At 34.8% G+C, this 72,089-nt stretch overlaps 1 protein-coding gene across 2 annotated transcripts; it reads right to left on the minus strand.

Moving 5' to 3' along the window:
- Positions 1 to 14,933: 14,933 nt before the first annotated feature.
- On the minus strand, positions 14,934 to 54,505 carry MANEA (mannosidase endo-alpha). Of its 2 annotated transcripts, none has more exons than XM_073220945.1 (5): positions 54,340 to 54,505; positions 45,407 to 46,015; positions 40,944 to 41,053; positions 19,138 to 19,214; positions 14,934 to 18,344 (listed from the first exon to the last, which is right to left on the minus strand). In XM_073220945.1, exons 2-5 carry the CDS (start codon positions 45,975 to 45,977, stop codon positions 17,687 to 17,689), a joined length of 1,416 nt encoding a protein of 471 aa, XP_073077046.1. In that variant the 5' UTR covers positions 45,978 to 46,015; positions 54,340 to 54,505; the 3' UTR covers positions 14,934 to 17,686. The 2 variants fall into 2 exon arrangements, with proteins under 2 accessions (XP_073077046.1, XP_036856998.2); XM_037001103.2 differs by having other exon boundaries at positions 45,434 to 46,015; positions 54,340 to 54,502.
- Between the last annotated feature and the right edge of the window lie 17,584 nt (positions 54,506 to 72,089).

Consider the following 72,089-nt stretch of genomic DNA (forward strand, 5'->3'; position numbering starts at 1 on the left):
ACTGTTGGTGGTAATGTAAGTTGGTGCAACCACTCTGGAAAATAGTATGGAGGGTCCTCAAGAACTAAAAATAGAAGTACAATACCAATCAGTAATCCCACTTCTGGGTGTTCATCCAAAGAAAATGAAAACATTAACTCAAAAAGATATATGCATCTCTATGTCCAATACAGTTCAAATTACAATAGCCAAGATATAGAAGCAACTCCAGTGTCCATCAGTAGATAAACAGATAAAGAAGATGTGGTACATACGCACAATGGAATATTGTTCAGCCATGAAAAGAAAAGAAGTCCTGTCCTTTGCAACAACATAGATGGACCTAGAGGGTATTGTGCTCAGTGAAATAAGTCAGACAAAGAGAAATACTCTATGACTTCATTTATATGTAGAATCTAAAAAACCAAAACAAATGAACAAACAAAATAAAAACTGACTCGTAGGTATAAGAAACAAACCAGTGGTTGCCAGAGGGGAGGGTGGGTGGGAGTGGAGGGAGCTTTGATGATTGAAATAGGTAACATAGACGAAGGGGATTATGTGGTACACACTTTTAGTTACAAGTCATGGAGATGAAAAGTACAGCACAGGGAATATAGTCAATCATATTGTATAACAATATAGTAACAGATGATGACCATACTTACAGTAACTGTTTTGTAATGTGTATAGATGTTGACTCACTATGTTGAACAACTGAAACTAATATAATATTGCATAAGAACTATTCATCAATTTAAAAAAATGTGTTTGAATCCTGGTCTCCCTTATTTAATTATAGCAGTATGGAATTTTAAGTTTATTCGTGAATACCTATGTAAAATAAGACCATAAAAAAAGAATTTTATTTAATAAACAGGCATGAAAATATCTGCACTATTAATGACACTATGGTGTGATTTTATATAATTATCAGTGCTTTAGTTAACGTGAAATATGTCTGTATGAATCTTTGGCAGCAGGCATTGAGAAAAAAGATAAAATAAATACTGGGTTCTCAATGACTAGTCATTCCTGCATAAATGCAATATTTTATTTTTAAAATTTCCTCAAGTTTAAAAAGTTATGGAATGGAGCTTTTTTAGAACAGCTGGTTTATGTGGACTTTAATAATAATCAAAATAATTCACAGAAATTTAAACCAAAGATCTGTGTGTATGGTTTTATTTTTCAGTCGTCTCTACTGTCAAATCTATTCAATGTGGATCAATAATGCCCCCTTTAAAAGTATTCGGTCATAGCAGTAGATGCAGCATATTAAGAAAGAATGTGCCCTTATTATAAGCCAAAAAGGGCATGCTTACTGCGGTAACAAAATCAACATATTTAATTAAAATGCTTTTTTTCTTTTATGTGAAAAATATACTATGGTCATATAAATATAGCATGTATAATTTATCTATTAAACTTTAAAAATGAGTGGTTTATTTTATAAGAGGAATAGTAGGAAAAGTTTCAGAATCTGCAGCATATAGAAAAAATCTGCGTCAGTCAGTGTTAGAAGTTACTAGATTTTGTGAGCAAGTAAAAGAAATCTGAAATTCTCTCAAAACTCAACTCTTATGGGACTATTCATGCAGCCTCAAAAATATTTGCTACTTTTTCTCTTGGAAACTGACATACAAGTTTGTAAAAAAAATATCCTGCTACTATTCAGAAATAAGCCATTTGAAAAGCATTACACTAAAATTTGTTTGCTTTGCTTAACTAAGTTGCAAACATGGAGAACCCTCACTGACCCACAGAGCTATTTCAGCCACACTAGGGAAATACTTGATTCCATAAGAAATTGTTCATAATTATATGTGTTCAGCAATAACTGCTCTGCTCAAGGGTTAGCAGCCCACAAATAGTAAACCACTAGTCAGTAAATAAACAAAATAAAGTTAACCCTTGTTAATTGTTCTTCTTAAGCCACATTTCTACTTTATCCATTGTTTTTTGGTATAATATTCACTTTAATTAAACCAGAGTGAGATGGTTTCAGGCCTAAAATTTATACCCCTTTATAGACAATCCAATCCACGATGAAGTTCTTGAGTATTAATTTAATGAGTTCTCAGAACACCTGCCAAACATTTCAAAAATTATGTATCATGAAACCTATTTTCCTAATAAGAGCATTACTGTGGGATTTTTTAATTAAAGCATTGCTAATACAATCGTATGTTGATTTCAAATATATAACACAGTGGTTCTAATATTTCATAGTGTTCTCTAATAATTTGTATTTCTGTGGGGTCTGTTGTGAATATTGTTTCTTCATTTATGATTTTGTTTATGTGTGTACATTCTCCTTTTTGCTTTATAAGTCTGATTACAGGTTTATCTATTTTGTTTATTTTCTCAAAAAACCAGCTCCTGGTTTCAAATTTAATGATATCTTCAAATATAAATGATATCTGCTGGTAGGATTTTTGGTTGGACGTCCTTCTGTTTCAGTATATTAAATATATCATTGATTTTTTTTCTATTTTTTTATTCTTCTCAATTTTATTTATTTCTGCTCTCTTATTCATTATATTACTCCTTCTAACTTTGGGCCTCATCTGTTCTTCTTTTTTCTAGCTTCTTTAATTGTGAGTTTAGACTGTTTATTTGGGATTATTCTTGTTTTTTGAGGTAAGCCTGTGTTGCTATGTACTTTCCTCTTAGAACTGCCTTCACTGTATCCCATAGGTTTTGGGCTGTTGAGTTTAGTTTTCTTTTGTCTCCATGTATTGCTTGATTTCTATTTTAATTTGGTCATTGATCCACTGATTATTTAGAAGCATGTTGTTTAGCCTCCGTGTGTTTGTAGGTGTGGGTAAAATTGTAACATTTCCAGAATATCTTGTCTGGCTTTAGTACATCTGCATATCAATAGGCACTCACGGGTGGAGAGAAGTATGGATTTAGTGCATTTGCATCAGTTCTCAGGGGTGGAGAGAGGCATCTCCATATCAATGGGTAACTGGGCAATGGAGGGCTTATCTGTACCTGAGAGGTGAGGGGGAGGGCCGGTTTTGCTGTTGGAGCAGGAAAGAGAGAAGAGCCCAGACTGAAGTTTGTAAACAATAAATGAATTTTAAACTTTATTTCTCCCTTTGACTAATTTCAGTTTTTAGAAGTATTTTGCCCCAGGATTTCCTCTCCCCAGACAGTTTGCTTTTTTTTTCTTTGTCTAATTTATTCCTGGTTTCATACCATTGTGGTCTGATAGAATTTCAATCTTTTTGAATTTATTAAGGTTGTTTTTGTGTCTTAGTGTGTGATCTATTCAGGAAATACATTTCATGTACACTTGAGAAAAATAAATATCCTGCTGCTCGGGTGCAATGTTCTGTAGATATCTGTTAAGTCCTTCTGATCTAATGCACCTGTTTCCTTACTTATTTCCTGTCTGGTTGATCTGTCAATTGATGTTAGTGGTGCGTTAAAGTCTCCTAAAATTAATGTGTTGCAGTCTATTTCCCTCTTTAATTTTGTTAATATTTGTTTCTCACATTTAGGTGCTCCTCTATTGGGTGCATAGATATTTATAATGGTTATATCCTCTCGTTGGCCTGATCCCTTTATCATTATGTAGTGTCCTCTGTCTCCTGTTACTTTCTTTGTTTTTGAAATCTATTTTGTCTGATATAAGTACCTCTACTCCTGTTATTTTTTCCCCTATTATTTGCATGAAATATCTCTTTCCATCCCTTCACTTTTAGTCTGTGTATGTCTTTGGGTCTGAAATGAGTCTCTTGTAGGCAGCACATAGATGGGTCTTATTTTTTTACCCATTCTGCTACTCTGTGTTTTGATTGGTGTATTCAATCCATTTATATTTAAAGTAATTATTGATAGATATGTATTTATTGTCATTTTATTAATTGTTTTCTGGTTGTTTTAATTGCTTCTCTCTGTTCCTTTTTTTCCTCTCTTATACTTCTCCCTTGTTATATGAAGGATTTCTTTAGCGTTGTGATTGGATTTTTCTTTCTTTTTTGTGTATCTCTTGTAGGCTTTAGTTTTGTGGTTACCAAAGGTTCAAGGATAGCTTCCTTACTATATAACATTCTATCTTAAATTGCTGATTGCTCTATTTCAAAAACAATCTAAAGGTTTTTTTTTCTCCTTCATCCTCCACACTTTATGTGTTAGATATCATAATCTGCACTTTTTGTGTATCCCTTGAGTGATTTTGTGAGTACTTGATTTTACTTCTTTTGTTTTGGTTTTGTACATGCTTGGTAAATAATTGGTCTACTGCTTTTACTGTAGGTTTGTTTTCACTGGTCAAAGGTATTTAACCTTAGGAACTGTTTCATCTACAGCAGTACCTTTAACATATCTTGTTGGGCTGGCTTAGTTGTGGGGAATTCCTGTAACTTTAGTTTATCTGAAACTTGTTTAATCCTTGCTTCAAATTTAAATGATATCTGCCAGATAGAGGATTTTTGGTTGGAGATCCTTCTGTTTCAGTATATTAAATATATCATGCCACTCCCTTCTGGCCTGTAGTTTCTTCTGAGAAGCCCACTGACAACCTGATGGGATCTCATTTATCAGTTACCTTTTTTCTCTCTCACTTGCAACACTCTCTCATTATCCTTGATCTTTTCCATTTTAATTATAACATATCTTGTTGTCTTCCTGGGGTTCCGTTTGTCTTCCTGCCCTTTTGTTCAGGGCTCTCTGTGTTTTGATGACCTGAGTCTCTATTTCCTTCCTCAGATTAAAGAAGTTTTCAACAATTATTTCCTCAAAGAGACTTTCTATCCCTTTGTCTCCCTCTTTCCGTTTGGTACCCCTATTATGCAAATATTATTCTGTTTGAATTAGTCATCCAGCTCTCTTTTATTCTTTCATTTCTAGAGTTCCTTTTATCTCTGTTTATCAGCTTCATTGTTTTCATGTTCCCTAATTTCCATTTCATTTACAGCCTCTTCTACCTGTAATAATCTACTCTTAAATCCCTCCATTGTATGTTCCATTTCAGATACTGTATCCTTCAGCTCTGAATTGCTCTTTTTCAGGTCTTCTATCTTTTTGTTGATGTCCTCCCTGACACTGGGGATATTTTCCTTGAGCATGTTTATGACTTTTACTTTGAAATGTTTATCCAGAAGATTTGTGATTTCTGTTTCATTTAGCTGTCTTTATGGTGTCTTTTCTTGTAGTTTTGTTTGGAATGTATTCCTCTACCTCCTCATTTTGTCAGGATTTCTGTGTTTCTTCCTTTGCGTTAGATGGCTCTGCCGACTCCTGATCTGTGGACTAATAGCTTTATGAAGGAGGTGACTTGCAGCACCCAGAAGCTCAGGACTCTTTACTTTCCAGTGTGGGAGCCCCCGCTGTTGGTGTGCAGTGGGTAGGGCCATCTTTCTGTTTGGCTTGTAGTTGTCTGATTGCAGGTGAGCAGTTTGGTCCAGACAACCTTTGTGATCAGTGCAGAAGTCTCTTTTGGAGTTTCTGTGGATGCGGCCACCCCCTGCCTGGCCTTCAGCAATGACGGGACTGCAGGGTTAATGGGGTGGGTGGGCTGATGTGCAGCTCTGCCCAGGCCAGATGGGCAGCACCTGGCTTGGACACCCAAGGGGAGCAAGAAGCTCTTGAAGCTGGCTCCTGCAGGTACCTCCTCGATTGGACTAAAATGGAGCCAAGAAAGCTGGGAGGGTCTCCCTCTCTACCAGGCAGTTAAGTCTGACACTACTGTTGGGCCAAGTGGGTTATCTGCTGGCCATGTGCTCAGAGAAGAGCCTTGGGGCTATGTTGCCAGTGAGGGGAATGGAGTGTCTGGGGCTCCCAAGAGTTCCTGACCTGTTGGGCAAAGGGCAGGATGGGGAGGTATCTTCCACCTGCCCTTTCTCCTGAGAAGAGAGCTCTGTCCCACACTTGCCCCTCTGGCACCCCTCCTGCTGCTGGGAAGCCCTTCAAACTGCCTGCTTTGCTTTTATCTAAACAGGGCCAGTGGAGAATGCCTGTTTTCCACAAGCAGCTGGGATCTTAGCCTCCTTGTGTGTTCCACCTGTCTTTTTTGTCCAACCCTGCTAATCACCAGAACACCATGTAATGTGGGCTCATGCTCTCAGAGCAGATCTCCAGATCCAGGTGTTCAGTGATCCTTGGCTCTTACCCATACCCACTCCCTGCTCCATTTATCTTTCTCCTGCCTGTGGGCTGGGGTAGGGGAAGGGCTTGGGTCCATTGGTATCTTGGCTTTGCCACTTTACCCTTTTCTGTGAGGTCTTCTCTTCCTCCCCAAATGTAGGTAGTCTGTTCTGCATCATTCAGGTCATTTTTAGGTTTAATTGTATTTGCTATATTTTTGTGTTTTGGGGATGAGGTTTCACCTTGCCTTCCTACTCCACCATCTTTCTCTCCTCCCTTCCTTTGCTGTGGAATTTTGCTGATGAAGATTCAATCATCAGATGTTAACTTGGGCAACTTATTAATTGCCTTCTCCCTCAACTAGAAAACTGATGACAGTAATAGAATCTTTTTTATAATGCATGTAATGTACTTCAGACAGTTTTTGGCATATAGTAAGAACTCCAAGATTCAATAACGTATGTCCCTTATTTGCTCAGATATTGGTTTCTTGGGCTTTAAAACTTCAGAGCAACTCCTCTGTAAATGTTTCCTTGGCCCTTCAAAGAGTCAGACTTCTCCATATTTACCTCTATTTTGAGATTTGTAACACTGTACACCATTGTATTAATGAGGATTCTTTCAATTCCATGATATGAATCTAATGAAAATTAGCTTAATCAAAAATAAAGTTTTACTGGCTCATGGAATGGAGCCAAAAGTTAGATGTGGTTCAGGGTTGAATGTGAGTGTTCAAGTGTCATCATGGCTGTTTTCTCCTTTTGCTTGTTTCTCATACAGAAGCTTTCCATGTGGGACATGATCTATCTATGGAGGGCTCCAAAACTATATCATCAGGGCTCTGATAAGCCGCTTTCATATGCCTAAACCTGGGCATTCACTGTAGCCAAGGGTGTAGGTCCATTTGTCTATCAAGTGTCCAACAGAAAGGTCCAGGGATTAATAATCCCACCAGAACCACACAGAGTAGAGAGGAATGGTTCCTCAAATATCAATGACAGACTTTATCAGAAAGATTTGAGATGCACTGGGCAAGCACAAATTATAGAAAGATTGTGAAGAAATGTTTCTTTTGCTGCCAAACTGAAATGTTTGGGGATAGAGATAGTACATTGATTTTACTTCCTTATCACCTAAAAGTAAGCACACTATATATAATCATTAAATGTAACCTAAAATAAAATAGTGGTCAAAGAAGGCCTCACTGGAAAGATTATATCTGAGCAAAGACCTGAAGAAGATGAGGGACCACCATGGTATATTTGTCAAAACAAATAAATGTTGATTACTTAAGACTTTATTCAGATTTCAGTTGTTCCCCTCACGTCTTTTTGCTGTGCTGGGGATCCATTCCCAGATGCTATTTGCATTTAGTTGCCACGTCTCTTTATTCCCCTCTGGTCTAGGAGAGTTTCTCAGTCCTTCATTGTTTCATGACATTGACAGTTTTGTGCAGTACTGGTTAGGTATTTTGCAGAATGTGCTTCAATTTAGGTGTGTATGATGTTTTTTCTCGTGACTAGGCTGAGGTTATTGATTTTTGCAAAGAATACCTCAGAGGGAGCATGCTGTTTGAGGTAAGAAGAAAACAGATCCTGTTTGCTGATGGGAATTATTCATTAGAAAAAGAGAAATTAGATGAACTGGGAGGTGACCATCGTTAGAATAATGCCTTGGAGCAGACTGGAGGAAATAGGATTCTGAACCCAGAGGGAGAGATTGTCCTTAGATGACAGTAAGGACAGTTTCCTCATAGTTAAAAGAAGAACTGACAGTCTATGTGCACAGATAATGCATACAAAATTGAGAGTGGTGGTGGGAGCTTATGTACAGTTTTTTTTCATTGTGTATTAGTTTTCTATTGCTACGTAACAAATTTTCACAAATTTACCAGCTCAAAACAACATACATTTTATTATCTCACAGTTTCCAGAGTCAGATACCTGGCCTGGCTTTACTGGATCTCGGCTCAGGGGGTCACAGGCTTCTGATTCAGGGGTGCTGAGGACACATGTATAAGTAAGAGTCCTCTTCTTTGTTGTTGGTTGTTGAGGAAATCATTTCCTTGAAGCTGTAGACTCATGGCGGTTTGCTTCTCCAGGCCAGCCAGAGAGCATCTCTAATGTCTTCTCACTTCTGGACGTCTTTTAAAGGGCTCACCGGATTAGGTCAGCCCAGCGAGGATTATCTCCCTTTTGGTTAACGTAAAGTCAACTGATCAGGGAATCTCAATAGGGTGCGGCTCCTTAGGCATCACCTTCCATTGCTTCCACTTTCCTGGTGAAGTGAATGATATGAATCTAATGAAAATTAGCTTAATCAAAAATAAAGTTTCACTGGCTCATGGAACGGAGCCAAAGGATAGATTTGGTTCTATCTTTTGTTTTTTCTCGGGAGCAAGATCAGGAACTGTTTGGACAGAGAAGGTTTTAGAGGTTTGCAAGAATGGGAAAAGGCTGAAATATGAAGAATGTGTACCTTTTGACTCTAAACAATCTGTTCAAGACTTGTGTGGCTTCTCCAGCATGTGGCTGTCTAGGATAAGTGCTTATCTGACCCAGTCCTCCTACATTAGTCAATTACTAAGTATCCCAAATGGCATTTGTGGGACTTTGTTATAAATAAATAGTAAGCAAGAATTGATTGTAATGTCCCTAAGATGTACTGATTCATGAGAAATTGAGATAAATGGAGAAATAAGGTTAATATTCAACACATGGTTTTCTAAATCTTAATATTGAAGGAAAAACATGTCAATATTTACTTTTCAAAAATTTCTGGTGCATGTTGTGTTTTAATAGCTGTGTTAAATTTAGCAAAACATTTAGTGGAAAGAGCACAGAGATTATGCAAATAGCTCAGAAGCTATGACTAGCTCAAACATTATACTGTTAGACTATCTCAAACATTACTGACTGCTTTAAAATCTAATTGAAAAAAAGTTTGAAAAAAGTCTAATTGGGGCACTTCTAGAAGTTCTGCCAGTAATATGTTAAAGCAACACAATAGCCCTACTTTTAAGTAAGCAATGAAGCATTTTTTATTGTTTTGTTTTTTGTTACAGAAATTTCGTAAAACGGACCGTTAAAAATGTTCATTAAAAAAATACTATGAAATAGAACCTTATTTTTACTGTTCTGGTTAATAAAGATAAAAGGAAATCATATGCCAATACTACAGCCATCAAATTATGGAATGAACCTACAATCTTCCTGCAAGTAGCCCAAGAGGAACAAAGTAACAATTAGAAATGTTCATTCATAAATAGAAACCTCTGGGTAGCACATTGTTTTGTATATGCAAAGCTTTATATGAATCTTTCTTCTTCAGTTCAACAAGCACTTAATTCACACCTGCTGTGTGCCAGGCACTGAAAACATAATGGTGGAAAAATTTACTAATTAGGGCCAGGCTTTAAAGCTACAGGGAATGCTACAAGTCATTAAATCTGCTGTTAGGTCTGTGACTGTTCTGTTAAAAATTTTCTTATCTATTATTTTCTCTTTTCTACATACAATTTATATTCTAAAAAAAAGTGAAACCAATGGTAGTCCGTACCCTCAAGGTGCTCATAGAAGAGACATACACATGAAACTTATCTCAGAACAAAGTAGTAAGTGCTAGAATAGAAGCGTACTGAGGGCCGAACTTAGCTGAGTGTAAGGAAAGGTTTGGATGTAGGGAAATACTTGTAGATATTTTGACCCGTTAGTGGAATGACAGTTTGTTCAGATCCCTCTCTACGTAGCTGTGGGGCATTGGCAACTTCCATATGTCTCGTTTCCTTAACTACAGAACAAATAAAAGCTACCTCAGCATATTGCTTGAACATCGTTTGAAATAACAAGTACAACACAGCACAGTGTTTGATGCACAACAGTTACATGTTAGAAATGCTTATATCCTTTTCTATCCTACTCTCATCTTTTCAGGAGTAAATTAAATGGAAAAGACATCACCAAAAAAAAAAATCTTCAGGTGGTTATGAAATAACAAGTTATGTTCGACGATCCTTCCGAAGTCAACTATTATTGTAGCAGACTTTCTAAGAGGAAAGAACCAGAAGGTAAGACTGTCACTGCGGGACCAGGAGAGTGAGGGACGTCCTGCATCCTTTGTGAATTTAGAAGTTTGTGCTTTATTCTGGAGGCAAGTGGGACTCACTTTGAAAGGGTTTGAAGGAAGAGAATGACCTAGACTCTTGAGTCCAGAGATTGATTTGAATTAGCTAATGCTGTAGGCATATAAACTAGTTGAGAAGATATAAGCCAAGTGAAAATGATGCTCTCCTGGAGATGGTCAGACATAGTACAGATGGAGAATAGCATAAATATTTAGAAAGTCTCTAGGAAAAACAAAGCAGTACTGAATGTTCAATGGGATTCAGGGCGTTGAGAAAGTGTGATAAGGCAAAGAAAGACCCCAGGTTTCTTGGTTGTGGCATGAATGATAACATCATGAATTGAGATAGGGAAGAGAGAATAAGGGAAAATGAGGCATTCTACGACACTGAGGGAACTGGTGGTGACAGGTAAGGATAGGCTTAACTATATTTGAAATTGCCAAATTTGAAAGTAGGTAAAATATTTTATACTACCATCAGTAAAGTATGAGAGCTTTCGCAGTCAGTCTTTTTAATTTTAGTCATGTATATAAGTGTGTAGTAATACTACTTAGATTTTTTAAAATATCAATATGAAGAAATTGTTTTTTGTATATTGTTTTGGGTGTACTTGTACAGCTCTGTGAATTTTGGCAAATGTATAGTCAGATAGTCAGATATTCACGACCTCAATAAGGATACGAAATAGTTCCCTCACCCCAAGCAGCTGTCTTGTGATGCTCCTTTGTAATCGACCTCGTCACTTACACCATTGACACAAAAATAATTTTAGGACCAAATAGCAATCTGAACCATCATCCAGCCCAACCCCTTCATTTTCAAGAAATAGAAACTGGGAATATCAGTTATTAGTAAACATTTTGGTTTCTTTTGTTTTGTTAATGAATGGTGAGCTATAGTTAATATACTACCAATTCAGCAAATGTCAATCCTTTCTATGTAAAATTCTGATCTATATAGCTAATTTCACTTTCCTTTCTGGAACTAATGATATATTTTATTGATTCAGTCGCCTTTTATTTTGATTAATTCTTTATAAGAAAGGCCCTGTCATGGATATAGCTGATGAGACATAAGGAATAAAAAAATGTAAACTCCATCACCCAGAAACTAATACTTTATCAGTTAAAACTGTGTCTTGAAAGCAAGAAGCTAGTTTCACTCATGTGTATATACTCTTTACTGCTATACTCTATAGTGGAAATTAAATTAAATATTTAGTTAATTAATACTCAACATAAAATGGAAGAATTGCTTAAAGGCTACATGGGCCATCCACTGTTTGGGATGGACGGATAGATGGGTGGATAGATAAGAGGAGAAAGATACAGAGATATATAATGACTTTTAATAATTGTGCTTGGGCTTGACACTATAATCATATACTATAAAGACATTTATAAGAAAGAGGCTTATGAAATCTGGCATTGTCCTATTACAGGGAAGGTGCAAATACAGATATTGATCATTATAGTATCCTGCTTATGAGAACCCTCAGAAGAAATTCCTCCCTTAGTACTAAGGCAGCTATACTTGAGAATACATTTCCCAAATACTATGGATTTTGCACAATGTGTAGATGATTAAATGTCCTTTTTCATATTGCCTACTCAAAATCTTAGTTAACTTTGTGAGCACCAGCGTGGCAGTGCATTTACCATAATACTGTTTTCATTTAATGCTAGGTTCAGTGTAAGCGTATCTCTATTCTTGCTGTACTTTCAACTGAGACTGTGTTGGCTCATGTATTCTGCAGTCACTGTCCATCAGCGTAGTAAGATGCCACAGTCACTACTTGTCTTCTCTGTCGCTACACTGTCTTCCCCATGATCCCCACCACCACCATGTGCACCGATCATAATACCCGTCAATCCCCTTCTTCCTTCCTCCCAACCCACCCTCCCTCACCCATCCCCTTGGTAACTACTAGTCCCTTGGAGTCTGTGAGTCTGCTGCTGTTTTGTTCCTTCAGTTATACTTCGTTGTTTTACTCCACAAATGAGGGAAATCATTGGGTACTTGTCATTCTCTGCTTGGCTTATTTCACTGAGTATAATACCTCTAACTCACTTTTTTGGGGTGCTTTAATTTCTGACCTTGCATCAGATAAGACTAAGGAAAGCTATCACAGAATAGGAGCCCTCATGGATTCACTTTCACTGACTTGTCTATTATTGTTACATACTTGGAATTTACCCAGTAGCCATCACAGTAACTAGTCGCATGAATTCCCCTTGAGTGTTACAAAATGTTGAGGACATTTTTTATAATCCAGTTTTTACACATTCTTTATATCAAAGGTCATAAATTAGTGACCCATGAACTGGATCCAAGCAGCAAATATTTAAAAAAATTTTTTGCAATATTTGCCAACATGTTATTGGAAAAATTTATACACACACACATCAGGCATTCATCCTCACTGCTGCAACCTTTTCGCTCTTGCTGTAAAGGGTAACACCGATGGAGCTGATTAGCAACTATTCCTTTTAGGGGAGTGTTGTCCACATTCCCTCGAACTCTTACCTGACAGGTGTCTGTATGTTTTAACAGTTTTGACACTAGGTATAATGCTTATTTGATAAATTTATTTAAAACATATCAACAAAGTAAAGTTTATTTATCATAGGAAAGAAGGTACTTTTTTTTGGCAATAAAAGCCATATATAGCATCTTGTATTATTCAACTATTCAAAAGCTCAAATGTGTAGTCAGTCATGCTGGACTGTTTTGTGTACATTGTTTTGTTCAAAATCCATCATTATTTATATAGTGACTTTGTAATTACTTTGGCAGAAATATTTCAAATCCTTTTTGCAAAGAGTCATGAGTACACATAGTCTAATAAGAGGAAATATCTAAACTAAGAATGACTCAAGTAAAAAATGAAATAAAATAATGTGCATTAACAGAATGTTTTCTTTGGGGATTAAGTCTTTAGCTATAAATACATCATACTCATGAGGAAAAATAAAAAGAATTGGAGCTCAACTATTGCTCATTATTGTCACTGAATATATTTCTTAGATGATAACTAAAAAGTGAAGAGCATAATTTCTAAGAATGTACTTTAATATAACAACACAGCAAACTTTCAAGTAGGAATTTAGCAGTTTTGCAGTTGACTGTACATGAAGGAAGAAGTTAGACTGCTCCATTTTAATATTAATGGTTTACTAGTCTGCCACATGGCTAATATAAATTCAGATGGTTAAAAAACATATAGAATGGCAGTATTTAATAAATATAAATTTCGTATGTACAAACAGAAGTTATGGCATGCTACTCCTAGATGACTGTGTTCAAACATACATTTCTAAAATTTATTGTATTTATTGCAATAAAATTACTTCTAAAATGTTTGTTTTGCATTTGATTTTGCACTATCAGGGCACAGATCACATTACATTAGACACTATTATCAAATTAATGTTGTGGTATAGTGTTTTGATAATGGCATTTGTAAAATTGACTCAAAAATACTTTTATGTGTGGTTGTAATTTAAGGTATTTATTTTAAATATGATTGAGTAGCTAAAGATTGCTACTTTATTTTATGCTGTTTATAATGATCTTTGTTCAGATTTTTGACCTGCTTTTTTTCAACAAGTCAAAAACACAAAAGTATGATAAAACCACATACCATAAGTTGAATTGTATGTCGAATTATCTTACCATGGCACATTATTTTGTGTCATAAAACATTTATTTCAGTGAGGTAGCTTCTAAAAGACTTTTGAATTTTATGGTTAATTTTTATCAATTGAGAAACTTGAAATCAACATATGTTTTTAAATGAAGTTTAGGACATCCAATATAAAAAGTGCCACTATGTTTTGACTTTAGTAAATTTTAGATCTATGAGTATTTGCTTATTAGGTCTTAAATTATATTGCCTTTTGATATTATAAATTAAGAAGTAATTATCTAACAACAACAAAAGATAATCACATTGAAAAATTTTCCTCTCTTCATTCATAGTTGGAAGCATTACTGCTAAGTCCTTTGATTTGACTAAGGATGGATGAGTCTCTGTAAAGTAATTACACTGAATTGTCAAAGATAATGATCTAACATTAAGCATAAAATAACATTTAGACTGTATATTTGGCTATATAACAAAGTATAAAATTTACTTTGGAGTACATTTTTATAAAAAGGAATATCTGAGCCAAGGAACTCTTCTGCTTGTGGCTAAGCCAATTTTTCATTTTGATTGTAAATGTTTATAGAAAAACTGAAATTTTGTTGGTCATAAATGAAGTACTGCTTCTATTCTATGGGATGTGAGAGTATTCAACCTGAATTCAAAACTTAGATGGACTTTTAATGACTGTTTCTATAGGTACTATGGAGTTTAGAAGCAGTCGTCATACTTAAATAACCAATCAATTTGAAAAAGTTTATGGTTATGAACTTAGTAGGTTCTGTGATGGCTTGTTACTTTTGCTGTTTTAGGGGAAGATTTATTTCTTAAAGGTTGTCAGAGTTACTATATGAGTAGGGCCAAAGAATAAAAAAATAAGAAAACATCTCTTAAATTAACTTAAAAAAAACTTCATGTGGTTTGTGTATGACACAAATTCACAGCTTTAAAAATTATGTATAAGGATATCTACCTGTAAAGTGCTACGTATCTCAAATAGAGAAAATATAAGAGTGCCAACTGAATATTAGTTTTCATCTGTTAACCAGAAATTTAAAAACATTTTCATAAATAGAAAGGAATAGATTTTTGTAAGATACATTTCACATATGCTTTTAATAGAGGAAAGTTAATTACCCCATATAACAAAATAGTCATCTTTTAATTACAAACTTTTAAACAAACAAAAGTTAATATACAACTGAGATAAACATTAATAACAGCAGTTTTTGACATCAGTCCTTAAGGGAAATCATAAAAGATTTGGTTTCTATACAGTAAAAGCAATTAGGCTGATTAAATCATTAAAGAATTCATTATGATTCATGCATTGCATATATTACACTGCTTTTTAAGTTATTTCAGTTTATTGAATAGTTTTTAAAATTAAGAAATCAATTCTTTGCTCTTATGATCTAAATTGTTACAAGTCAGATGGTGAAGCAGCTATAATGAGTACCTGAGGAAGATTTTCAAAGTATTCCTCCCTAGGAGTAATAAAATCATTAGAGAGAATTCCTCCTAATGACTGTATTTTTTAAACAGAAGAAATATGATATTCATATAGTTATAAATTAGTAAACCATTATGAGATCAGATTCCAAACATTCTTACTTTGGCCAAAATAAGAATTAAATTTCTATCAAAGCAGGATTTCAATTTCAGGCAGAAATTCAGCATTTATGCCACAGGGAATGTTATTTGCTCAACTTTTCTCTCAGATACTTTCTCAGTGCAGCATTATGAAGGGTGGCAATGATATTACCACCCTAAGAAAAAATACAAATTCCTTTCATTAAAGACAGTAGTAACATTGCACACTGATTTGGACAGTTTTCTTTCCATAATTCAAAAAGCATTTACTGAAACTGGTTGAGTTCTATAATTACTAAGCTCTAATCAATGCATTAAGAAACAAAATTAAGAAACAGGCAACTGGTGATCTAATGCATAAGTTGCTCTTTCTGCAATGAAGACAGAATCTGTTTTTTATTTTACTTTGAAATTTGACTGACGACTGTTACTGGCTGAATGGGGTTGAGGATTCGCTGACCTTGTTTTTATACACTCTCCCTTAATCTCAGAACTAGTTCATAGTGTTTTTTTGTCATGTTGAGTTCAAACATATAAGCATGACAAAAATGGTACGTTATGAACAACTATTTAAGTATGACATATTTAACGTTTATCCCTAAGATAACAACACACAGTGGCTAAGTGGATATTAGAAAAAAACTCCACAGGATTTTTTCTGTGTGAGCATCCCTATGCATATGCTTGGTTATATCACAATAGTATTTTTTTCTTGTAATTTTCTCTAGAAAATAGGTTGTTACTATCATACTAATTTCCCATGGCCTAGTCATTCTCTAGAAATGGTGAATTCTTAAGTTATACTTAAGTTTAATATTAATGGTGCCTTCTTAAAAAAATTTGATATTTCACTTTAAAACCATTGCTTTAAAATAAATTTTATCATCTAATGGGATATTTTATGATAAATTCCACTGCTACTCTTGATGTATATTATTGTTACTATCTTATTGCTTCTCTTTAATAAATTAAATATCTAAGAAATACATGTGTAATATCATATATATTAAATTCTTTTACTATAGTTCTAGCTAGAAATATTAAATATAATAATAGAGTGCATTTTATTCTCTAGTTTTTAATGTAAAGAGATTTTTTTAGCATACAGGTGATTAATTTGTCACAGTATGAAAACATCACAAGTATTGAACCTGATAGTTACCATAAAATTATAATGATCGTAAATGGGGATATTATTATCTACAAAAACTTAAAAGTATTGTCTTTTAAGTGGAATATTATTTCCAGCATCAAGTGTTAATTTAATCAAAAGTCAAACTTCAGGAACAAATATAAGCTATAAAGGAATTTTCATTTCCATGTCCCTAAAATGCTAATTTATTAAAATTGCTGAAAATATTAAGACAATCCAATGACAGTACAAACTTTTAAAATATCTAACAGCTAGATTTAACACTAAATTTAAAAAACATGAACAAAAGAATGACAACTTAAAGATTGACAAATTATGCCAAAAATGACTATATTTTGGGCATTCTATCTTCACAATAGTTGTAAGACAACTATGTCTTGTGAAATTGAGAAGCAATAACTAACGTCTATTTAAGAACTTCAATAGTTTCAACATTGTAAAGCAAAAACATCAGACATGTAAAAACACCTATCATGCTATGGCAACCAAAAATTTGCAAGTGATGATACATAACACATTGTGCTACAGAAAACAGGCCTTCCTAACAATATGGTTTGCAGTAAGGCTTAAGCTATATGATTTTATTTTTCTGAAGAATTACTGTTGGAGAGTTTTCCAGAGTCTGAAAGGTAATACAATAAAGTTGATTAAATCGCTGAAAAAGGAATGAAACATGTACACTATCTTTTAGGTTTTTTACCTTCCACAGACATACCAAACAGGCACACAATCTTACTTCTATGAGCTCAGAAAATAAGTAGGACTTAACTGTGTGCTATTTATGTAGCACAAGCACTTACCTATTGTGAAATAAGAATTAAATTTCTATCAAAGCAGGATTTCAATTTCAGGCAGAAATTCAACATTTATGCCACAGGGAATGTTATTTGCTCAACTTTTCTCTCAGATACTTTCTCAGTGCAGCATTATGAAGGGTGGCAATGATATTACCACCTTAAGAAAAAGTACAAATTATTTTCATTAAAGACAGTAGGAACATTGCATACTGATTTGGACAGTTTTCTTTCCATAACTCAAAATGCATTTACTGAAACTGGCTGAATGCTATAATTATTAAACTCTAATTAATGCATTAAGAAACAGGCAACTGGTGATCTAATGCATAAGTTATTCTTTCCTTATTGTATTTTTCAGACCACTTGCGAGTTAGCTCTAGGTAAAGACTTGGTTTATGAGGCCGGTAGTCCAGGTACACTGTATTACTGGTTCTTTTGGGAACAGCTTTTTCAATCTGAGTTCCTTCATGCCACTCATTGAAAGAGGTGATAGAAATGACACTGGGGCGGGTTTGGAGGGCAGCGCTCAGCGCAGTTTCATAGTACTTCCCGTTGACGCGGTTCCGAGTGTTCTGGGCATTCCACGGACGGATGCTGGTATCTATGTATCCGGGGCCCACGCTTGGGATAAACATTAGGTTGAACTGATCACAGAAGAATTTGAGTGTAGCCCAATTCTCATATGATGAGCCGTAAGTAAAGCCATTTGTGGCAAAGTATGTGTAAATTCCATCAAAACCTCCTTGAAGGATATCATATCTGTGTTTGCTTTCTACTAGAAGAGCAATGAACAATCCATCGTAAGGAGAATTGCGAATGCTGTGAGACCCTGAGGTGGTTAACAGATTGGCCCATTTTTCAGGCTTTGTAATGTAGGAGTCATAGACATAAAACATAGGAAGAGCCCTGCCGTTCTTAGTCTTGTACCTGTAAAAGGCCGGATGATTTCCGTATCTGGAATACAAACATACGTAAAAGTGAAACGAATATTCACAACTCATTTGCTACAGACAATAATTGTTTCTGTATTGAAAATGAAGGTAATCTGTGCAGTTTAAGCACACTGTTCATCTTCTTTGGGCAATCAGTTATATAATTATTAAAAATGCAGCTTTCATTTTACACACTGAGAAATGAGATACTAGATACATTAAGACATTACCAAACAAGAATTTAATTATCTTATATTGAGGTTTACAAATGATGACTAATACCACAAAAAGCTCATTTCCTACATGAATATATAAATGTCCCACTGTTGCTGACATATTTCTTTGTAGAGTATGGTATCTGTCACAGACTCTTACCAGTAAAATCCTTGAACAAAATGAAACTGTATTAATAAATTCTCTCCTTGTAATCAGACTACATCTAAATGAAAACATTATTAGATGTGGGTCCACTGCTATCCAAGCAGTTCACATTTTATTATCTGAACTTTCTTTTAAGAAGACAAAGTTTTATATTCATAAGATTGCAGAATATCTATTTAAAATGTCAGTATGACACAAATCATAGCCTAATAAACATGTAAACCAGTAGAGTGAGTAATCTTTGTACAGAAAGTGAATTGCAAGGAACTTCAGCAGTATTCCTCAAAGTGACTGTAATGTTCTTTACAAAATTAGTTTAAATTAATTTTTTCAGGCCACAAGTCATTCAAGTTTTTCAAATATAATTAAAATGTACATATAACAGTAACTATCACTGGATCATAAAACAGTAATTATAAACAGAAGAAACTCACCTGTCTATAATATATTTGACATTTTTGTACATGTTTTGGTCATCTCGATTGCTATATGGTTCAATGTGAAAAGCAACCTAAAAAAAAAAAATTTGGTAACAGAAAAATTATCTATGATGTAAAAATAAAGTATATTCCACATTTTTAGTGTAGTGACCGATTCAATAACCTTAAGCTGGGTACTTATTAAACACAGAAATTACCAGAGAGTTTTAACAGTAACAGCATTTTCTAAGAGCTTTCTCTGTTGAATAATATGCTGGACATTTTATATTTTTCACCTTAATTAATTCTCATGATTTTATAAGGTAGTTATTACTATCTTCTAAATGAGGTAATCCAAGTTAAGATACCACTAATTTGTCTACCAGCCAAACACAGGCAACATGGGCTATCTGAATTTAGAGGTCAAATGTTTGACTACTGAGCAATACTTATTCCTATATGTTTATTCCATATAAAGAATGAATAGGGATATGTTCAGTTATTCTTTATTTAAAAAAAAGGCAAAATTTAGATTCTTTTTTCAGGTGTGATCATTAAGCTTACATTAAAATTTGAATGAAGTCAACAGCTTATGTCTTCAAATGACAAAGTATATTATTAAAATAGCATTTTACAAAATAGTATGTTTAATTTATACTATTATTCTAACTTAGAAGGAAATTACTGAAAAAAATAGTATCCACTGGTACTATAATGGACAATTATTTTTTAAATGCTTACTGATAATGGTTTATATATCTCTACCATAATAGTAGAAAGCAGTAATTAAAAAATATTTTTTTTAATACTGTGCACAGGAAATTCAGTTTAATTTTTTTTAAGCTAAGAAGGGTTAGTTACGTATAAGTTAAGGAAAAATATTATGGCTTATAAAACCATTCTGTATGTCACTTCTAACCAGTCCTGTAGATTGTCACTTAGGGGAAGTATCATCTGTACTATTTAAGATCTATAAAACAAATTATATGAGAATTTTCACTTTCCTTACTAATTTTACTGAGTTACCAGTAGCCATTAAAAATCTTTACAGCAATCTAATAAACTTACTGATACTATTTTATTTCAGGGTTTGGTCTCTGTGAAGCATGAATAGAATTAAGTGACTTCTATGCTACTGCAATACAAGCTGTTTTTGTTTTCAATTACTCAATTAAAGTGAAGTATATTTTACATTAATCAGTGCTACTAGTTTTCACAGAATTAATTTTAAGGTCAGCATTAAGTGAAAATATCATTTCTTACTCTTTGAAATGAGATTTCAGTAATTTTATACAAAGTTTTATCAGTAACAAAGTAAGATGAAATTCATTTCTGCAGTATATTGTTAGCGTTTCTAGGGCAGCTGGATTTTCCAGTAGCTGGTGTTTGCTCTTTAACTTCAAATGAAAGAAGACGGGCAAATGTAGACGTATTTGACAGACCCTTATATAATGTTACCTTGGGTGACTTTTCCTTTAGCTGCAACATTGTATTTTCTAAGTACGTTTTCTTTTTATGTATAAAGGACATCATATTTAAGCAATATTCTGTCAAAATGAATTTGCTTTTAATGCTGCAAACTATAAATAGCATCACACTTTGTAAAATGTCGATCACTATACTTACAGTAATTCAAAAGCCATTATTGGCAAATAACCAATATTTTAAATTTTCTCTCATGTTTCCAACTTCTTAATTGTAATAAAATTGCTTTGTATGTTTAAGTGGAAAAACCTATTAGACCAATACTAAATGACCTTTAAAAATGATAGAACATTATATATAAAATCAAATGTTTCCATTATTTTTATATTTAGGGAATGAGTCATATAAATGTTGCCTCATTTCATGCTTTCAGTATTGACCTTGCCAGTTTCTTCTCTATCCTGCAGCCAAAATGAACTAAAGTGAAAATCTGATGATCTAGAGAGTGATATTGGCAATCAATGGATTTGACATTCATACAAGAACAAAAGTACCTTTGTGGGTGTTTTGGAATCTATCACCTCACTCCAAGGAACCTGTGAGGGGTCTCAACAGTGCGGCCAGTAAGCAACAGACAAACCTCCTGGGGAACGAGAGAAGCCGGCCAAACTGCCTAGACCCCTCTTGCTACTACGGGACAAAAAGCATGTAAGGACAGACCTGGACATGCGCTCATGCATTTAGGAGAGAAGCTGCAGAAATCTACCATTCCCAAACAGATACTCCAGGCACACCATTGGAAAAATACAATAAAAATAAAAATATGAGTTTGATCACAGTGGAAGGCAGTTTAAGAGAAACTTTCCAGATACTACCACTCTGCCCAAGGAATGAGGGAGGCTGAGTTATCGGGTGGAGGTGACCTCTTTGGCAAGGAGAAGGAAAGCAGCGAGTGAGTGCTTAGCTATCTTGGCTAGACAGGACATGGCTAGAGAAATTCATTCTCTCCCCAGCCCATTGGAGTACTAAGGCTGGAGCTCCACAACTGGGTTGGGCATTGGGGAAAGTAATTGAGAAAGAGGTAAATTAGAATTTCAAACAGTATTAAAGGGATTGTACTCAGCAGGAAATCCATTCAGGAGCCACTGGAAATACTATATCTGGGATTACCCTACTGGGTCTGTGAGTACCCCCAAAGCTCCCAGTGCTGAACCCACACCTCCCCCTATTCTATGTCAGCATTTTGTGCAGGGTCCCAAGTACCACTGCCAGAGCAAACTTAGTCTGAGCCCAAGCTCAAAACCACAAACTTGAGCTATAGCACCACCTTCTGGAAAGCAAAAGAGTTCCAAGCCTGGTGCATTGTGAAAATAAACAAAATAGATAAACCCCTAGCCAGACTTATCAAGAAAAAAGAATGTACACACATAAACAGACTTAGAAATGAGAAAGGGAAAATCACTATGGACACCATGAAAATAAAAAAGGATTTATTAGAGAAAACTGTGAACAATTATATGCTAACAAGTTGGATAGCCTAGAAGAAATGGACAACTTTCTAGAAAAATACAACTTTCCCAGACTGACCCAGGAAGAAACAGAAAATCAGAACAGGCCAATCACTAGCAATTAAATTAAATTGGTGATAAAAAATTACCTAAGAACAAAACACCTGGACCAGATAGCTTCACTGCTGAATTTTATCAAATATTTAGAGAAGACCTAATACCCATCCTCCTTAAAGTTTTCCAAAAAGTAAGAAGAGAAAGGAATACTTCCAAGCTCATTCTATGAGGTCAGCATCACTCTAATATCAAAACCACATAAGAACACCACAAAATTACAGACCGATATCCCTGATGAACATAGATGCAAAAATACTCAACAAAATATTAGTGAACCAAATTCAAAAATATCATCCATCATGATCAAGTGGGACTTATTCCAGGGAGGAAAGGATGGTACAACACTTGAAAATCCATCAATATCATCTACCACATCAACAAAAAGAGGACAAATATCACATGAGCATCTCAATAGATGCTAAAAAAGCATTTGAAAAAATTCAATATCCATTCATGATAAAAACTCTCAACAAAATGGGTACAGATGGTAAGTATCCCAACATATTAAAGGCCATATATGACAAACCCACAGCCAACATTATACTTAACAGCAAAAAGTTGAAAGATTTTCCTCTAAGAGTGGGAGCAAGACAAGGATGCCCACTCTCCCCACTTTTATTCAACATAGTACTGGAGGTCCTGGCCATGGCAATGAGACAACACAAAGAAATAAAAGGCATCCAGATTGGTAAGGAAGAAGTTAAACTGTCACTCTTTGCAGATGACATGATTCTGTACATAAAAAACCCTAAAGAATCCACCAAAACCTACTAGAACTAATAACTGAATTCATAAAAGTTGCAGGATACAAAATTAATACACAGAACTTTGTTGCATTCCTGTATAGTAATAATAAATTAGCAGAAAGAGAAATCAGGAAAACAACTCCATTTAAAATTGCATCAAAAATGAGAGGATTAAAGATGGCATGTGAGAGGTGAGACAGAGGCTTTCTCCTAAAACTGCATATAATACAAAAATATAATTAATACAACTAATCCTCAGAGAGCAACAGGAAAGAGGACTGCACCAGACTGCATATACCTGGAGAAAACAGCAGACCTCAAAGAACAGGGTAACGTACCAAAGCTGTGGCCTGGTGGGACCCAAGCCCTTCCCCCACTCCATCTCACCGGTGGAAGAGAAATGGAGCCGGGAGGGAGTGGAGGCCTGGGACTGCTGAATACCCAACTCTGGAGCTCTGCTCTGGGAGCACAAACCTGCATTTCATGGTGCTTTCATGATACTTGTGTGATTACAGGGTTGGAAAGCTAATACAGGCAGAATTCCTGGAGATTCTAAGATTCTAGTTGCTTGTGGAAAGCAGGGATCCATATGCGGCTGCTCTGGGACCAAAGCTTATACCTCTGTGCTTGGCCCACTGGTTCAGGCAGTGGAGACAGGCATAGCAGCCGGAAAGCAGGAAACAGCTCTTTCCTCCCACCAGGAACCAACACCACTCCCCTGTGACCCCTGACACTGCTTCAGGGGCTGAGCAGCTCCAGAGAGTAGAGCTTCTGGACACTTGATGGTGCCATACACAAATTTTAAATGCCAAAGGAACCTGGTACAGAATAAAATTAATATAACCCCTGAGAAAGACGACATGGACCTCATGACTCTTCCTGAAAGGGAGTTCAAAATAAAAATCATCAACATGCTAATGGAGGTACAGAAAGATATTCAAGAACTCAAGAATGAATTGCGGTCAGAAATCCAATCATTGAAGAGCACAATGGAGGGTATTAAAAGCAGACTAGATATGGTGGAGGAGATGATAAATGAAATAAAAACTACAGAAGAGGAATACAAAGAAGCTGAGGCACAGAGAGAAAAAAGGATCTCTAAGAATTAAAGAATATTGAGAGAACTGTGTGACCAACCCAAATGGATCAATATTTGCATTATAGGGATAACAGAAGAAGAAGAGGGAGAGAAAGGGATAGAAAGTGTCTTTGAGGAGGTAGTTGCTGAAAACTTCCCCAATCTGGGGGAGGAGATAGTCTCTCAGGCCATGGAGATCTACAGATCTCCCAACACAAGGGACCCAAGGAAGACAACACAAAGACATATAGTAATTAAAATGGAAAAGATCAAGGATAAGGACAGACTGTTAAAAGCAGCCAGAGAGAGAAATAAGATCACATACAAAGGAAAGCCCATCAGGCTAACATCAGACTTCTCAGCAGAAACCTTACAGGTCAGAAGGGCGTGGCATGATGTATTTAATGCCATGAAGCAGAAGGGACTGGAACCAAGATAACTTTATCTGGCAAGATTATCATTTAAATTTGAAGGAGGGATTAAACAATTTCCAGATAAGCAAAAGCTGAGAGAATTTACCTCCCACAAATCATCCCTACACTCTATTTTGGAGGGACTGCTATAGATGGAAGTGTTCCTAAGGTTTAATAGCTGTCACCAAAGGTAATAACACCCAGTAAAGAAAGTAGAACAGCTAATTACTAAGCAAATGCAAAATTAAATTAATTATCCCCAAAGTCAATCAAGGGAGAGACAAAGAGTACAGAATATGATACCTAATATATAAAGAATGGAGGAGGAAGAAAAAGAAGGAGAAAAAGAAAAGAACCCTTAGATTGTGTTTGTAATAGTATATTAAGTGAGTTAAGTTAGACTCTGAGATACTAAGGAAGTTAACCTTGAACCTTTGGTAACCACGAACCTGAAGTCTACAATGGCAATAAGTACATACCTATTGATAATCACCCTAAATGTAAATGGACTGAATGCACCAATCAAAAGACATAGAGTCACTAAATGGATAAAAAAACAAGACCCATCTATATGCTGCCTACAAGAGACTCACTTTAAACCCAAAGACATACACAGACTAAAAGTGAAGGGATGGAAAAATATATTTCATGTAACTAGTAGAGAGAAAAAAGCAGGAGTTGCAGTACTTGTATCAGAAAAAAAAAGACTTCAAAACAAAGAAAGTCAAAAGAGACAAAGAAAGACATTATATAATGATAAAGGGGTCAATCCAACAAGAAGATATAACCATTATAAATATCTATGCTCCCAATACAGGGGCACCTACATATGTGAAACAAATACTACCTGAATTAAAGTGGAAATAGAATGCAATGCATTCATTCTAGGACACTTCAACAGTCCACTCACTCTGAAGGACAGATCAACCAGACAGAAAATAAGTAAGGACACAGAGGCTCTGAACAACACATTAGAACAGATGGAACTAACAGACATCTACAGAAGTCTACAACCAAAAGCAGCAGAATACACATTCTTTGCAAGTGCATATGGGACATTTTCAAGAATAGGTCATAGACTAGGCCACAAAAGAAGCCTCAGTAAATTCAAAAAGATTGAAATTGTACCAACCAGTTTCTCAGACCACAAACGTTTGAAACTAGAAATAAATTATGCAAAGAAAATGAAAAATCCCACAAACACATGAAGGCTTCACAACACGCTCCTAAATAACCAATGGATCAATGACCAAATAAAAACAGAGATCAAGCAATATATGGAGACAAATGACAACAATAATTCAACACCGCAAAATCTGTGGGACGCACCCAAGGCCATGCTAAGAGGAAAGTATGTTGTAACACAGGCCTACCTCAGGAAAGAAGAACAATCCCATATTAAGCAGTCTAAACTCACAGTTAATTAAACTAGAAAAAGAAGAACAAATGAGGCCCAAAGTCAGTAGAAGCAGGGACATAATAAAGATTACAGCATAAATAAATAAAATTGAGAAGAATAAAACAATAGAAAAAATCAATGAAAGCAAGAACTGGTTCTTTGAGAAAATAAACAAAATAAATAAATCCCTAGTCAGACTTATCAAGAAAAAAAGTCAGTCTACTCAAATAAACAGAATCAGAAATGAGAAAGGACAAATCACCATGGACACCACAGAAATACAAAGAATTATGAGAGAATACTATGAAAAATTATATGCTAACAAACTGGATAACCTAGAAGAAATGGACAACTTCCTAGAAAAATACAACCTTCTGAGGCTGACCAAGGAAGAAACAGGAAATCTGAACAGACCAATTACCAGCAACGAAATTGAACTGGTAATCAAAAAACTACCTAAGAACAAAATTCCTGGACCAGATGGCTTCACCGCTGAATTTTATCAAACATTTAGTGAAGACCTAATACCCATCCTCCTTAAAGTTTTCCAAAGAGTAGAAGAAGAGAGAATACTTCCAGACTCATTCTATGAGGCCAGCATCACTCTAATACCAAAGCCAGGCAAAGGCACCACAAAAAAAGAAAATTGAAAAAAATGATATAAATAGCACTGAGATTTTTTGTTTCACTGTTGTGGCTAGGATTTCCACTAGTACATTGAATAAAAGTGGTGAGAATATAGACATTCTTCTCTTGTTCCTGAACTTGGAGGAAAATCAGCTTTTCACCATTTAAAGCTAGCTGTTGTTTTTTCATATATAGCCTTCACTATGCTGAGGTATGTTCTTTCTATACCCACTTTGTTGAGTGTTTTTATCATGAATGCGTGCTGAATTTTGTCAATTGCTTTTTCCACATTTTTTTGCAATGATCATATATGGTTTTTGTCCTTCCTTTTGTTGACATACCATGTAGATTGTTTTGCAGAAGTTGAAACATCCATACATGCCTGAAATAAATCCCACTTGATTGTGGTGAATGATCCTTTGAATGTATTGTTGAATGTGGTTTGCTGTTTTGTTGAGGGTATTTGCATCTATGTTCATCAAGTATACTGGTCTGTAGTTTTCTTTCTTTTTTTTTTTTTTTGCAGTATCTTTGTCTGGTTTTGTTATCAGAGTAATACCTCACAGAATGAATTTGGAAGCCATACTTTCTCTTCTGTTTTTTTGGAATAGTTTGAGAAGGAAAAGGATTGGATCCTCCTTAAACATCTGGTTGAATTCTATGAAGCCATTTAGTTCTGGATTTTTGTTTGGGGAGTTTTTTAAATTTAATTTCATTACTAGTGATTGGCTTGATCAGAGTTTCTATTTCTTTCTGATTCAGTCTTGGAAGAGTGCATATTTCCAGGAATGAATTTATTCATTTCTTGTACATTGTCCAATTTTTTTGGCATATAATATTTTGTAAAATTCTCTAAGAATTCTTTGTTTTTCTGTGGTATCATAACTTCTCTTTCATTTCTGATTTTGAGTCTTCTTTTTTTCTTGATGAGTCTGGCTAAATGTTTATCAATTTTGTTTATATTTTTAAAAGCCAGTTCTTCATTTCATTGATTTTTCCTATTGATTTTTTTGTCTCCCTTTTCTTTGTTTCTGCTCTGGTCTTTATTATTTCCTTCCTTCTACCTGTGGGCTTTTTTTTTGCTGTTCTTTTTCTAGTTCCTTTAGGTGTAGTTAGATTCTTTATTTGAGATGCTTCTTGCTTCTTGAGGTAGGACTGTATTGCTTTAAGCTTTCCTCTTAGGACTGCTTTTCCTAAATCCCAAAGATTTTAAATCATTGTATTTCTAGTTTCATCATTCTCAAAGTATTTTTTATTTCCTCTTTGATACCCATTGATTGTTTAGAAGCATGCTGTTAGGGCTCCACATGTCTGTGCTTTTTTTGTTTAAAAATAGCCTTTTAAGATAAAGAATGCAGTAAGAGAAAACAGGGCATTATGTAACAAAAAAGGGATCAATCCTATAGAAGGGTATTACATTTGTAAATATTTATGCATCCAACAGAGGAATACTAAATATATAAAGCTAATATATCAAATCTAAAGGAAGAAATAGTTAGCATTACAATAATAGTAGGGAACTTAAGTATGCAATTTACATCAATGGATAGCTCGTTCAAACAGAAAATCAGTAAGGAAGCATTGGCCTTAAATGACACATTAGACCAGATGAAATAAAGAGACATAGAAAAATACTTCCAATCATAACAAACAGAATGTCCATTCTTCTTAAGTGCACATGGTCATTTTCCAGGATAAATCATATGTAAGGCCAAAAAACAAGTCTTCATAAATTTAAGAAGACCGAAATATTAAGCATCTTTTCCAAGCACATGGTATGGAACTAGCAATCAATTACAAGAAGAAAATTGGAAAATTCACAAATGTGTGGAAATTATATAGCATGCTACTGAAAATCCAAAGGAGCAACAAAGACATTTAAAAAATTTAAAAAGTACCTTGAGACAAATGGAAGTGGAAATGAAACACAAAAGATTTGGGGAAGCTATTGGAAGAGGAGGTCCCTGGGATCACTTCTCACATACACACAGAGACAGGACTGGGCTCCAAACCCTCCCCACTCCCCAAGCTACAAGTAGAAGAGAACAAATCACAGCCTAGGGGACCTACACAAGGAAGATTTTCTGGCTTTGAAAATGTATAGACTGTAACTCTTGGAGCTTTGAAAATCAGCAGGGCTTCACTCTGGGAGAGCTAAAGAGTGAAGTGAGGCTAAGTTTCTGCTTCTGGAGAGCTGACTTGCTCTGCTGATACAACTGAGACCCAGCACAGAAGCAGCAGTTTGAAAAGTGACTGGGTTATACATGAAGATTTGTTGATTAACTTTGGGACAAGTGCTAGAGTACCGTTTTTTTTGTGCTTCCCCAGCGTAGCTGACTAGTTGCATACAGGAGACAGTTCTGCCACCACCACTCATGTGGACTTACCCCACCCAACCAGCCTGCACTGCTCCAAAGCAACTCCAACCCTGCCACACTGGGTGGGGAACCTACATCTCATGAAAGTGACTACCTCCCTGCTATCACTAGAGCCCAGCCATACCTGGAGGCAGTGCCCTGCCAAAGAGACTCCTGATGTGGGGAAAGGAGAAGCTAGCCCCACCCAGCAGCATGACACCAAAAGATGCAGCCAGGCCTCTCAGGTGGCCACTTAGGGCATAAGCACTCATCACCATTACAGCCATCACTGACAGTTTTGTCAGTATGCTGGCAGCAGCTGCAACCTAGCTACCATAAGAGGGTGCAGACAGCCCACAGAGGAGACAGCCTGGAATGTCTAGTTCTGGTGATGGGGGATTATGCTATCTGGGCACCACAGGAATCCTATTACATAAGATAACTGATTTCAGTACTAAGAGATATAGCTGACCTACATGATACATAGAAACAAACAGAGAGAAAATGAGAAGGCAGAGAAATATATTCCAAAAAAGAACAAAATTCCAGAAAAAGAGGTAAATGAAGCAGAGATAAGCTAAGCAATCTATCTAATAAAGAGCTCAAAGTAAGTCATAATGATACTGAACTGGAGAGAAAAGTGGATAAACTCAGTGAGGACTTAAAGTGACAGAACATATAAGAAAGAAGCAAATAAAGCAGAATACAATTGAAATGAAAAATATACCAGACAGAATCAACAGGAGATTAAAAGATGTAGCAGAATGGGTCAGTGATCTGGAAAACAGGGTAATGGAAAGCAAAAAGCTGAACAACAGAAAGGAAAAATAGAAGGAGGATAGGTTAAGGGATCTCCGCAACAACTTTGAGTATAACATTTGTATTATAGGGGTCCAGAAGGAGAAGAGAGAGAGAAGGGGGCTGAAAACTCTCCTAATCTAGGGATGGTAACAAACCTAGGAAGCACAGAGAGCCTCAAACAAGATGAACCCAAGGAGATCCACACCAAGAAATATAATAATTAAAATGCCAAAGATTAAAGATAGAGAATCTTAGAAGCAACAACAGAAAAGCAAAACAGCTACATAAATGGGAAATCCTATGTCTTTCAGCTGATTTTTCAGCAAAAACTGAGAAGGGAGTGCTGTGATATATTCAAAATAGTGAAAGAAAAAAAACCTACAATGAAGAATACTCCATCTAGCAAGATTATCATTCAAAATTGAAGAGATAAAAAATGTCCTACACAAAAAAAATGGTTAAAGGAGTTCATCACCACTAAACCACACTTATAAGAAATAATTAGAGACTTTTTAAAGTAGAAAAACAAAAGCTATACTTAGAAGAAAATTATGAAATGAAGAAAATTTCACTGATATAAATAAACATACAGTAAAGGTAATGGATCAAAACTTATAAAGTTGTTAGGAAGTTCAAAATAAAAAAGTAGCAAAATATATACACAAAAATTAGTCAAGAGATACACAAAAATATATAAGTAATGACATCACATAAATAAAGCAGTGCTTTTAGAAAATGTCCATACTTAAGGCACCATCAACCTAATATAGAATGCTATATACACCAAATGCTATATATGAACTTCATGGTAACCACAAACCAAAAGACTTGTATTAGACATATGAAAAATAAATAGAATGCAATCAAAGAAAGAATGCATAACAACAAAGAAAGTCATCAAATAATAAGAGAGCATGAGAAGAAGAAAGGAATAGTAAAGTACTATAAAAAACAGAAAATAAGAAACCTGGCAATAAGAGCATACCTATCAATAATTACTTTAAATGTAAATGGACTAAATACGCTAATCAAAAGGCATACAACCAAATGGATAAAGCTAAAAGATTTTCCTCTATGTTCAGGAACAAGACAAGGATGTACAATCTTACCACTTATATTCAACATACTACTGGAAACCCTAGCCACAAAAGGAAATAAAAGGCATCCAAACTGGTAAGGAAGAAGTAAAATTCTCATTATTTGCAGATTACATGATACCATACATAGACAACTAAATACTCCAACAAAAACGATTAGAAGTAATACATGAATTTAGTAAAGTCTCAGGATACAAAATCATTATACAGAAATCTGTTGCATTTCTGTATATAAATAATGAACTAGCAGAAAGAGAAATTAAGAACACAATTCCATTTACAATTGCATCAAAAAGAATAAAATACCTAGGAATAAATTTAACCAGTGAGTTGAAAGACGTGTACTCTGAAAACTATAAGACAGTGAAAGAAATTGAAGACAACACAAGTAAATGGAAAGATATACTATACTCATGGAAGAATTAATGTTAAGATGGCCATTCTATCCAAAGCAATCTACAGATTCAATGCAATTGCTATCAAAATACCAATGGCCTATTTCATAAAACAAGAAGAAATAATCCTAAAACTTGTATGGAACCATAAAAGACACCAAATAGCCAAAGCAATCTTTGAAAGGAACAACAAAGCTGGAGACACATCATGGTCCCTGATCTCAAACTACAAAAACACAAAAGAAAAACAAAACTATACTACAAAGATGTAATAATCAAAACAGTATGGTACTGGCATAAAAGTAGACACATAGATCAATGGAACAGAATTAAGAACCCAGAAATAAACCCATGCCTATAGGTCAAATAATCTAGGACAAAGATGGCCAGAATATACAATGGTGAAAAGACAGTCTGTTCAATAAATAGTACTGGGAAACTGGACATCTACATGCTAAAGAATGAAAATGTGCCTCTTTCTTACATAACACACAAAAAGAAACTTGAATGGATGAGAGACCTAAAATAAAACCTGAAGCCATAAAACTCTTAAAAGGATATATAGATAATGAATATTTAGTTATGGGCCTTCACAATTTTTTTCTGGCTATGTCTCCTGAAGCAAGGGATATAAAAGCTATAATAAACACGAGGGACTACATCAAACTAAAAAGCTTTTGCACAGTGAAGGAAACCAACAACAAAATGAAAAGGCAACCTGCTGTGTGGGAGAATATATTGCAAATGATGTGTCTGGTAAGTGGTCAATATACAAAATATATAAACAATTCATCCAATTCAACACCAAAAAAAGAAAATCCCAATAGGACAGAGAAAATGAATAGAAATTTTTTCAAAGAAGACGTACAGATACCCAGCAGATGCATGAAAAGATATTCCATATCACTAATTATCAGGGAAATGCAAATCAAATAGTGGTATCACCTGACACCAGTCAGTGGTTAATGTCAAAAAGACAGTAAATAATAACTGCTGGCAAGGGTGTGGAGAAAAGGAAACCTTTGTGCACTGTTTATAGGAATGTAAACTGGTGTAGTCACTATGGAAAAGAATATGGAGGGTCCTCAAAAAAATTAAAAACCAAGTGATTCAGTGATACTACTGGGTATTTACCCAAGGAAAATGAATATTCTAATTTGAAAAGTTATTTGCATCCCTATGTTTATTACAGCATTATTTACAAGAGTCACGATATGGAGGCAACCTAATGGCCATCAAAGATTAAATAAGATGTGTAAATACAATGTGGAAAGAAAAAAAGAATGAAAATTGCCATTTGCAACAGAATGGATTACCTAGAGAGTATTATGCTAAGAGGAAGCCAAATACCATGTGATTTCACTTTCATGTGGGGCCAAATATAGAGAAATTAAAAACACTAAAAAACACAGAGAACAATTCGGTAGTTGCTAGGGACAAGGTGGGCAGAGATAAAGGAAATAAGTGAAGGAGATTAAGTTGTGCCAACTTCCAATTATACAATAAGTAAGTCCCTGGGATGAAAAGTAGAGTATAGAGAATATAGCCAATAATACTGTGATCCCTTTGTGTGGTGACAGATAATAATACTTACCATGGTAAACATTTCACAGTGTGTATATATAAATGGTGAATCGCCATGTTGTACACTTGAAACTAATATGTCAAATATACTTTAATAAATACTTTTTAAAGATATAAAAATTAATGGAATGCAGCAAAAGCAATCTAAGAGGACCGTTCATAGTGACAAATGCCAGTGTCAGGTAACAAGAAAAATCCTAAATAAACAGTCTAACTTTATACCTCCAGAAACTAGGAAAAAAAGAAAATGAAGCCCAAAGTTAGTAGAGGGAAGGAAATAATACAGATGAGAGCAGAATTAAGTGAAATAGACACTAAAAAGACAAAATAAAAGATCAAAGAAATCAAGAGCCTGTTCTTTGAAAAGATAAACAAAATTGACATATCTATAGTTATGCTCACTAAGAAAAAAAGAGAGGGCTCAAATAAGTGAAACCAGAAATCAAAGAACAGATTTCACAATTGAACCACTGAAATAAAGGATAATAAGAGACTACTTTGAAAAATAATATGCCAACAAACAACCTAGAAGAAATGGATAAATTGCTAGAAACATACAACCTTCAAAGACTGAATCATGAAAAAACAGAAAAGCTGAGCAGAGTGATTTTTAGGAAGGAGATTGAACCAGTAATCAAAATTTTCCATTAAACAAAAGTCCAAGTCCAGATGACTTCACTGGTAAATTCTACCAAACATTCAAAGAAGAATTAATACCAATCCTTCTCAAACTGTTCCAAAAATTGAGTAGGGAACTCTTCCAAACTCATTTTACCAGGCCAGCATTACCATAATTCCTAAACTAGACAAAGATGCCACAAGAAAATAAAATGACAGGCCAATATCCCTGATGAACACAGATGAAAAAATACTTATCCAAAATATTAGTAAACCAAATTCAACAACACATTAATGGTACTGTACACCATGATCAAGTGGGTTATACCAGGGATACAAGGATACTTTTACACCCACCAATCAGTGTCATATACCACATTAAAACATGAAGGATAAAAGTCCAATGATACAACAGAATAAAATTAACCAAGGAAATCAAAGATCTATACAATGAAACTAAGACTTTCCTGAAAGCAGTCAAAGATGACAAACAAATGGAAAGACATCCTGTGTTCATGGATTGGAAGAATTAATACTGTTAAAATATCTGTTACCCAAAGTCATCTATAGATTCAACACAGTATCAAAATCCAATGGAACTTTTTTACAGAAATAGAACAATTCTCAAATCTGTATGCTAACTATAAGACCCCTAATAGCCAAAACAATCATGAGCTAGAACTAGAGACATCACACACCCTGGTTTTAAACTATATTACAAAGCTATAGTAATTAAAACAGTATGGTACTGGCATAAAAAATAGGCACTTAGACCAGTGGGACACAATAGAGAGCCTAGATCAAACCCCTGCAAATAAGGTCAACTCATGTTTGATAAGGGAGTCAGGAACACCCAATTTGGAATGGACAGTCTCTCAAACAAGTGGTGTGGGAAAACTGGGTAACTACATAGAGAAAAAGAAAGTTGGGCCCCCATCTTATATCACTCACAAAAATTGCCTCAAAATGGACTAAAGACTTAAACATAAGATATGACACTTAAAACAGCTAGAAGAAATACAGGGAAGAAGCTCCCTGACATTGGTCTTGGCAATGATACTCATATGACACCAAAAGTACAAACAAAAGATAAACTCAGTAAGTGGGACTACATCAAACTTCTGTACTACGAAAGAAACAACAAAATGGAAAGACAACTAGGGAGTGGAAGAAAATTTTGCTTCTATTAGAAGCAATGGAAGACTGGGAAATGGAAGAAATAAATGGAAAAAAAAATAAGGGGTTAACATCCAAAACTTATAAAGAACTCATATAACTCAATAAACAATCTAATTAAAAAATGAACAGAGGAACTGTGGAAGATTATTTTTCCAAAGAAGATATCCAAATGACCAACAGGTATACACAAAGGTGCTCAACATCACTAATCATGAAGGGAAATGCAAGTCAAAATGAAAATGAGATGGCACCTCACAACTGTTAATATGGTTATCCTCAAAAAGACAAGAATAACAAGCACTGTCAAGGATGTGGAAAAAAGGGAACCCTCATGCACTGTTGGTGGGCATACAGAGTTAGTGCAGCTACTATAAACAGCAATATGGAGGTTCATCAAAAAAAATAAAAACAGCACCATTGTATAATAAAGAAATTTCACTTCTGATGAAATCATTACCTTGAAAAGATATCTGAACCTCCAAGTGTACTGCAGCATTATTTACAATAATCAACACACAGTGAATATGCAAATATATAAAAAAGAAGATACCTAAATCTCTTTGAAAAATCACAAATTACATTTACTATCACTCACTTACTCTTCTTAAAAAATAGCTTAGTTGACATTCCCTAAAGATAATGCAAAACAAGTAACTAAAGTGTCAAATGGTCAGATATATTTTTCTTATTCTTGCTTATCTGACTTAAAAAGCACTCACCCAAATGCCTCCTGGTTGAAGTTAATATTTTTAAAAATATGATTGCAATTAAAAATTTTCAATACAAAGGACTTAGTCATTGACACTAGTTAAAGCATTATGTAATTAAAATTAATTAATTATGACAAAGCTTAACTGTGAGACAATTCCTTAAAATTTTATTACTAAACAAAAAATGAAAGTAGAGGAAAAACACTTTCACCTCAAAAAGAAGAGTAAAACAAACCAAGGCAAATAATAAAAAACATATTCAAGACTAAAGTTAAATTAATACCTTAAAACTATTTGAATATTTAAAAAATAAAATTGATACTCTGAAGGGCTGTTTTTGGCGGGACAGGAGCTAAGTAATTCTATACTAACTAAATTGGGGAGAAGGGCAGATTCTTTCCTGTTTTGAAGATTAGCAAGAAAAAAAGAGTTGTTACTAATGAACCCATTTATTTTACTCTCAGTTTAAAATGCAGTCAGTTATGTGCACTGTAGGCCCCAATTTATCAGCACAGAACTCACAACATTATTCATCTCTTCATACCGTATTGTCTTAGAACTTTAAGTAATTCAAGTAAGTTACTGTCATTAATTAAACATTAATTTCTATTTATATTAGCAAAGTTTTCCATTCTTTATAAAAGCAGGACTTACTACACTTTATCTAAAATTATCTGCTTGACAGCAGAAATCACTCAAAAACCCAAAATATAAAACTATCCTCTGGGTTTCATCCTGTCATTTTATAAGAGGAAGATAAGCTAAGAAGACAAAATAACTAATAAAAGATTACAGAACTACTTAGCTGGAGCAAGACTCCAGTGTCTCGGTCCCACAGTACAGAGTTCCTCCCCAGACAGAAGGCCAAAAAATTGTTCTCGAAGTTTTGGAAAATACTAGTCAGCTTCCAAACTTTTCTGATCACCAGATAAAAAATTTGAATCACAGAGAGAACAGGTATGCTGGTAACTAGATCTCTTCTCCATACACTCCTTCTACACAGAAGTTTTAAATATTAGAAAAACTAACCTATCTTTATGCATCAGAATATTTTCACTTGACCTTTGAAAACCTCCTGGAAGTACTAAAATAGCCAGCTTTCTTGAGTTATGCAGGCATTGTCCTTCTCATCTCCCAGGATTGTGGTGGGGCCTGAAGAGAAGAGTGGCCCATGAACATGTTTTGTGGAACATGTTTTGTATCACTTATCTAGTCTCAGACCCAGTCCCAGAACCTGCAGATCTGCCTACCTGCAGATTTCAAATGCCAATGACAGCTCGCTGAATGGTACTAGCAGACATGGCAGGTGACAGCTAATTTAAGAGATGCTGCCTTAACAGCTTTAAGATTGCAAAGGAGGAAGGGAAGGCTTTTTGGACAGTAAAACAAACAAAAAATGCTTGTCCATTTAACTATTTCTGTTTACACAGTTCTATTTCTATTCCCAAATAACTACTAAATTTTTAAGCTGCAAAAGAAACATTAAAACAAAACTGTTTTTTTGCATTATTTGGCAATAAATATTTCAACAGTGATACACATCATCTCTTACAGAGCTCACTCAATTACCTGTACTGGAGAAACGAGCTGGTTTTCCATTAGGATATATAAACTGCAAGAAGTTTCAGAGCAAATGAAAATTCTCAGCAATTTTTAAGAATGGCTATATAGAATCTTAAATTTTTTTTGTACCTCTTTTGTACCTATAGGTATATTCCCTTTTGATGTTTGATAATATGTTTTCCCTATTTTTTCTCTTTTTTCATCTTGTCTGCGGTTTGTCTATTTTTTTCCTTCCTAAAAGTGGAAAATGATTAGTTTATCGAGGCTACTGATTTTTGAAGGTTTTGTATTTTATTTAATTGTTTACTTTATCTTTATTAATTCCTTTTACTTTTATTTTATTATCTTTGTACCACTGGTATTGCTAAGACAGTAATTTCAGTGATATTTATATCATTTTTAAATTTCATTTTTGATTTTTTTCATAAAAAGAAATGTTATTTTTAATTACAATGTTAAAATTAACATTTTATGAAATTGCATGCTTTTTAAAGTCTCATTTAGCATTAATTATAAATATTCAGTTATTGTGATGTCTTTTAGGGTACAGACTCTACCATTATAACTTTTGTGAATTTATTAAGATTATTGTTGCTACCTACTACATGAACAGTTTTTTACAAGTATTCTTGGATTTGAAAAATAATGCTTATTCTCTTGCTAGTCAGTTATAAAAATTCCTCTATAATGCTAGTTAAACACTTTTAGTCATCATTTCTATTCGTTTTCATGATTCATTAATCTCTGTAAGAAATAAAATCTTATATTGTGAGAAACTTCCTCTCATTTATAACATGACAATATCTGGGTGAAATATATCCAGTCTTAGAGCTTTCTTTGGACTTTCATCTGAACTTTATATGTACACAGAGGTGTGTGTGTGTACATGTGGGTGTGTGTGTTAAGTAAGGCTTAAGTGAAAAACAGATTTTGACAATTTTTGAGCAGCAGTTATAATCAGTAATTTCTAATTACTTAATACTTAAATTCACAAGGTTAATGACACTTATTTTTAGTGCATCTTTGACATTTAAGATATTTAGAAATGTAAATCTCAATAATTACTGTATTATCTTCATAAAAGAACATTTTAATCCTCTTTTCTACTAAAATAAATAGTAAGTAGATGAATATAAAACATGTATAGAAAAATACTAAGGGATTTTTGTTTTAATCTAGACAAGTTTTGAAACTCAAATATTTTTATGAAATATACTATTATTAAAAAGAATCTAAGTCATCATTTTCAATTCATTTTTAGAACAATCACCTCAAAAGTTGTAATTACTATCTTCATGTCCAAAAGAATTAACTTGTGAGTAGCTTGATAATAAAATAAAATACCTTCAGAGGTTCCAGTTCAGGATGGTGGTGTAGAAGGATCCTTAACTGAACTCTTCCCACGGATACACCAAATCTACAACTACATATAGAACAATATACTCTGAAAGAAATCCAAAAACTAGCTGAGTTACTCCTACACACTGGGTGAATGAGAAAAATACCATTATTTTATTGGATAAGAAGCTGTAATATAATCTGGCCATAAACCCCATGCCTGGCTCAGCAATCCATAATCAGGAAGGACACAGATGCAAAAATCCTCAACAAAACATTAGAAAACCAAATTCAACAATACATTAAAGGATCATACAACATGACCAAGTGGGATTTATTCCAAGGATGCAAGGGTAGTTTAACATCTGCATATCAATCAATGTGATAGACAACATTAACAAAATGAAGGATAAAAATCATAATAATCTCAATAGATGAAGAAAAAAACATTTGACAAAATTCAACAACCCATCTATGAGAAGAACTTTCAATAAGTGGATACAGAAGGAATATACCTAAAGATAATAAAAGTCATATATGACAAGTCCCCAGCATCATACTCAATGGAGAAAAGCCAAATGTTTTTCCTCCAAGATCAGGAACAAGACAAGGATACCCCCTCCAATGCTTTTATTCAACATAGTACTGGAACTCCTAGCCAGAGCAATAACACAAGAAAAAGAACCGAAAGGCATCCAAATAAGAAGGGAAGAAGTAAAACTGTTTCTATTTGCAGATGACAAATGTATGACATATAGGAAACTAAAGACTTCATAAGAAAAACTGTTAGAACAAATGAATTCAGTAAAGTTGCAGGATAAAAAATCAATATACAAAAATCAGTTGTATTTCTATTCACTAATAATGAACTATTAGAAAGAAAATTTAAGAAAACAGTATCACTTACAATTACATTAAAAAATATATATGTATATACACACACCCAGAAATCAATTTAACCAAGGAAGTGAAAGATCTGTAAGCTGTAAACTATAAGATATTAATTAAAGAGATTGAAGAAGACACAAATAAAAGAAAGAATATCACATGCATGGATTGGATGAATTAATATTGTTAAAACATTCATACTACTCAAAGCAATATACAGATTCAATGGAATCCCTATGAAGATTCCAAGGGCATTTTTCACCAACATAGAAGAAAAAAACCCTACAATTTGTTTGGAACCACAAAAGACCCCAGTTAGCCAAAGTAATATTGGGATAGAAGAGCAAAGCTGATCCGGCTTCATGCTCCCTCATGTCAAACTATTACAAAGCTATAGTAATCAAAAAAGTATGGTACTGGAATAAAAAAAGACACATAGAACAATGGAGCAGAAAAGAGCACCCAGGAATAAACCATGCATATATTGTCAATTAACACAACAAAGAAGTTAAAAATATACATAGGGGAAATGACAATTATCTTAAATAAGTGGTGCTGGGAAAACTGAACAGCCACACACAAAAGAATGAATGAACCACTATATAAATGATATACAAAAATTAACTCATAATGTATTAAAGTCTTAAACATAAAACTGGAAACCATAAAACTCCTAGAAGAAAACATAGATGAGAAGCTCCTTGACAGAGGTCTTGGCAATGATATTTCTGGATTTAACACCAAAAGGCAATAATAAACAAATGGGACTACATCAAAGTAAAACACTTCTGCTCAGTCATGGATACCATCAACAAAATAAAAAGCAAACTACTGAATGGGAAAAAGCTTCTGCAAATCATTTATCTGATCAGGGGTTGGCATCCAAAATATATAAAGAACACATACACATCAGCATAACAACAATCTAGTTAAAAAAAGGCAGAGGGTCTGAATACACACTTTTCCTAGGCAAGCATCCAGATGTCTAACAGGTACATAAAAGGATTCTTAGCATCACTAATCATCAGGGGAATGCACATCAAGACCACAATGAGATATCACTTCACACTTCTTACAATGTCTATTAATGTCTATTATCAAAAAGACAAGAAATAACAAGTGTTGGCAAGGATATGAAGAAGATGGAACCGTTGTGCACTGTTAATTTGAATATAAATTGATACAGCCACTATGGAAAATCATATGGAGGTTCTTTAAAAAACTAAAAATAGAACTACAATCTGATAAAATAATTCCCCCTCTGTTATTCATCAAAAGATAATGAAAATAACTTAAAAAGTCATTTGATCTCATTACATCATTATTTATAATAGCCAAGAACTGGAAACAACCCCAAGTGCCCAGTGGTGACTGAATGATGAAGAAATGAATGATGAAAGATATCTATATATACACATATACACACACACAAATATACAAACACAATAGAATACTATTCAGCCACAAAGAAAGGATCTTGCCACTTGCTAATATAACATAAATGGACCATGAGTGCATTATATTAAATGACATAGGTCTGTCAGAGAAAGACAAATACAGTGTGGCCTCATTTATATGTGGAATCTTAAAAACAAACAAAAAGAGCCTTTATATATGTAGCGAACAGATTGTGGTTGCCTGAGGCAAGGGGCCAGATGAAGTGGATGTAGATGGTTAAAAGGTACAAATTTCTACTAATAAAGTAAGTAAATCCTGGAGATGTATTGTACAGTATGGTGACTATGGATAAAAATACTGTGTTGTATATTTGAAGGTTGCTGAATGAATAGCTCTTAAAAATTCTCATCTCCAAAAAAAAATTTGTGACTGTGTGTGGTATGAATGTTAACTGGACTTACTGTGATGTTCATTTCACAATATAAACATACAGTGAATCATTATGTCAAACACCTGAAACCAATATAATGCTGTATATCAATTATATCTCAATAAAAATAAAATACGTAAAATTAGATACCTTCAGATTATATTTGTGAGCTTTGTCCAAAATAGTTGGTACCAAGTCATCTGTATTTTCTCCATTCTCATCACTTGTATTGGGTGGGTACCAAGACAGGACTAGTACACCTAACAGAAAAGACCAAAAGAGAAAAAAATTAACACAAGAACAAGAATGACTGCAAATATACTACAAAAAGGGAAGAGAAGGGAAGGGAAGGGAAGGAAAAGGAGAAAGAAAAAGCATCATAAGGACCAAATTGTTAACAATATGAAAGAAACATATTCTGAATGCTGTTTTGTTATGTCACTTAGATACTATCTATGACTATTTGATTACTTTGTGTAGTCAATATTTATGAGCTCTTTTTCCGATATCAGTATTTTATAATTAATTGATACATCTTTCTAATGTAAGTTTTAGGTTTACAGAAAAATTGCAAAGAAAGTACAGTTTCTATACATTTATCTGCCACCCAGTTCCTCTCCATCCCACATACAGTTTTCTATTATTTATTGACATCTTACAATAGCTTGGTAGATTTGTTACAATGCTGAACCAACATGTATATATTAACTAAAGTGCATAGTTTAACATTAGGGTTCACTCTTTATGTTGTATAGTATTACAACTTTTGACAAATGCGTATCACCTGCCCACCACTACAATATCATACAGAATAGTTCCACTGCCCTACAGACCTTTTTTGGTCACCTATTCACACCTCAACCCTCTCCCCACCAATATCCTGGGACCAATAATTGATCTTTTTACTATCTCTATTGTTCTGCCTTTTATAGATTACTACATACATGGAAATATGAAGTAACTTTTTCAGACTGTCTTCTTATACTTAGCAATATGCAGTTAAGCTTCATTGATATCTTTTTATGGCTTGATAGTTCTTTCTTTTTATTGCTGTATAATATCCCATTGTACAGATGTATTCCAGTTTGTCTATCCATTCACCTACTGAAAGACATATAGGTTGCTTCCAATTTTTGGCAATTAAGAATAAAGTTGCTATAAACATTCATATGCAGGTTTTTGTGATGATCATATATTCTAATAAAAGATTAAAAAATAAAAGAAAGTTATAGTTTCTCCCTGTAGTACTTTACTTTTGAACTGATTAATTATTTAAAAAAATGAGTTCTAGAAACATAACCATACAAAGAAATCAACGGGAGAGGGAATATTTGAAATTAACCAATTCAAAGCCTCACAACATATGTAAAGAAATGAAAGGCTATTAGAAAGATGGTACTAAGTTCTAAATAAACAGACTCTAAACAGGGAAAGCATATGATGGTAATAGAACAGAAACATGTGGAAATATAAAATCAGATGTAAGATCAGGGGAGGTGAAGATGTAAGATCAGAAATGAAAACTAAAAGAATCAAACAAAACTGCTGGAAAATAAAAAAAAACATTAAAATAGATAAAGAACACATTCAAGAGATTCATGAACAAACTCAGAAGAGCTAGGAAAGAGTAACTTCAGGCAAGTCACAAATTACCTATACTGAAATATGAGAAGAATGATTGGTTTAAAAAAACCAAAACAGAACATCCAATAACTCTGGAATAAATATCAAAGTTTTAACATACACATAGTGACCTTTAAACAATGCAGAGGTTGGGGCACCAAACCCCCATGCAGTTGAAAATCCATATACAACTTTTGACTTCCCCAAAACTTAACTACTAATAGCCTGCTGTTGGACAGAAGCTTTACCAATAATATAAAAAATACATATTTTGTATGTTTAATTGTTACATATTGTATTCTTCCATTAAACTAGAGAAAATATTTTTTTCAAATTATCAATCTCTCCAAAAATGTCATATATAGACACACACACACACACACACACACACACACACACACACACACACACAAATATACACATATACAATGGCATGCTTTTCAGCTGTGAGAGAAAAAATGAAATCCTGCCATTTGCAACAACATGAATGGATCTTGGGCACATTATACTAAGATAAGGCAGACAAAGAGAAATATTGTAAGATATTTTACAATGTGGAATCTTAACAAAACAATGTTGAAACAAAAGAGAGTTGAATGGTGGTTACTAGGGGTTTGGGAGTGGGGAAATGGGAGAGATGTTGTTTAATGTACATGCTTGGAACTAAATATGTAAGACCTTGAGGACTAATGCACAGTAAAGTGATTACAGACAACAAAACTGTATTATAAATATCAGTCATGCTAAAAGATTAGATCTTAATTGTTCCCACCACTAGAAGAAATTGTAATTATATGATGTACTAAAGAGTTGTTAGCTCTTAATGCTACAATGGCAATCATACTGAAATAAAAATGTATCAAGTCAATATGCTATATATCTTGAACAATGTTAAATGTGAATTATATATCAAGAAGAAAGTATGTATAATTCAATATGTAAATGGTAAGGAAATTATTTACAGATGGATTGTAGTGTCACTTTTATTATTATCAAGTTATTTTTCTATTTTCCCTAGCAGAAAATCTACCAAAGAAATAAAATAATTGCCTTAAAAGGGAAACTGTCAACATTTAAAAATAAAAGTTTTATCATTAACAATGTTTTGAAATAATTCATGTTCATATACATTATGTGGTATTTAAGTAATACATGGGGGAAGGTATTCATAAACATGAGGCATAAAACTAAATATCAACTGACACTTTAGTTCCTAATAATTAAATTATATGCAGCATGTCATTTATATATTGCTCATATAATAGTAATATATATTTTAATAGTGTTTATTTACTTATAAACAATTATGTATCTGAGGAGAAAAAAATCCCCATTGTATACAGTTCAATTTGCATTACGAATATTACACTTCCATGAATATTCACTTTGTCAATCAAGCATAGCTTTATAGTCACAAACAAGTCAACCATAAGAAAAAAGACTTGAATGTGACACAAATTCTTTGTAAAAAACAGTAAAAGTCATTTGAAAGGGCTATTTACAAAGTTTGAAATAGAGACAGTTACGTATACATACAACTAGTCAATGCTGTCTGAATTTACCAATTCTATTTGATGTCACATAACATATGAAGAAAATACTAGATTTTTAAATAAATAATTGAAAAAAACTATTCCACAGAAGAAAAGCAAGTCATCTTGTACACAGCTGATGTAGAGTCACATTATTCTGTATTGTTTTGTTCATGAAAAAGCCTTATATGACTCTCTTTATATTATCAGCTTAACAGTGAGTTTGTGGCTTTTGTAGAGCTAAAAAAATGTGAGAACCCTCAATTATTTCTTGTGGCCTTAGTACTAGGGATACCTAACAAGGCAAAGGGACCCAACAAAGGGAGTTTTTTTTTTAAGGGTATATAATAAATTGAAGACTTTTCAGGTACCCAGTTATATATTTTTGACATTATTTACCTGTGGGACAATATGCCTCTATCTAAAGTATGCATAATTGGAGTGTCAGAAATTATAGAGAAAAGAGAAAATTGAAGGGAAGGGGGAAACATATTAAGAATAAATGGTGATTTCTCATCAATTAAATTAAAGGTACATATTGTAACTTTAGAACAATCATAAAATGAAGGAACACAGTAATAAGCCAGAAGAGAAAATTAAATGAAATAAACACATCCAATACAAAAGAAGGCAGAAAAAGAGGAGAAAAGGAACAGAATAGATGGGTTAAGCAGAAAACAAACAGAAAAATGAAACACTTAAAATCAACCATACCATTATTACATTAAATATAAATGACATAAACACAATTAAAAAGGGGGAGATTGTCAGACTAGTTTTAAAAAACAGAAAAACAAGACCAAATTATATGCCAGTGCCTAAAATTTGAAACAGCCCCAATGTCCATCAAGATGAATACAGAATCAAATTTCTATAATCATAAAATGGAATATTCCTCAGCAATAATAATGACTAAACTACTGATACAGTTAACAACATGAGTAAATTTCAAAACAGCATGCTGACCAAAGACCCTCTCACACACATGCAAATGCTGGGTGATTCTATTTTTGTATAGTAATAGAACATTCGCCACTACTCCACAGTGACAGGAATCAGCTCCATAGTTTCCTGGAGTGGTGGGGCTGAAGAAGGGAAGCATGATGAAACTTTTTGGGCTACAGAATATTTTACTTCATGATGGAGGTGGTATTTAAACAGATGCATACTTTAGAGAAATATTATTAAGGTATATACTTTGGGAAAATTAATTGTATCTTGTGTAAATCATAATTTTAAAAATTTCAGAAAGAATATTAAATTAGAAATCAAAAGCATACTTTAGTGTTAAAAAGCAGTTGCTTGGATGTTTAATTACAAAATATACATATATAATTTAGAAACTTAAATTGTAATTAATATGAAAACTAATTAGTACTTTAATGTTCTACCAACAATTATATGTATACATATAATATATATACACACACACATATACATATATATACAATCACATACCTAAACACACACACATAAAATAATTACCAATTGATGCTGAGTACATTTGTTTCATGTGCGTTTCAATGACAGAAGGATCCCGAGAGCTGTAACTTCCCAACTCGGGGTAAAAACTGGAGCCAATGTCATCTGGGGGGTTGTGTTTCCCTTGTGGAAAATTCTTGCTTATCCGAGGGTCCCAGTGCTTCAGCACTGGATGGTTCCAATGTATGTATTTACCATCAAATTGTGGATTTCCATACCAACTGTAATAAAATACATGTAAATAATAATTCAGAGGTGGCAGTTCTTCCAGGTAAGGTTCAGAGGCTTTGGAAGGTTTCATAGTCATTTCAACACTTTTTAAATTCTTGATGTTTATTTCACTGTTGATTTTGTCGCTCTTTTGGGAATGAAAAATTTTTCCCAAGTGAGGAGTGCGTTGACGAAGTTCTGGAAGAAGGTCAAGTCCAAAAGGATCTCCGAAAGCAGACTTATTTGGTCTCAGCATTTTTAAACCCATCATCAGAGAGAAAACAAATAGAATAAAAAGTGACAAAATGATGCAAGTCCTTCTTCGAAACTTTGCCATGATGACATACTTTAAACTCCAAAATGGTAAATGTTTAGCTGTAATTTATTGAAAAATGATAATTAGTAAGTGGTTATTGACAATATTTTCCAATGTATTCAAAATGAAAACTAAAATCCATGAAGTTCATTATATTGAAAAAAAAAATCTTTGGTGCATTATTGAAATTAATTATTTCATCAAATATTGATGTCTACAAAACAATCTATATGGCTGGACTAAATGGAAGTATTTATTTGGAAATATCACAATTACATTTTGTCAGATAAACATTTTTAGATTTTAAGAAAACAAATGTTCATTATTTGGATAGATTTTGTATACAATGAATACAGAAAGGGAATATTCTATATATATGGACTAAAAGTTTCTAAATATAAATATAAAATTAAAGGCTCATAGTTTAAAACATGAAATGCTTAGAATATGAATATATTAAAAGACTTCATTAAGTGGATTTTCACCAAACATTTTTTTAATTAAAGTAATGGCTTCATTATTTTAAGAAAGGAGTAATCATACATTTTAAATGACATTTGAAATGGAATAGAATGAGATAAAATTCAAAAGATCACAACTTAGAGACTCCTAATTAAAAAAAATATTTTATAATTTTGAAAACCTTATTGAACAAAGATTCCAAACATTAATTTATAACTTCTAAGATAGTATTATATGTATGTTTTTATGTTTTAATGAATGCACATACATATAGGTATGTATGTATATACACAGATACACAGATACACATAAAAGAAGCCTTTTATGTATAAATTTATTAGGAAGGTATTTGGCAAAAATAAACATTGAATTTATAAAATATGATTGTCTGTGATACATCATGCTGTCGTTATTCTGCAGGATAAACTTAAAATGAACTAACCCTGATAGAAAAAAACAGACAAGCTAATTCTGTAACACATATACAAGCACTTTCTACTAACTGCTGCTTTATTTATACATATTATATGCAAGATATACCAAAAGAGCAAGCACATTTCTTTTAGGGTTAAAATCTTAGACTCTTTTTAAAGTCAACTTTGTTTAATTGTGAAATATATCACACCCAAAGATTTATGTAAAAGATGTATGTTAAAAAAAAAATCGGACATCAGTTTTTGCCCATAACATTGGCAAAATTTTAAATGATTATGATACTCACTGTTGGTGAATTTGTGGGGAAAGAGTCAGTCTCATTTACTATAGGTGGGAATATAAATTTACCCAAGTATTAGTGGGAACATAAGCTGATGCAACTTTTGGAAGGCAGTTTGGCAATATTATCAAATTTTAAATGCATTTTGACCAATCAATTCTAATTCTTTATCTCAGTGAAATAATCAGATAAGTCCACGAAGATATACGAATATGAATATGGATGTTCACTGCATTCTTGTTCACAATTCTGAAAAACTGGAAATCTAAATGTCCATTAAAGAAGATTAAATAAATTATAATATACCCACACAATGAAAAAAAGACATATATCTAGCCTGAAACGTATGAACATTCAAAAAGAAAACTGCCAGCTAACTTCAAAGGAAAAGACAGTAACTTAATGCAGAACCTAGTAGCTACCACCTTAAACAAGTGATCAAAATTAACTTCCTCAATTAATTTTGTATAAATAGATATCATAAGTTTTCTGAGAGGATGCCCTAAGGATACAGAATCATTACTGTCAAAATGTGATCCGGATGTAATCTAATCTAACCTCATCTAGTCACAGGAAAACATTAGACAATACACTAGACAGTCTCACATGCGCATATATACACACACACATATACAAACATGCACACACACATCTAAAACACATATATGCATATATATGTGTACACATACACATACATACACATTACATATAATGTAATATATACATATATATACACTGAATATATAATTATAAATGTAGTGTAATATATGTGTGAGCATATATAGTGATAAAGGAATGATATAACCATTTTGGCCTGCCTCTATAATTTGCTGCCCTGAAATTTCCAAGTTTTTGAGATAAAAACAAATCCTTCCCTTTGCTTCAAGAAAGTGAGAATTTTAACAAGACAAAGAGAAAAAGAAATTATAGATGTAATATGATCTCAAATACATTAAAGATACACACAAAGGAAGAAAATATACTTAAACATATGTGACTATCTCTGGATGAGAAAAAAGTGACAGATTCTTACTCTGTCTTCTAAAATTAGAACATACTTCACAGGAAGAAAAGTTTGAGGAAGATATTTTATAAGGATATAATCAATGATAAAGAATATTGTCAAGTCAACAGATAATGGGAGAAATAACTATTGGATTGAGAAATTAGTAAGAACATTGATTTTTGAGATGTTGATCAGCTGAATGGTGAAATGTATGGAAGAGTCAGGATAAACAATGGAAATAGTATTGATTTTGGAATCTGAAGATCTCAACTCAAATCAATCAATTTGACCTAGGCAAGTGATCCGAAGTAGGTCACTTAATCTCTTCCTAAAAAATACATTTTGCTTTATGACAAAGTTGTTCTGTGAATAACGCAAGATAAGGTATGTGAAAGTGAAAAAAGGTTATGCTTTATTCAAATGGTAAACAGTAACTGTATTTAAAAATAAATGAAGAAATGTAGGAAACAAATAGTTCTTAAATTGTTTTACTTTTGTTAGATTCATTTCTTAGATCTACACACGACCATAGAACACACAATGTCCATTTATGGAGCTGCCTTTTTTTTGTTAACCTCTTACCTATAAATGTAATTTCTTAAACAGGTGCTTGTCTCTTTTCTTTTCACATTACTTCTTTCACTTAAATGTTTATATATAACATCATTATAGATGATCATTACAGGAGCTATATCCCAACAGCTATATTTCAATTAACAGTAAGTCATCTCAAACTAAATAAATGCAGATCACTGTGATTAAAAGGATGGACTCTGCAGCAAATGACCTGATCCTTCCCTGTTTTTCTCAGGATGAAATTAAAATTATAAACTCTTAGAATCATGGCTAGTTCAGTGTAACACTAATAAATATGAACAATTACTTATTATGATGGTTATTATTAAAGATGGGTGTGTGAAACAGCACTAGACTTACCATAGACACTGAGAAGTGACTGGTGATTACCATGCAATAGGGGTTAGAGTGGGCTTGTGGTGAGGGCAAGGAGGATAAAGGGGCACAAAAATCTCAGTCATAATATGGGTTTTTTACAGGGGTGGTGGTGCAGCATGGAGAATATAGACAGTGGTCTGTAACACCTTTCTGTGTTGATGGGCAGTGCCTTCACTGGTTGGGGTGAGGATCTAATGGTGTGTTTAACTGTTGAATCGCTATATTGTATACTTGAAACCAATATAATATTGTGTATCAACTACATTTCAATTAAAAATAAGATAGGAGTCTGGCCAGCAATGAATCACCAACACATAGCTTACTCTAAGAGTCTATTCTCTATACAGATAACTTTTAAAATACTCTTTATCTTCAGGACAAAACTGACATGTTGACTCTTCTTGATACCCTCCTAATGATTCTACAGCAAAAAGTATTCACTTTCTCACATATTCTGTTGTTACAGCATTACTTACTTTTTAAATTGACATTTATCTATTGCAGTGTGCTACTTATTTACGTTTATTATATTCCCTATTTGATTGCTCCTTAAGGTCCAGAAATGGAGTCATTAGATTTTAGTAGAATCCAATATATCTTATATAGTAACCATCAAGTGTTCAGCATAAAAAACTTAATTTCTAGCCCTTAACATATACTGCCCTATATATATATATATAAATATATATATATATATATATTTGGGATGTATATAAAAAGATTCTACTGACTATACATATGTTTGACATGTTTATGGATAATATTGTCCATATTATACAAGAAGAATCATAGATGGGTTCAGTGAACCTTCTCAAGGCTACTGAAAATGTGTGTTATCTTCAAAGGGCAGTCTACATTACATGCTAATACACAGAAGTTATACATAATAGGTTCTTTTGAAATTCCATGGCTTCTATATTTGTGGTCTGTGCTTTTCTTTTTTAAAATGCTAGTTTTTATCATCTCTCATACTACATCTAATCTGCTTTTAAATCCCTCCATTGTATGTCTCGTTTTGGATATAGAATTTCTTAATGATTGAATCTCTGACTTAAATTCGTTCCTGAGTTCTTGAATATTTTTCTGTACCTCCATAAGGTATGCTGGATGATTCTATTTTGTATAGTAATGTTTATGATTTTTATTTTGAACTCTCTTTCAGGTAGATTGGTGAGTTCAGTTTCATTTGACCCTTGGTACCAGAAGAAGAAGAGAGAGAAAAAGGGATAGACAGTATCATTGAGGAGGTAATTGCTGAAAACTTCCCCAATCTGGAGAAGGAGATAGTCTCTCAAGCCATGGAGGTGCACAGATCTCCAACACAAGGGACCCAAGGAAGACAACATCAAGACATATAATAATTAAAATGACAAAGATCAAGGACAAAGACAGACTTTTAAAAGCAGCTAGAGAGAGAAAAAAGATCATATATAAAGGAAAACCCATCAGGCTATCATCAGAGACTTCTCAACAGAAACCTTATAGGCCAGAAGGGAGTGGCAAGATATATTTAATGCAATGAAGCAGAAGGGCCTTGAACCAAGAATACTATACCTGGCAATATTATCACTTAAATTTGAGGGAGGGATTAAACAATTTTCAGACAAGAAAAAGTTGAGAGAATTTACCTCCCACAAACCACCTCTACAGTACATTTTGGAGGGACTCCTATAGATGGAAGTGTTCCTAAGGCTAAACAGATTAGTATTGTCAAAATGGCCATCTTGCCTAAAACAATCTACAGATTCAATGCAATCCCTATCAAAATACCAACAGCATTCTTCAATGAACTAGAGCAAAGAGTTCTAAAATTCATATGGAATAACAAAATACCCTGAATAGCCAAAGCAATCCTGAGAAGGAAGAATAAAGAAGGTGGACTTAACGCTCCCTGACTTCAAGCTCTACTACAAAGCCACAGTAATAAAGACAATTTGGTACTGGCACAAGAACAGACCCATAGACCAGTGGAACAGAATAGAGAGTCCAGATATAAACTCAAGCATATATGGTCAATTAATACATGATAAAGGAGCCATGGATATACAATGGGGAAATGACAGCCTCTTCAACAGCTGGTGTTGACAAAACTGAACAGCTACATGTAAGAGAATGAAACTGGATTACTGTCTAACCCCATACACAAAAGTAAACTCAAAATGGATCAAAGACCTGAATGTAAGTCATGAAACCATAAAACTTTTAGAAAAAAATATAGGCAAAAATCTCTTGGACATAAACATGAGCTACTTCCTTATGAACATATCTCCCCGGGCAAGGGAAACAAAAGCAAAAATGAAAAAGTGGTACTATATCAAACTAAAAAGCTTCTGTACAGCAAAGGATACCATCAGTAGAACAAAAAGACATCCTACAGTATGGGAGAATATATTCCTAAATGACATATCTGATAAGGGGTTGACATCCAAATTATATAAAGAGCTCATGCACCTCAACAAACAAAAAGCAAATAAGCCAATTAAATAATGAGCAGAGGAGCTGAACAGACACTTCTCCAAAGAAGAAATTCAGATGGCCAATAGGCACATGAAAAGATGCTCCACATCGCTAATCATCAGAGAAATGCAAATTAAAACCACAATGAGATATCAGCACACCAGTTAGGATGACCAATATCCAAAAGACAAACAACAAATGTTGGCAAGGATGTGGAGAAAGGGGAACCCTCCTACACTGCTGGTGGGAATGTAAACTAGTTCAACCATTGTGGAAAGCAGTATGGAGGTTCCTCAAAAAACTAAAAATAGAAATAACATTTGACCCAGGAATTCCACTCCTAGGAATTTACCCTAAGAATGCAGCAGCCCAGTTTGAAATAGACATATGCACTCCTATGTTTATCACAGCACTATTTACAATAGCCAAGAAATGGAAGCAACCTAAGTGTCCATCAGTAGATGAATGGATGAAGAAGAGGTGGTACATATACACAATGGAATATTATTCAGCCATAAGAAGAAAACAAATCCTACCATTTGCACCAACATGGATGGAGCTAGAGGGTATTATGCTCAGGGAAATAAGCCAGGCAGAGAAAGACAAGTATCAAATGATTTCACTCTGTGGAGTATAAGAACAAAGAAAAAAACTGAAGGAACAAAACAGCAGTAGACTCACAGAACCCAAGAATGGACTAGCAGTTGCCAAGGTGAAAGGGACTGGGGAGTATGGGTGGGAAGGAGGGATAAGGGGGGAAAAGGGGCATTACGATTAGCACACATAATGTAGGGGGGGACACGGGAAAGGCAGCATATACAGAGAAGACAAGTAATGATTCTATAGCATCTTACTATGCTGATGGACAGTGACTGTAATGGGGTATGTGGGGGTACTTGATAATGAGGGGAGTCTAGTAACCATAATGTTGTTCAAGCAATTGTACATTAATGATGTCAAAAAAAAAAAAAAAAGCTAGTTTTTGACTTGGAGGTCTAATGAGGTCTAAGAGATCCAGAAGCAGTGTGACATCAATTATTATTTCTAAAAGTATTTGCTATTACCCTGTTAATCAGACAAAAAAAAAATGATTTCACCTTTTAATTATTCATTTAATTAACAATAATTAAAATTATGAATTTTAAATATTGTTATTATACAGACTTGTGGTGTTTTGTTTTTTATTTTTTTGGTACTGTTTTCTTCTGACTTTATTTTCTAAGAAGCCACTGTAGATAAAACAGAACTAATATTAGAAGACACATCTGGAACTTTCAAAATCAGTTTCTGTACTAAGTCCTCCTTGGCCAGGTCGGTTTCAATGTAAACACTTAGACCCTCTGGTAGAGAGAAATTCAGTTTAGCATGACCTCATTGTTCTATTTTAATCTTCACAACAACCTATGACGTAGAACTTCTTAACAACAGTCTACAGATGATGAAACTGAGGTACAGAGCAACTGGCCATTTCTTCCAAGGCTGTGGGCTAGCAAATAGCTAAGAAACATGGTCAAGCAACCAGCAAGATGCAGAGCAAGTCTGGCTTCCGAACTCCAGTTCTTACCCTCATGGTATTCCACCTTCCCACAATATACCAGACAAACCAAGTTTAGAAAATATAACACTATAACTTTTTTGACAGTTTATGAAACTGCTGACATGTGGTTATGCCTTCATTTAAAGATTACGGATGTAGAAAATAATGATCATCTGTTACCTATTCATAAGGTGTAGCTCAAATTTAATCTGAAGGAGGCCTATTTTCAGATCACACATTTACTATTCATCACGTGACTAAAAGCAACAGTTCTAGTGGTTTCATGTGCTACAGCCGGCAAATCCGTAAGATTCACTGCACTCTACCTCTTTTCTGGGTTTTACATACAGTTCAATAGGAATAAAGTAACACTGTCATTAAAGTTATTTTCAACAATGTAACAATATTATCAATACCTAGATGTTTTATATTTTTCTTTTAAACTACTGTGTAAGTACTTCAACAACCCATTCCAGTCCTATTTTTTCTAAAAAGTTCCTATAATTAATATTATCTTCCCTTCTATTTGCTTTTAAGCATTTCCACATTTTTCCCTTAACACTTATCCGTAGGGTCTTGAAATAGTAAAACGAAAACAAACTATCTTTCCTGCCTGAATTTCAATTGCTCCTTTGGAAAATGAAAAAGATACTAGTCCAGCATAGCTGCATCCTAAAACAGCAGAAGACACCAGTCTATGGTGAGAGTACCACACGTGTCAGCAGGTGCACGGAAAAAACACCTGTGCAGTGGCCTCCCCTCCCTTGACAGGCGACGAGACCTTCCTAGAGCATCTCGAGCCCAGGAGGCGTCGAGCCTTCCACTGTCCCCATAGGCTCAGGTATATATGCTGCAACTGGGGACAAAAAGACAAGGCGTCTGAAAGGCTTCCGTCGCTCCCGGGACTCCCAACTAGCCACGGAGAGAAGGGAAAACCGGGGCGGCAGGGGGTTCCGCTCCAAAGAAGTGGCGGAGTGAGGGCGGCAGGGTCGGGTAAAGCAGGGCAGCAGGCAAAACACCTAACACAGGCACAATCAGTGGTAAGAGTGACAGCGAAATGGCCCGAGACCCCCGGCTCCCAGCTCCTCGCCTCGCGCCGCCGGCCGGGGGGGGGGCGCAGGGTTAAAGGTTAAAGGCCAACGGCGGGAGGGCGGAGAGCCGATTGGCTGGCGGGCGGGTGCGCAGGCGCCGGGGCCGAGGGCCGTGCCCACCGCAGGCGGTCTGCGGGGCTCTGAACCCTGCAGCTACTCACCGCGGGTGGCGGTCCGGCCGCCAGCAGAGGCCGAGCAGCCGAAGCCGATGAGACCAGAGGGGAGAGAGAGAGAGAGAGAGAGAGAGAAAGGGGGAGCCAGAGGCCTGCCCGCTGCAAGCCCGACCGGCCTGGCCTCCCTCAAAGCGCGCGCGCACTGCGTCCCCCGGGGGCGGGGCCTGGGGCGGGCCTGGCTGGCTGGGTGGGCGGGGCCCTCGCTCCCGTCACCGGCCCGCCCACTGGGTAAAGGTCCGGAGGGGCGAGCACACAGTGAGCATCGGGTACTACGGAGAAAAGTTGGGGGAGAGTAGGGTGGGCTGTATTCCCGTCTTCTTTCTCCAGCTGGGGGGTGACCCATCCGCCCCTTAGAAAACGGTCTTCTCAGCTTCCTCCGGGAAGCCCTCACTTAACAAAGGACAGCTTTTTTTAATGTGAGGTTTCAAAACTTCCTCCTTTAACTCGAGTACCTCTTGTTTTCAAACTTTTTAAATTAAGGAATCCCTTTTTCTCTTTTAAAAACCGTAACTTATCTTGGAAACCCAAGTTGGCAGACAGATAAAGATGATATTTTAAATTTGCAAGTGTATAAAATCACCTTTGTACTGAAACAGTTACAGAAATAATTGTGAACAGTGAGGCAGGTTGAAGAACAAGAAGTTTTGAAACAGGGTTACAGCTGCAGGTTTCCATCTTACATCAGCCTGAGAAGCTAAGGGAACGCTCTATTTTGTTTGGTTACATAGTAACAAGTAAATCCTGACTCACAGGCTCTCCTGAAAACCTTACAGCATTTTTAAATCAAATATTGTGAAATTATCCCGTATGTGCACATTTTAAAGAATAACAATAAAGACCACTCAGGTACCCATTACAGAGCCGAAGATACAGAAAAATACCAATATATTTGAACCTTTTACTAAGATACTCTCCAAAAGTGTATCTTCCCTACGGGGCAGAAATAACCATGATGCTGTATACCCTTTACCTTGCTTTTTGAAAATAATTGCATATGTATGATTCCCAAAAAATGTAGTGATCCCGCTGTTGCATTTTATATAATGAATCATACTGCATTTTAACGTAATTTCTTTTTTCATTACCTGTTCAGGTTTTGAGATTGATCTATACACAAATCCATTTCATGGACAAGCTCGTGCATCATGGTCCATATGCCTGCTATTGTTAGATTTTAAAGATTTTGCCTGGCGATAGTATCTGATTTATCTTTTAATGTGCATTTCTCCCTTGCTAATGGGCTGTGCATCTTTGTATATGTTATTTGGGTTTCTGTGAAATGCCTATTCTCAATTTTGGCTCATCTTCTTTTTAATGGGGTTGCTTGCTTTTGAAAATTTGTAGGTAAACTTTATATATTCTTAAAGTTTAAATACTTCTCTCTTGTCAGTTATATGTGTTACAAATAACTTCTCTCAGTTTGTGAATTGTCTTTTAACGTTTTATGGTGTCTTTTGATGACCAGAAACTGTATATTTTAAAGTATTGCTAGTTGAATTTAATAATTTTTTACTTTAGGATTTTGTACTTTTTGCTTCTTTGTTTACAAAAGAGTCTTTCTTTTGTGACCAGCAACTATTCTCTTTTATTTTCTTTTAAAAGTTTTAAACTTTAATTAAGAAATATTTCAGACACTGAAAAGTACAGATAATAACATAATGGTCATCCATTATGTATTCTAACATTTTGCAATACCCTTAATGATTCTTCTTTAAAATTACCTTAGCAATTGTTGACTCTACTCTTTCATATAAACTTAAGAATGAGTCAGACAGGATCCATAAAAAATCCTATGTAAATTTTGATTGGAATGGATTTGATTTTTACAGATTAGTTTACGGAAAATAGTCTTTTTATCCATGAGCATGGTAGAATTATCCATTTATTCAGGTCTTTTATGTTCTGTGATGCTTTGTAAATTTGATTTTTGAACATCCTTGACACAGGCTCCTAGATTTTGTTGGTAACTCTGAAGATATCTTTCTTTAATTGACATTTTCTAATTGGCTATTAATGTTATATAAAAAGGGCATTAATTTTTGTATTTTGTTCTATCCACAAACATTTGCTGTATTTTTTGTTTGTATGTTTGCTTTGTTTCTTTGATACTATTTTGGATATTTTATATAAATAATCATACCATTTGTAAATAAAGATAATTTTTTTCACTTCTTAAACTATTTATTAATTTTTCATTTCTTACATATTACCAGGACCTACTGTACAATGTTTAATGGAAGTAGTGATGGCATCCTTATCTCATCATGACTTTACTCCAATATTTCAAAAATTTTATCATGAAGCATAATGTTTGCTATGCGGTTTTAGTAGATACTTTATCTGGATTATTTAGTGTCCTATTTCTAGTTCCTAGATTTTTTTATCATGAATGGCTGATAACAATTTTATCAAATGATAATTGATTAATAATTTTATCAAATTTTTTCTCACATTTTTTGAAATAATTATTTTTTTCTACTCTAATATTTCATGGGGTTATTAATAGATACTCTGATGTTGAATGAAAGGGAGAGTATTTTATTTTATAATATATAAATGCATGTCTACTTCTTAAAGGCTGTTTTGATTACTTTATACCTGCCAATATAAATAAGTTAGAATAATCGATCCCCATTTTGCATCATTTATTCTACCCATCAGACTCAGTGCATAATAGTGTTTATAAAATGTATTGTCCTTATTAGAACTGTTCCTTACTTTTTCCTGAATTTCATGTCTTTTCCCCCATCCAGTCCTAGAAGTTTTATTTGAGTCCCCTACACATACCATGTCACTTTGTACCTTTGTTCATCCATCCACTCACCTGAGATGTCGTCTCAGTTCTCGCCCATATCCTCTCCACTTGCATTTATCAGATTTCTTTTTTTTGCAAGCAGTAGAAGTTGAATCTGTCAAACTAAAACACGAATAGACTTTATGTGAAAGGTTATAGACTAGAAGAGATCTAGCACATGAAGGTGAAAGCTAGTACCTTAAGCAATGTCAATGCATAGGAACCTAGAAGGGCTGTGTGGTTGGGAGCAGAGCCTCACAACAGTTCAGATTAGGGTGCTGATATATTCAGCTGCACTGAACTCTCAATATTGTTGATAGCATCATGAATAATTTCTCAATTCTGCCTGCATTATTTGCCTCACTTCTTCAAGATTCAAATTTTTGGTTGGAATAGTTTGATTAGCTAAGGCAAGGTTATATGCCGAAGTAGAAGTAAGTCCCTTTGGCTTCCTTAATGGGAAGTGGGGACAAGACATGCACTATGGTATTCTTCCAAAACCAGGTGGATTTTGGGATTCTAAATGGCCAAAAATCAACAAATAAAAAAACAAATAGAGGAAATAAATTCCAAAACAAAAGTTCAATTATCCAACATACTATGTATTTCAATGTTCATGTCAAGTCTACCTTCCTCTTGGCTACTGTATTACATACTGATTGTTTCATTCTCTTTTTTTTGTTATCATTAATATACAATCATATGAGCAACACTGTGGTTACTACATTCCCCCATTATCAAGTCCCCACCACATACCCCATTACAGTCACTGTCCATCAGCATAGTAAGATGCTATAGAGTCACTACTTGTCTTCTCTGTGCTATACTGCCTTCCCTGTGCCTACGTTATGTGTGCCAATTGTAATGCCACTTACTCCCCTTATCCCTCCCTTCCCACCCATCCTCCCCAGTCCCTTTCCCTTTGGTAACTGTTAGTCCATTCTTGGGTTCTGTGAGTCTGCTCCTGTTCTGTTCCTTCAGTTTGTACTTTGTTCTTATGCTCCACAGAAGAGTGAAATCATTTAGTACTTGTCTTTCTCCACCTGGCTTATTTCACTGAGCATAATATCATCTAGCTCCATCCATGTTGTTGCAAATGATAGGATTTGTTTTCTTCTTATGGCTGAATAATATTCCATTGTGTATATGTATCACATCTTCTTTATCCATTCATCTACTGATGGACACTTAGGTTGCTGCCATTTCTTGGCTATTTTAAATAGTGTTGTGGTAAACATGGGGTGCATATGTCTTTTTCAAACTAGGCTGCTGCATTCTTAGGGTAAATTCCTAGGAATGGAATTCCTCGGTCAAATGGTGCTTCTATTTTTAGTTTTTTGAGGAACCTTCATACTGCTTTCCACAATGGTTGAAATAGTTTACAGTCCCACCAGCAGTGTAGGAGGGTTCCCCTTTCTCCTCATCCTCGCCAGCATTTGTTGTTTCTTTTCTATGTTGGCCATTCTAACCAGTGGGAGGTGATATCTCATTGTGGTTTTAATTTGTGTTTCTCTGATGATTAGTGATGTGGAGCATCTGTTTCATTCTTTTAATTCCTATTAAATTTATAGGCAGTAATATGAAATGTAGAAATAATTTCTTCATTAATTGTCATTCCTTTTTTTTCTATAGTGCTCTGTGAAGATGTAACTAGGATATCTTTGGCACCATTTGGGATGCAAAATTTGTAACTCCAATAAGTCCCCTGATTAGAACACCAAAGTTTCACCAGCTGATACAACAGAGATTTAAGAAATCCAGACTCTTCCCCGTCCCCCCTGATGCTCTAATCTCTCTACCATATGTACCCAGAGATCCTGAGTACATCTCAACATCTTGACAGCCAAGAATCCAGTTTAACTCCATTCTACATAAATTCAAGAATTGTGATACAGGTCAAGGAAGAAGTTGGCCTTGGCAATTGTGTCTCAATCTCAGAGCTGTGTAAATTCTCTGACCTTGTAGTGGCCTCAGGGTCTAGCATACCTTCTTTCCCCATTATTAGAGGCTCTTCTAGGATTGACTCACATCCCAGTATTAAACTTAGTATTATTTGTCAACTCAGTAGGTAATTCCCAGCTGCTATAGTCTCTATATTTGTGTCCCTCCAAAATTCATATTTTGAAACCAGCTCCTTAAGGTGATGTTATTAGAAGGTAGGGGCTTGGGGAGGTGATTAGGTTATGAAAGCAGAGCCCACATTAATGAGATTTGTACCCTTATGAAAGAGGCTCCAGAGATATCCCCTGCACCTTTCTGCATATGAGGATAAAACAAGAAGTTTACGACCTAGAAGACAGTGCTCATCTGACCATGTCAGCCCTTGATTTCAGCCCAGTGAGATTGATTTCACACTTCTGACTTCCAGAACTGCAAGAAAATAAAACACTCTGAGCTACCAAGTTTGCACTAATTTGTTCCAGCAGCCATAAGAAACTAATACAGTGCTGAATGAATATGTTGAATAAATGAAGTGAAGAACATTAGAGATTCAGTAAATATTGCATGAATTATAAGATACTTAGAAGATAGACAGTAGATGTTCTGTATGTTCTTTTTATTATAGACCTTAAAATGTTCTTTGGGTGTGAGCAAAGCATCATCCTTCCAATATATCCACAGAGTACATCAACTATACTTCAATAAATCTGTAGAGTTAAAATTGATTTCATCGATTAAACCTGGGGTTCCAGCAACCAAATATTACTAGTTGTTTTGATTGGGTTTGTTGAGAGTGCTCATATGTAGTTTTATGAAAACCGGTTTTATTTGATCATGCATTTATTCACAATTTTGGGAGGGTGCTTACTGTAAGAATACATCAGTTCATAAGAAGGATGTGCCTTCTAGGAACTTGCCATCTGGAAGATACGAAGATATACACTGTGTGGCTTACTACTGTTTGGGTACTTCATTTTTATTTGTATATGTCTATGTTTTCAAAAGAGTTTGTGATCCTTCAGAGTTAAAATTTATTTCATCGATCAAACCTGGGGTTTCACCAACCAAATATGTGTTTCTTCATTTACCTGTATATTTTTATAGCACCTGGCTTAATGCTTTTCATGTAGCAAGTCTTCCACTATGTTTGTTTAATTTAAAGTATTGTAGTGGCCAGAAATTCATTCTTTATTGATTTAATAAGAAAAAGGCACTGTGTATGTGTGTTTATTCATGTGTGTGATAGCTTGTAGATAACATTTTTATGTTTCTGCTTCTTTCAAAATAAATTCTCTATGATGTTTAATCATCTTTTAAAACGGAAAGAAAAACAACAATAAAAGCAGACCTTACCAAGTTACCATTTATGATTTCATAGCAGAGAAAAATACACATATATTCTCTAGACTACTATTTCTCAATATTTTTTGATTCACTAGAAAAATATAAGGTGCTCTCAAAATTATTTATTAAAAACAGTTTTATATACACATTTTAATTGCTTTTGTAGGTTTAGAATTTTTTAACAATATGAAATATCTTTGTTCCATGGCATTAATTTTTCAATTTTATATAACTTGTTCAAGGAAAGTGTAGAAAGAAATAACAAAAGAATGAGAAAATATTGCCTTCAAAAACCATTTCTCAAATGAATATCAGTGACATGTATTCATTAAAAAAAACAAGACAAGGGAATTTCATATTGTGTATACAAAGGAGCAGAATATGTTGACTTCCCCATAATTTTTCTCCAAAATTTATTTCAATTTTAATTCCCTCCTATATATGTTCAAGCTACCCAGACAATCCTTGTTTTCCTAGTTTTGCAAGTGGTATCTTTGCCTACTGATCTGAGATTTCTTTTCCAGCAAGCTCAGCCTGTGGGCAGCTCAGTGGTAGCCCTGCCTGTGCTAGCCTGCATGCAGGTCTGAAGACGCTGACTCGAAGTACCCACCTTCGGCTCAGCAGCACCCCCTGTAGGTACCTCAGGTTTGCACCCACCGGGGCTTTGTTGGAGCTGCGGCAACTCACAGAATCTGAGCATGTTATTAAAGTTCAGCAGGACAGCATTTTCTCTTAGTAGTAATTGGCTGAATTGCTGCATATCTAAATAGACTGGCAATTCTTAGTATAGAATAATCATATTAGTATTGCTACTAATAACACTAATACTCTTGCAATAATGTAAATCATATTTTTTATTTTAGTGACTTTTATCTACAATTTTCAGAGCATTTTGAAATATACTAGTTCTTTAAAATCTGAAAACCATCCTATAATATTAAGTAGGAAGGACAGATAATATTGTCATCACTTTTTGGAGGAGAAATATTCAGAAGACCAAGATAAAGAGTTTCCCAAGTTACAATAGCTCAAAATATGCAGAACTAAGATAAGTACTTAGATGTTCTGTTTTAAAAACTATATTGTAAAAACTAAATATGATTTCAGCCTTAATGAAGTTAACAGTCTAGAATGGAGGTAAGACATGAATGTGGGTGGTCAAACTAGAGGCAGAAAGTTGTAAATATTATAAAAAGGATACCACTGACATGTTACAAGAGTTCAGAGAAAAGTAGATGGCTTGAGTATAAAATTATTAAGGAGATTTAATCAAAGAAGCAATATTTGAACTGGGCCTTAAATAATAGTTATGGTATGATTTTATTAAATAGAAATTGGAGTAGGGGTGTGGGACTCTAAGCCCAGCATTGAACAAGAGTGGAACTCAAGAGGCAAGTACAGTTGAAGCCTCAGAGAAGCAAGACTCATTGTGTGGTTAGAATTAACATAAGAGAAATGAGAGAAAAGCATCAAAGATGACTCCAAGTTTTGCATTCTGGATACCAGGAACAGGAACAGTAGAGTTGCTAGCAAGAGTCATAAGAAACTCTTACATTACTTCCTAAACTTACTGTACAATGGTTACTGCTTCTGATATTCCTCAGGGATGCCTTTTCTCAAGTCATCCAGTGATTTCTTCGTGCTGAATACAGTAAACACATTTTAGTGTGTATCATATTGATGGCTCTGCTGCCTTCAGCTCCATAGTCAACTCCATCTATATTGAACACCTTCTTCTGACTTTCTTGACTCTATACTCTCCAGTTTTACAAAAGGCATCCCATGCACAGTGCTCACTGCATGCCATGCTTCCTCCACACATACGCTTACAAACGTTTTAGCTTGGTCCTATGATTGTTTCTTTTACTTCTCTGGTAGCCCTCCCCCTCCAACCTCCTTGGTAGGCTTCTCTCTTTTGGTTGAGCCCTTACATAGACCCTTTTCAGACTGGGTCCTCTCCTCCTGCAATGTACCCACTGCTTGCAATCTCCATTCGACTTCATAGCTCCAATGTCCAATAACCAACCAGCGTCCTAAGGATCACCAAAACAAAGCTTCCAGTTCATATTTTTCTCCTAAACTCCAGACCCATTAATTTCTTATTGACTGTGCTTATAAATACACTAGGAAACTCAAATGTAATATGGCCAATATTGAACACAACTTTTCCTCCCTAACCTGCTTTTGTTCCACATTTCAGTGGAAGGTTGAAGCATAATGAAATATAAATATACAGACTTTGTCTCCAGTTCCTGGCACATAGCCCCTAAAATGCTCAAGATTTCCTGAGTGATAAGTATTAGAGGGACATCTACTCTTTTAATGAGGCAGCTCTCATGGTACCTCAATAAAATTCCTAAACATAGGTTTTGGAGAGCTACCAGGTGGTGGAACACATGGAGGTGTTGGGAGGGTAGCATGCCCAGTGAGGGCATGGAAGCTCCGGCCTCATCCCCTATATCCTGCTCCACGCATTTCTTCCATTTGGCTGTTCCTAAATTGCATCCATTATAATAAAGCAGGAATAGTAAGTAAAGTGTTTTCCTGAGTTCATGTGTCATTCTAGCAAATTATCAAGCCTGAAAAACAGGGGCTGGGGGGTGGAAACCTGAATTTTTAGCTTAGTGGGACAGAAGGTAACTTAAAATCACAACTAGCTTCTAAAGTGAGGACAGTCTTGTGGACTGAGCTCTTAAATCTGTGGAGTCTGATGCTACCTCCAAGGCCGTTAATGTCAGAATTTAACTGAGTTGTAGGATACCCAGTTGGTGTCAGAATTGGTTAGTGTCAGGAGAAAAAAAGAAAAAAACCCACGAAGATGTTCTTGTACATCCCATTACTCAAGCCAGAAATTCTTATCTCTTCTTCCCCCATGGATTCAATCAAAGAAATCACCAAATCTTTCAAAATATATTTTAAGAACCTTAGCTTCCCACCACTTCTAATGTCACTACTTCAATCAGAGATGTCATCACCTCTCATTTGATTCTAATTGATCTTTCTCCTGCTTTTGGGCTTTCAATGAAACCTCCACACTGCAGTCAAATTGATCTTTCTAAAATTCAAACTTGATCAGGTAATTCCCTTCCTTATAACCCTTCAATCTTTTCTCTGTCCGTCAGGATAAAGAACAAACTCTTCAACATAACCTAAAAAGCCCTTAAAGATTTGGCTGCTGATTACCTTTCCAATCACAAAACTCACTGCTTCAAACCCCCTGCACTCTAGCTATAATGAACTATTTTCTATCTTGTGTGCCCTAAACTTTCTTTCTTTCATGCTTATCTGGTCTCTCTACCTGAAGCACCCTCTTCTTCTTCCCTTTACATGGCTAAATACTACTTGAGCTTTAGCATTCTGCTTAGACATTATTTCCTTTGAGAAGCTTTTCCTGACACCCAAGTCAGCATTAGTTTCCTCCTTTGTTCTTACATCCTTTCCCAAACTCGTCATACCTGGGTACTTAGGCTGCCTCCTACTTGCCTGCTAACTTGTGGGCATGCATGCCCTTACATTCTATGCAAAATTCCTCAAAGGAGTGACCTGTCCACCATTTTCACTAACATACACTGAGCCACAGGGCCTGATACAAAAAAAAGTATGCAATTAATACAACAATGAATGAATGTATAAATGAACAGATGAATGAACAAGTAGAGAAAAAGATTTGGGAAGGTAGAAGATGATGAGCTCCACCTTGGATATATTGCTTTGGCTTAAAGGCATCATCATAATATCCAAGGCCGGAGTAGGCACTCATCTGAATGGATGAACCAGAGCCTATGGAAAATGTAAAAGCAGGTAGTAAGATTTGGGAGTTACCCCACAAAGTAGAAATAACAGAAGCCACAAAACTGGATGAAACTGAATACAAAAAATACAGAGAAAAAGAGAGGAAAACAAAGGATAAAACATTAGGGAATACCTATATTTATTTTTAGGTCAAATCAGGTAAGTAAAAACACCATTAAGGATTTCAGAAATATAAAATTGATGTGGGTTCATGTTTGTAAATGAGAAGCTATTAGTAATGACTTCCAGGTTAGAAAATGAACCGAATATTGATATGAAAAGCCCCCTCATGAAACCAACATCCTCAGTAACCTAGAAATCACTGACAAAATGCCCACAGGAACATAAAAATGGTGAAAAGCCTCCATGAGTAATCAGTATACTTCGACCTGAGTTAATTTACCTGGAAACAAATCCAGGTAAGATTCATTGCTGCTTCTTTCTGAAATTCTAGTGTGACCTTACAGCAAATAAAGCCAGGAGATTCTGGCACTTCACCATTTCCAGCAGAGACGAATAAAGACAATGACGTAGCATATAAGTAGGGGGCACCTGTCTTGGAGCCCTTTACTTGGTCTGATCGAGAGCGTCCCAAACTACATTCACTGGGAGAAGACACACAAGAATCTGAGCCACTTGAGGAAGAAGCCAGCAGTGGTGGTTTTCTTCCTGATACACTTGGATTCTTCCCAGTGATTTGGGTAACAAATAACGCAGGAGAGGCGACAAGATACATGGTATCTGTAGGCCAAAAACTTGGCCAAATAGAAAATGAGACATAGAGAGCAAGTCCTTGGAATATCAGCCTTATAAATTCTACAGAGGAAATTATACACAGATTAAATAATCTCACCAGGCCCATCCATGCCTTAGCCTTCTTCAATTTTTTTTTTTAGAATACTGGATTACTAAATTTAGACTCACTTCCTTTTTTGATTAAAACATTAGAAAAACATTCTGAAAAATACATTCAGGGGTACAGTGAAGATATAAAAAATGTACTCTCTCATGTGCCACTTGGACAAATACTAGGTCACAAAATGACCTGTCCGCATTTAAGAATGAGAAAACAGGATAAAAGAAAATAAAAATAGTTTGTTCTAATAAAAGGAATAGAACATAACTCTAAAAGTTGTCTTAAAAAACAAACTTCCCTGAGAAACAAAAATTGTTTTAAAAGTGTTTGTCTCAGAAAAAGATAAACACCATATGATCTCACTTATATGTAAACCTTAAAAATGAAACAACAAATGGACAAACAATCAAACTGTGCTCATGGATATACAGAACAAATTGGCTGTTGCCTGAGGTTGGAGGGGTGGGCAAAAGGGGTGAAGGGAGTCAGAAGATACAATTTCCAATTATAAAATGAACAAGTTGGGGGCATGTAATAGACAGCATGGTGAATTAGAGTTAAAAATATTGTATCACATATTTCAAAATAGAAGAATGGATCTTAAAAGTTCTCATCGATAGAAAAAAATTTTCATAATTGTGTACGATGATGGATGCTAACTGGACCTATTGTGGTATTCATTTTGCAATACATAACAAATATCAAATCATTACACCATACACCTGAAACTAACATATGTCAATGATACCTCAAAAAAATTAATTAATCAGCAAAGAGAAGTCATTATTAAAAAAATAATGTACCACAACACATTTAGATTCAACTCCACAGTGGAATATAGTTTGATATAAGGAAATTTATTAAAATCATATGCTCTATTAATAGGGCAAATGAGATTTTTTAAAATGTCTATCTTAACACTTTAAAAAGAAGTCAATGGACTCTTGAAGCAAAAAATATAAGACAAAATGATAAAATACTAAGTTCAAACCCTATAGCACTCTCTTTAGTGTCTCTCAGTTTCAAGGACATTGGGCTGAAGATACGTGCTAGTATTGACGCCTCGCTCCCTGCCACATGTCAGTGACAAGAGACTACTGACCTTGGACAGTTAAGAGAAACTAGACAGGAAAGTAACCAGAGGAACCCTCTTTGCCATGCTTCTCTGCTCTGGCAGTTGGCTAACAATAAGAAGTTTCATTAGATGACAAACATGTGAAACCTGGATGTGAAGGCACCCCAAACTCATGCAGGATAGATTCCCTAAATGAAGGCCTCTAAGTGACAAGGAACAGGTGCAGAGAAAATAGGCATCTATGCGACAAAGGGAAAGCTAACTGTCTTCTTTTAATCTCTTCAAAATTCTAACCATTCTGGCAAGTTCACAACAAAATGGAAGAAGAATTTCTATTACACATTCTTGCCATAGGTGATGGATAGAGTACCTGATGAAGTAATGAAAAGATAAAAATTCATTGGCTTTGGTGGTCTGAGTGTGCAGCTCTTACCTCTCTTCAGTCAGCTAAACAACTGAACAGGTGAGAAAGCCTGCTCTCTCCTTACACTTAAGTTCTCAGTGAATGAGCAACTGATTCCTACATTCCTATTGGTGTATGAAAAATAGGGCATTTTTATCACTGGAGAAAATATAGATTACAAGATAAATGATATTAGGTCAACTGAATAACCAGTTTGGTGAAAACAAAATGCAGTTAAGCTCTGACATCAAATAAAATGATTAAATATTTAAATGTAAAAAAAACCCTCATAAATATGTAAGAAAAATTAAATAATGTTTCAACAATTTAGGTCTATAAAAGTTCTTACTAACCAATAAGGTATACTATAATTTTAAAAACTAGGTGAAAAACACTCATAAACAGTAGTCCAAAATCAAATTGCAAAGCCTAAATGTATTTAAAAAGCTAAGCCCGGGACCAGCTTCACGAGTGTGTAACTTTTATAGTGACCCTGAGCCCTAAGCTTATAAAGGCCCCATGTTGAAGTAATACTCCGCTATCATAGTCTTCAAATTCTTAATAGTTTTTGAACAAAGGGCCCTAGAGTTTCATATTCACTGGGTCCTGAAAATTATGTAGCCAATTCTAGTTAATCTTCACATATAGTTAACAAAATGCAAATTAAAAACTGAATTTTAAAAATCGTTTGCAGATTGAAAAAGATAAAACACTGGATGGTATCATACAACATCAAGAGCATAGAGAAAGCATCCCTCTCACACACACATTAAGTGCAACCATTTGCAAATATTCTAGAATCATAGACCAACATTTAAAGTGAATACCTGTGATCTGGCAATTTTTCCTCCAGAAATAGATCTATAGGAACTATTTGGATCAATATGTAAAAATAAGGGTATTTATCACAGTATTTTTTGTAATAGCAAAAACCATCAACCAATCAAATAAATGTCTACAAAACTGTTGATTATAAATGAAAAGATATATTTATATAGTTGCATATGTACTTTAATTTTAAAATGTTATATAAATTGTGTTTGTGTGTGTGTGTATACATACATATATATATATACACATATATATATACATATGGCCATGTGATATTTAAAGATACACAGTGATATGGAAAGATATCCACGATTCACTGTTAAATGAAAAGCAGAATATGTAACAAGGGGAGGGAGATACTATAGGTACCTATAGAAAGCTTTTTGCATGTATGTATAAAAAGTACTTAAAAAGAAAAAACAAAGATGTTTTTCTCTGGATTACAGCAAGTTTTCATTTCATTGTTACAGATTTTAATGGTCTCCTTTTTAACACTGATGTTTATTTCTATTAAAATCAAAGAAAACATTTCATTTTAAAGGAATAAGAATCAGGCCATTGTGCCTGAGATCACTAAAATATTTAAACACAGATCTTCTTTGACTTAAGATGGGGTTATGTCCCAGTAAACCCATTATAAATTAGGTTTGTCAAAAATAAATAAACCCAATTTATTGAAAATTTGTGAGTTGATAAAACATTTATACACCTAACCTATTGAACATCAGATTTAGCTTCCTCTACATTGAACAAGCTCAGAACACTTCCATCAGTCTACAGTTGGGTAAAATCATTTACCACAAAGCCTACTTTATAGAAAAATATTGACTATCTCATGCAATTTATTGAACCCTATACTGTCAGTGAAAAACAGAATGGTGGTGTGGGTTCAGAATGGTTGTAAAGTGTTTTGGCTGTTTACCCTTACGCTTGCGTGACTAACTGGTTGCTGGGCTCACTGCCTCTGCCCAGCATCATGAGAAAATACCCTACTGCATATTGCCAGCTGGATAAAGACCTAAATTCAAAATCTGAAGTATGGTTGTGCTGGAAGCACATTGCTTTTGTACCATCATAAAGTTGTACCATCAAAATTGTAAGTTAAACCATCGTAAGTCGGGAACCGTCTGTATACAATTGCAAGAATAATTGTAATTTGGTGTAAAACAAGGCAAAGGACATGAAAAGTTTTGAAATGAAAGACAAACAATGTTTAAAAGTTGTGGTAAGCTGTTTCAAACACGCAAATTATACAACTAAAAGCTGGAAGGTGGAACCAAAAGTATATTGATTTGTCTTAAAAGGAAGCAAATTAATATACACTGCTTCAGTTCTGACACAGATAATTAAGAAATATAGGTTTAATTTTGTTTTTGTAAAGCATAAAAGTAGAATTTAGAAGCATTTTTCGAAGCATGCAAAATTATACCATACAATACATGATTATGACATAATACATAAGTTAGTGTATCTTGAATTGGAGTGAAGAATAGTACTTAATGTGAAAAGTAATAATTGATTTGAACTCAAATTTAATTAAAAAGAGAGGAAACCATACCGCACTGAATGAACCGTAGAAAAATTCATCTACAAAGTCTTTTATCTAAAAAGAAAACACACGGAATGGAGCTGAATCCAGATGATTTATTGTAGTCATTGAGTTAATTTTCTGTTGGTTAAAATAAATACATAATCTCCAATAAACTGCTTCCTCATATTCCTTTAAATTGTTTTACTTGAAAGAGTTTTCAAATGGAGAAAAATAGCAGACATCTAAAATGAATTCAAGACCACCTGCAGTTTACTCCTAGGTGTCTGATGAGTAGAGATATTTTAGTCAAGTGTCTGAAGCAAAACATCACCTTTCTATCATCATTTTTGATTGCAAAGAGGATTCTTGGAGGTAATCCAGTACGATATGGAAGTCAAATTGAAAGGTAACGTATGCCAATTTTATCTGTATATCTGAGCTGTTAAAATTTAATTTTAAAAGTTTACTAAATCTTATTTTTTTCACTCCTTGGAAACATTTTAACCTATACCATCAAAGTGGTAGAATAAGAAAAATTATATAAAAATCCCAAAATTGAGTCATATTGCCTATATTCATTGTATTGACAGTTGGATAAAATGAAAGACTTAAAGAACTTAAGCCTTTTAAAACACTAACTAAAAACGCATATATCATGAGTTGCCTTTACCTTCACTAAATTACCTTTAGTGACAAAACTTGATGACCTTAAGCAACAGAATGCTTATACCAACTTCAGACAATAGGTGAGCAGGTGAAAAATAACAAAAGAACACTTGATTGTTTTTTAATGTGTTTTCTGTAGACCTTCAGCATAAGGAGTACCTGCAGTGTTTTTTAAAAATTCAGATATTTAGGCTCTGGTTCAAAGTGAGCAACTTCAAATTTCTGAGCTAAAGCCCAGGAATCTGTAGTTTTGTCAAAACCTCCAAGAGGTCTTGTGCACTAACCTCTCAACTGCTTCGAGGGTGAAAGGCAAGCATCTGCAGGAGGGCAAAAGGGAAAGCATGGGGAGCTAAACAAGGGGCCCCAGTTGGTTCTTTGAGAGAACAGGTCTCATGTACTGTTCTGCATAACTCCATAGATTCTTCAGAGACAGCTGCAGGAAGACGTGTCAGAATACTTAGGTGCACAAGATAGGGTGAGGCAGATGCAGGAATCTGCCTTATCAGCTATTTTGCGGACAAAACTTAGGACTGAAAATGCATCTATTTCACCACCAAAGTACAAAGAAAGAAAAATAATGCTTTCACCCTTCCAACCTCAGATAAATATTTATATGAACAATTAAGAAATGTTTCAGAGAGCTTTAGCATGTCTACAGAACCCATACTCTCTTAACCTCTGTCACTAAGTCAATGGCTCTCTTTCCCTCAGCTATATCCCACCCACATCACTCCCTGCTTTTTTCTGTATATGAAGAAAATATTGATAGACTTCCCTGTAGACTAGCATTTCCACGTAATATCTAGCATTGTCACTAGACATATACTCTACTAATAAGAAACATTTAGTATTGTTGGTAAATTGTCAGCATTTCATGTTCACCTGATTTATTTCATTCATTGATCAAATATGTTTGAGTCTTTACTTGTACAAAACACTGTTAGGCCCTGATCAGGGGTGAGGAACCAGATACACACCATCATCAAGTTTGCAGCATAACAGTGGAAACAAATATCAGACAAGTATTCAAACAAATACACTTTTTTTAAAGATAGAAAGGCTATCAACAAAAAAGTACTGGGTGGTCTCAGAGATAAAATAAAGTCATTTAATAGGGAGGTAGGTGAGGACCTCTTTTAGGGTGTCCCATTTGAGGAGGTGCTGGAGCCTAAAGATAAAATTCACTGTCATTTGTCCACAAGAGTGAATGTGGAAAGGTTCCAGACAGAGGAGAATAGAAATAGTACCTTTAAAATCCAGAAGGCTCTTGTGTTTCCGGAGCACAGTAAGTGAAAGAGAGAGTGGCTGTAATAGAAGCTGAAGATGGAGACGTTAGTCAAAGCAACGACTTCAAAGCATGTGCTGAAGTCATGGAAAGCCCCTGAAGGGTGTGAATCAGAAAGTGTCTGGATCCTCTTGGTTGCCCCAAGGAGAAGGGGGGGGCAGAGACAAGGATAAACATGGGGTAATAAACACCAGAGGCTACTTATGTTTACATAAAATATTCTGTGTAAAAGATAATGGTGACTTAATTTAGGGTTTCCTGTTGAAATTGGTAGAACCAGTCAGCTTTGAAATACAGTTTGGAATGTGCAATCACCTAAATTGGTGATGGATTAGCTGTGGGGTTAGCTGGAATGAAAAGAAAGGAAATGCCAAGCTAACCCAGAGATACGGTCTTACTTATATAACATTTTGTCACTTTTTAATATGGCAGGGATGGCCCGGAAAGTCAGGTTTGGATAATCCTGGAGAAAGCGTGGCCTAGAGCTAGGTCTAACCATAATGGTGAAATGGAACCTGCTGCTGCGAGTTAGGAAAGGTGCATTTGTGGGGAAGAAGAGTACGATGTTGGAGAGAATTCATAACAGATGTTAGCTTCGGAAGCTACGGTGTCAGAGGAAGCCTACAGAGAGGGGAAGGCTTAGAAGCTCCAGCAGGGAGGCAGAGAAGCTTCAAGGCAGCAAGTGAACGTCCTCCTCAGACTGCGCCACAGGCTTTGAATTTCAGAGCAAGATTAAAATCCCTCCCTTTGTTGCAGGAGAGAAGTAAACCCAGAGGATCTAAAGTACCAGGTAGGTAACCAAGAGAGGGATTTGAACTCACAGAGGAAAACAGAACGCATATGTGACAATGAAACTGAGGCAAAATTTCCGAACTATAGCAAGAACCATAGCTCAGATGATAATGTTTCGTGTCAGAAGGCTGGGCTAGAATTCACTTGTCCTGGAACCTGCTGTGCTGTGGGTGGGTGGGTGTTAGGAAGCACCCGCTGTGGGAGATCAGGGCTCAGAGGCTGGTAGGTCCCTGCAGGTCCCGAATGCCTTGTGTTTTAAATCACTGGATGAGGAGCATGCAATTTACATGAAGGAGTAAATGTTACTTCGGAAATCTAAAATGTGCTACGGGTACATCTGCCCACTTGAAGTGATGAGTAAGAGCATCAGAGTCACTTCTCGTAACTGTGCTTGATCAAGTCTCTCCCAACTCCAATTATAATATCTC

Source organism: Manis javanica, chromosome 13 (assembly GCF_040802235.1).
Source record: "Manis javanica isolate MJ-LG chromosome 13, MJ_LKY, whole genome shotgun sequence".
In the NCBI taxonomy this organism is placed as follows: Eukaryota; Metazoa; Chordata; class Mammalia; order Pholidota; family Manidae; genus Manis; species Manis javanica.

Coding starts and splice junctions, on each gene's coding strand:
- MANEA (XM_073220945.1), bottom strand. CDS start 45,977: ATGGCAAAGTTTCGAAGAAGGACTTGCATCATTTTGTCACTTTTTATT. Junction 41,054..45,406: donor TTTTATGTGTGTGTGTTTAG/GTATGTGATTGT, acceptor CTTTTCTGTTAG/GTGTACTAGTCCTGTCTTGG. Junction 19,215..40,943: donor CTCACAAATATAATCTGAAG/GTATCTAATTTT, acceptor TTTTTTTTTTAG/GTTGCTTTTCACATTGAACC.